Here is a 60,948-nt window from a genome sequence, read left to right on the forward strand (position 1 = left end):
ACCGGGGGTGGCACTGACGATCCCTGGGGCTGGACCCAATGCTCATTTTGTTGTGGTCCATATCCCCTTCCCCCATTGTCCTGAGGACCCCAAACTAGGGGGCAGTCTCTCTTCCAGTGTCCTGGCTGACCGCATACAAAACATACGGCTGGTTGCATTCGTGGAGCACCCCGACCTCTCCCTCTTACTCGGAATCCCCCCATTGGACCTCCCGTTCTGCCCACATAGGTGGGACCCGGAGCCCAATATGGGGCCGGGTGCCAACTCATATTATTCCCTTGTGGTGGCTGCGTTGGCTGCTGAATCATCTGGTTCGCACCCTTTGAGGAATTCTTTTTTGCCTCGTTTGCCTTTTTCCTAGCCTCTTCCAATTGAAGCTTAAGGAGTTGCACTTGTGCCAACTCCGTAGTATGTTTGTCCTCCTTTTGCTTAGCCCTGTAACGTTTCATGTGATGGGTCAAATGTTTTTCCCATTGCTCATTCGAGCAGCCAGGAATATCAGGGTTATTCTCTAATGCCTCCCTAACTACAGCTGGCAGTCCGCTCGTTACTGCAGCCCTAAAGAGTGTCGTCTGCAAGGGATCTGTGGCTGGGTGTACTCCTGCTTTATCCGTCCAACTCTCCTTACACTGACTCCAAAAGGTCAAGATCTCCTCATCCTCTGACTCCTTTTGTCTATTGTGAGGAGTGGGGGTGGTGTGATCCTCTGACATTCCTACCGAGAAGGCATTCTCAAGTGTCTGTTCTTGCACTCTCTCATTTGTTTCCAGTCGCATACTAGTTTCCCGCACTTTACATACATCATTCTGTATTTCCTTTGTTAACTCCTTCATTTCCTCCACCCTTTCCTGCATAACTCTCTTTAGTCTCTCCTTCGCCTCCTGGAGTTCGTGACCTGCTAATTCAGTGACATTCACTATTCCCTCATTTATCTGCATTGCTGGCATTTGGGGAATAGGATAAGGTGGTGGCAATGTCTCTGGTGACTTTGGATATAGCGGGGCTGACGGCTTAACCTCCCCCGTATTCTCCTTAGCGATATGGGATCCCTTTTTAATATCATGTTGAAGGTTCGCTTCCACAGCCATGCAAGCCAATGTCATATTGTGTAAATCTGCCCTTCTCTGTTCCTTCACTTCTTTCTGTTGTTTAAGCCTTCTCTATTCCATATAGATCCTTGTCCCTTTGCCTCATGTTCCTGTACCTCCTTGGCTGCTTCCCTCTCTGCTTCTCCTAAGTACAGTACCAGCCGGATTTTTTCAAACCCTCGTGGTACCTTCCCCTGACTCTGCAGCTCTTTCCATATCTGTTCGTACCGTGCCATAGCCTGTACCTCCTCTCCCTTCGGTAATCCTCCCAGTAATTGATTCATTGTTTTTTCCCACTGTTGGTTTACAGATGGGGTAACCCATCTGTCTTCCCCAAACTCTTGCCCTACATCCCTAATTACTCCTTCCATCTTATGTTCCGATTTTTAACCCTTTAGACTTCGTACTTCACTGGGTCTCTCCCCTGGTAGGATTTTGACACCCTGCAATCTACTTCGACCCTTCCCACGTTATTATAAACACCAGCGGCACACTGTACACAATCCTTAAACAAATACTTATTATAAACTATTATGATACACTACACGATTCTTAAACAGATACTTATACACTATAGAAACAAATAACTATAACACAATACACCTTAAACAAATACTTATTATACACTACTGTGGTACACGATCGTTAATCAAATACTTATTACACACTATAGAAACAAATAACTATCACAATACACCTTATTCTAATTGGCCAAGTGTCTAAACCTATCTCTCGAGATCGCTACTAGGGGGACTCCAACCCTGTTCTACTAGGGGGACTCTAACCTCCTTTTTTTATACAGGGGACTCCAACCCCCTTTTTTCTACAGGGGACTCCAACCCCGTTCTACTAGGGGGACTCCAACCCTCTTTTGTTTTATTCTTTGGCTTTAACTAGGGCTTTTGCAGAGTAGTGACAACACACAATTTTATCGTTGCCAATAGCAGAACTTCGTTAAAACAGGCGTCTGCTTTCCTCCCTTTGTAGAATGGTCACTTGTTGTTATCACCACACCACAATCGACCGGTGTTTCGTATCTTTTTCTTCCGTCACTTCTCCATCTTCATCACGTCGGGGTCACCAAATTGTCGGACTCTGGCTTTACCTTACTCTTAATTTTGTCTATGTGTGGTCTGAGTCCAGCGTGTTCTTTGAATGAAGTGATAGGAGAAGGTATTCGGTTCAACAGTCAGTTTATTACACAGCACAAGAATAAAACTTAACAGAGCTCTGGGTCAATCGTTAATTCATAGGTCACCTGCACAGTGAGCTATTCCCCAAGACTGACCCCTATTGTCCAGTTGGCTCAGTTTATATAGATCAACCTTATCATACAGAACAAAAGTTGGCTTCCTTTGCTAGATTTCATTATCAAATGGAAGTGGCCATATCAGAATTGGCAAAAAGAGTGGAAAATATGGAAAAATGAGAAACACTTGTTGATATGGAAGTAAAAGACTTAAAAGAGAAATTAGAAGAATCTAATAAAAAAGCTAAAGAAACACAGGAGCTGTTAGCTCAGAAGATAGATATAATAGAAAACAATAATAGAAGAAATAATATAAAGATAGTGGGCCTTAAGGAAGATGAAGAAGGCAAGAATATGAGAGAATTTATATAAGATTGGATCCCCAGGGTCCTGGGAAGACCAGAATTACAGGAAGAAATGGAAATAGAGAGGGCACACAGAACTTTAGCCCTGAAACCACAACCGCAGCAAAAACCAAGATCCATTTTAGTAAAATTCTTAAGATATACAACAAGAGAAAATATATTGGAGAAAGCAATGAAGAAAGTAAGAGAAGACAAAAAGCCACTGGAATATAAAGGTCAAAAAAATTTTTTCTATCCAGACATAAGTTTTGAACTCCCGAAGAAGAACTCCTGAAAACGATCTAATGGAAAAAAGGATTTAAGTTTATGTTAAGGTACCCAGCGGTACTTAAAATACTTATTCCAGGGCAAGAAAACAGACTATTCTCGGATCCAGAGGAAGCAAGGAAATTTGCAGAACAACTACCAAACAAGCAGAGAGATGAAGACATGTAATAAGAGTAAAAATGACCACGAACTATATGTATGTGTGTAAAGGGGTATATGTGTGTATATATATAGTGTGCATACATGAATGTATCCGTATTTAGAGGAAAATATATAGAGTATAGACAAGAATTAATAAGGGAGGGAAATGGAATAGAGGGAATAAGGAGGGAATTAAAAGAGTGACCTTTGTTACATATGAAAATTGAAATCTTTTCTGGGAGGGGCTGGGTGGGGAGGAGTTACGGTCACTGCAAAATCAGCTGACGTTTGCGAGTGAATTCACAAATCCAAATGGAGAGGGGAGATGTGGTTGTCCGACAAGGGATAAAGGACAACTCAGGAGGGGGAGGGGAGAATGGGGTTAAAGAAGTTTTAAATAGGAGAATAGGGAAAATGTTTGATGTTTTAGAAATGTTGTCTTATAAAGTGTTCAAAACAAGAAAGCAGAAATGGATAAGAAGGAAACGTAATGATGGAGAAACGGAAAGGGAAGATAAACAAAGTATAAAATGGCTACGCTGAACTATATGACTTTAAATATTAACGAAATACATAACCAAATTAAAAGGAAGAAACTGCTAAATTTACTGAAAAAAGAAAAAATTGATATAGCATTTGTGCAAGAAACACATTTAACTGAATTGGAGCACAGGAAATTAAAGAGAGTTGGGTAGGACACGTAACAGCAGCATCGTATAATTCAAAAGCAAGAGGAGTAGCTATATTAATTAGTAAAAATGTGCCAATTAAAATAGAAGAGGAAATAATAGATCCAGCAGGGAGATATGTAACGATAAAATGTCAGATATATTCGGAGTTTTGGAATCTACTCAAAGTATATTCACCTAACGAAGAAGATCAAAAGTTTATGCAAGATATTTTTTTGAAGATAGCAGATACGCAAGGAAACATATTAATAGGAGGGGATTTCAACCTGAATTTGGATTCAAATATGGACAAAACTGGGAAAAAAATTAACAGAAAGAACAAAGTAACCAAATTTATAATTAAATCGATGGAAGAAATGCAACTTTTGGATATATGGAGGAAACAACACCCAAAGGAAAAGGAATATTCATATTACTCGGCTAGACATAAAACATACTCAAGAATAGACCTATTTTTGTTATCAGCTCGTATGCAAGATAGAGGAAGAAAAACAGAATATAAAGCTAGAATATTATCGGACCATTCACCCTTAATATTGACAATAAAGTTAGAGGACATCCCTCCAAGAATGTATAGATGGAGATTAAACTCCATGTTACTCAAAAGGCAGGATTTTAGAGAATTAATTGAAAGACAAATTAAAATGTATTTTGAAATAAACACGGAATCAGTGAAAGAGAAGTTTATACTATGGGATGCAATGAAAGCGTTCATTAGAGGGCAAATAATAAGTTATGTAACCAAGATGAAGAAGGACTATAATCAGGAAACAGAGCAGTTGGAAAGGGAAATAGTAAATATAGAAAAAGAATTAGCAATGAAGGAAGATACAACTAAAAGAAGAGAATTGGCGGATAAAAAAATAAAATATGAAACACTACAAACATATAAGGTGGAGAAGAATATAATGAAGACAAAACAGAAATATTATGAACTAGGGGAAAAAACGAACAAAATTCTAGCATGGCAGCTTAAGACAGAACAAGCTAAGAAAATGCTATTGGCATCAAGGAAAAAAGACAAACAAATCACATATAATCCAAAGGAGATCAAGGAAAACTTTAGAGAATTCTATGAACAATTATACCAAACTGAAAACGAAGGGAAAGAAGGGAAAATAGATGAATTTCTAACTAAAATTGAACTACCAAAACTACAAATAGAGGAACAAAATAAATTAACAGAACCATTTGGAATAGTAGAAATACAAGAGATAATAAAAAAATTACCAAATAATAAAACACCAGGAGAGGATGGATTCCCAATAGAATTCTATAAAACATTTAAAGATTTATTAATTCCTCCCCTCCTGGAAGTAATCAACCAGATTAATAAAACACAAAGCTTTCCAGATTCAGGTAAAACAGCAATAATTACAGTAATACCAAAGCAAGGGAAAGATCCACTCGCACCAGCGTCATATAGACCAATATCTTTACTTAACACAGATTATAAGATAATAGCTAAACTATTAGCAAACAGATTAGCAGAGTATGTACCGAAAATGGTAAATCTAGACCAAACTGGATTTATTAAAAAAAGACACACAACAGACAATATTTGTAAATTTATTAACTTAATTCATGCAGTAGAAGGGAGTAAAGCGCCAACAGTAGCAGTTGCTTTAGACGCAGAGAAGGCCTTTGACAGAGTAGAATGGAATTATTTATTCAAAGTATTGCAAATATTCAGTTTACCAGAGAAGTATATTAATTGGATTAAAGCATTATATAAGGGACCATTGGCGAAAGTGACAGTAAATGGATATATATCAAAGCAATTTAACTTAAGCAGGTCAACACGGCAGGGATGCCCACTATCACCTTTATTGTTCGCGTTAGCTATAGAACCACTAGCAGAATTGATAAGAACAGAAAATAATATAAAAGGGATAAGAATAAAAGACAAGGAATATAAAATCAGTTTATTTGCAGATGATGTTATAGTATACTTAACAGAACCAGAACTATCAATAAAAGAATTATATAAGAAATTGAAGGAATATGGAGAAGTGTCGGGTTACAAGATTAACGTAAATAAGAGTGAAGCAATGCCTATGAATAATGCGGATTTCTCAAAATTTAGGAAGGAATCACCATTCAGATGGCAAATGCAAGCAAGAAGATACTTAGGTATACAAATAAATAAAAATCTCGGCCAACTATATAAACTCAATTATTATCCACTAATGAAAAAATTACAGGACGACTTAGAGCATTGGAAAGACTTACCACTAACAGTAATAGGAAGGATAAACTGTATTAAAATGAACATTTTCCCAAGGATACAATACCTATTTCAGGCATTGCCAATGCACCTGACAGAGAAATTCTTCAAGGAGTTAAAGAAAATAATAAGGAAATTTTTATGGAAAGGGGGGAAACCGAGGATAGCACTAGATAAATTAACAGAATGGTATAAACAAGGAGGCTTACAACTGCCAAACTATCAGATTTTTATCAAACAAGCGAAAAGCCAGATTGGACTAGATTAGAATTAGATAAAATAGGGGAAAAGATACCTGAACACATATTATATAAATGGGATGAAAAATTGGTACAACATAGAAGTTCTCCAGTATTACATCATCTACTCAATATTTGGAAGAAGATTCATGTAGAAAGAAATAAAACAAATTATCAATTACCAAAACTAATATTGACGCAAAATAAGTTACTCCCTTTTACAATAGGTAACCTTTCCTTTAGAGAATGGGAGAAAAAAGGGATCAAAAGAATAGAAAATTGTTTTTCAGGAAATAGATTATTATCCTTTGAACAAATGAAAGATAAATACAATATAACTCAAGATACAGTGCTGGCATATTACCAATTGAGATCCTACTTGAAGGACAAATTAGGAAGCAGTCTGAGGTTACCAGAGGGAAGTAACTTTGAATATGTGATTACAGATACAATGATAATCAAAAGATTTATAACAAATATGTATATTAAACTGCAAGAAAAGGAGAATGAGGAAACAAATGGTAAAACTAAACAAAAATGGGAACAAGATTTAAATATAAAGATAAAATAGGAAACATGGGAGAAGTTATGTTCTGGAACGATGAGAAATACAATAAATACGGGTTATGTATGATACAATATAACTGGATACACAGGCTATACATTACACCTCAAAAGTTAAATAAATGGGACCCAACAGTATCTGATAGATGTTTTCAATGTAAAAAAGAAATGGGAACAACAATTCATGCAATCTGGACATGTGAGAAAGTAGAAAAATTTTGGGAAGATCTAAACCAAATATTAAATAAAATTACAGAAAACAATATACCAAAGAATCCAGAGATCTTCCTCCTAAGTAACATAAAAAACAAAGAATTTGGACTTGATTTGGATGGTGCACAAAAAAGATTTGTTAAGATAGCTCTAGCCGTAGCAAAAAAATGTATTATGTCAACCTGGAAATCGGAAGATAATTTGAAAATACAACAATGGTATATAGAAATGAATAACTGTATTGCATTAGAAAAAATAACATATAGTTTAAGAAATAATATTGAAATATTTGAACAAATATGGGAGCCTTACATGAAACATAATAGCGAAAACATACCGGGGACATTCACTATCTAAATTAACGAAAGGAGAAGGAAATGAAAAGAATTGAATCAGTGGAATTTTTTGTTTATTTTTATTGTATGACAACATTGTTTGACTGGTTTAATGTATCCTAGATTTTGTACTTTAAATGGACGGGAGGGGGGATGTAGGGAGGGTGGGATGGGAGGGGGGGTGAGAAAATGGCACTGTATAGATTTGAAAAGGAAAAAGTATGTATCATGGTTAATGTGGTTTATGGTGTGAAAAATAAAAAATTTAAAAAAAAAGCTGCAAGAGAAAGAGAACGATGACATAAGCTGTAAACCCAAACAAAAGTGGGAACAAGATCTAAAAATAAGGATTAAAAATTAAAAATGGGAAAACATTTGCGCTTGAACTACGAGAAATTCAATAAACACGAGGTTACACATGATACAATATAATTGGATACACAGGCTATACGTCACGCCCCAAATGTTAAAAAAATGGGACCCAACAGTATCAGATAGATGTTTTCGCTGTAAGAAGGAAACGGGAACAACAGTACATGCAATTTGGGCATGTGAGAAAGTGGAAAAGTTTTGGGAAGATCTAAATCAGGTATTAAATAAAATCACAAAAAGCAATATACCAAAAAATCCAGAGATCTTTCTTCTAAGTAATATAAGAAGTAAGGAATTAGGCCTCAAACTGGATGAAGCGCAAAAAAGATTTATTAAGATAGCCTTAGCTGTAGCAAAAAAATGTATAATGTCAACCTGGAAATCAGAAGAGAGCCTGAGAGTACAGCAATGGTGCATAGAAATGAATAAATGTATTCCATTGGAAAAAATAACATATAATTTAAAAAAGAACGTCACAGTATTCAAACAAATTTGGGAACCGTACATGGAACACAACAGAGAAGTCCTACCGCGGACCTCCACCACCTAAAATGACAGAATGAGAAGATGAAATGAAATGACCCAGTGTGTAAAAGTAGATGACACAATTTTCTTGTTTATTTGCATTACGTGATGACATTGTTTAATGGATTTATTGTATTGTGTATGTTGAAGGTTTAGTGGGTTGGGAGGGGGGTGGGAAGGAGGGGAAAATATGAAACTGTGTATATTCAAGAGGGAAATGTTTTTGTGTATTTTGGTTAATCTGGTTCATAGTGTGAAAAATAAAAAAAATAAAAGAAAAGAAACATGGAGCCATCGTGGAGAAAAGAGCCCGCTCCACAAGGTTGGTGATGACCCCGCAGAGTCGCGACCTCCCAACCGTTGGACTGCAAAAATGGCTCTTGGAGGGAAACAGAAGTGCGCAACTGCGCATGCGCACACTAAAGAAAGAGAAAACACCGATGGGAGGTGGGCCCAGCTGAGGAGTGAACTAACACAACGCAACCAGCTGAGGTCTCCCCAACATCAGGGCTCTCAGCTGGAAGAAGTGGAAATCCACAGGAAAGGGAGTGATAGGAAAGAAGAACAGCAACTGGAGGCCCAACAGATGAGTAGCCCAGAAGAAGAGGACCAACAGCAAGAAGCCAAGCAAGAAGAAGCCCAGCAAAGTGAGACAAGCAGCTCATCAGGAAAGTCAGAAGAGACACAGATACACGGTAGAGAAGTAGAAGAGACAAACACAGGAGCAGACATAGAAGAAGAGGAAGAAGACCAGGCTCTGAACAGAGAAATAGAATCTTAACTAGATGGACAGTATATAGATTTTAAAAAATTCAAGAACAAATGAGAGCATTAAAATAATGTTTGACATTACAATTTAGTGAAATGAAAAGCAAAATGAAAAGTACAGAAGAAAAAGTGAGTAGAATAGAGCTGATCATGAGAGATGTAGGGAAAGGATTAGAAAATGTGGAAGAACGAGAAACGGCTGTAGAAATGGAAGTGAAGGACAAAAAGAAAATTGGAAGAAAGTGACAAAAAAGTTCACGAGTCACAAGAATTGTTAGCTCAGAAGATGAATATAATGGAAAACTAGTAGGTGAAACAAGGTAAAGATAGTGGGCCTCAAGGAAGATGAAGAAGGCACAAACATGAAGGAATTTATGAAAGGATCGATCCCAAAGGTCCTGGGAATGCCAGAAATACCTTCGCCAAGGCGCAGATCTTCCCTTCCCCTGCGAGTGCCGGCGGAGTGGAAGGGAACGACCCCTTCCCTCAACGCCCCCCTCTCTCTGCCCGGAGGGAAAGTGTGCGGCGTCATCTCTCTCGCTGGGATTCAGTGGGTGCGCGACGTTCACAAATCAACGAACACCTTCCTTTCACCAGTCCTGTGGGAGTGGAAAAAAAATAAAGATCATATTGGGTTAAATGGGAAACTGGATGGAAGGAGTAGAGACAGAGAAATGCTGCAGGAACTCAGCAGGTCCCGCACCGTCCACGAGAGGTAAAGTAGTAGCAACGTTTCGGGTCGGAGCCCTTCATAAAGTAGGAGTCAAAAGCACGGCAGGCGCCTGTATCAAAAGGCTGGGGGAGGAGGGAAGAAGGGGCAAGTGGAGGAGCGCAGGCCAACGGGTAGAGGGAGGCCGGTGGACATGGGTAGGAGGGAGGAGATGGGAAGGCGATAATTGATCTGAGCAGGGAGGAGGCTCCGTGAATGCGGAGCTGAGGGAAAGGAGGCGGAGGGAACGGGAAATAGGGACAAGAGGCAGGAAGCCGGAGGAATAGAGGGAGAGGGGATGAGGGAAGATACCGGGCTGTTAACGGTTAACGGAGAGCGGGGAAGTCGATGTTAACGCCATCCGGTTGGAGGGAGCCCAGATGGAAGATGAGGTGTGCCTCCTCCAATTTGCGGCTGGTCTCCTCCGGGCAGGGCACGAGACCGTGGACAGACACGGCAGCGAGGGAATTGAAATGGGCGGCCCTTGGGAGACCCGCGCTGCTGCGGCGGACAGAGCCGAGGTGCCCAACAAAGCGTCTCTCTGGCGTAGAGGAGACCACAGCAGGAGCATCGGATGCCAGAGACGGGCCCTGCAGATTCACAGGTGAAACGTTGCTTCACTTGGAAGGAGGGCTTAGGGTCCCGAATGGGAGGGAGGGAGGAGGAGTGGGGGGCAAGTGAAGTCTTTCTTGCGGTCACAGATGCGACGGGCCGAGGAGGGAATGGGATCCTTACAGGGGACAGGGTGTGAAGAGGTGTAGTCGAGGTGACTGGATACGAGGAAAGTTGATCGAGGAGAAACGCCAACAATTTCCACCGGAACTCAGACCCTCTTGAAGTGCGTGTTACCAGCCACGTTATCCCGTCTGCTGGGCTCTGGTTTTAATAAAGAGACACCTCTGCAGTCGACTAACTTCCCGTGTGTCTACGCCGCTCCCCAATGCCACATTCACTACCTGTCTGGCATCTCGTAATCGCAGTGGGACTCGGAAGCGGACGACGGTGCATTCAACACGAGCAGGACTGGGACAAGGTTGCAAATATTTCTTCGGGAAATAACATTTGTCAAAACGTTCTGCCTCGTTACCTCTTCAGGTCTCTGTAAACTGATCGATCTTCCAAATTCAGTCCCTGTTGAAGATGATAAGGTCGTTACGATGCACAAAACATATCGTTAGAGGCAGGCAATGGCGAAAGGGGATTGTTCGGGGCAATAGAATTGGAAGGAAATTGTGGGGCGGCCGTTACGGAGATTTGGCTGGGAGAGGGACAGGGCTGGAGGCCGAATGGTCGTGGCTTTTCGTGGGTGATGGAGGGGCAAGGGGAAATAGGTGACTGGGATGGGTTACAAAGCACAGCTACTGAAAGGGAGCACATGCGCTGGGGCAATACGGGAGAGTAGAGAGGAATTCACTCTGATGGAGTGACACTACCGGCCTCTGAATAGGCACCGGGAGATTGAGGGAGACCGATCCAGACAGATAATGGAAAACTATAAGATTGAGTGAATGCGTGATATAATCTCTCTTATATTGACCGAGACGTGCTCGAAGCGACAGGATTAGATGGGAAATAATATCGTCAGGGCAACCAAGAGGGTTTCTTGTAACTGTTAGGAATTAAAGTACCTTTAAAGAAATTGCTCGAGACAAAAATTGAGAACAAAGAACATTTATTACTACAACAATGCAAAGTTGGGTGCTTCCCCTTACCCTGGGAATACACACACATACTGGGGCTCACCCAACTTTTATACAGTCAATTTCAGTATCAGAATGCCCTCCCCCTTACATTCTTCTGCCCCCTGAATGGGTTTGGCATAGGTAATTCTTCCTGCCTACGTGCAGTTTCAGTACACTTGGAGGACCAGGGGGGTATCCTGTCGGTGTCCCTTCATGTCATTGTCCTTATTCACACCTTCCTGATTCTCTGGGCTACAGTCTCTTGATATGCAGAGTTGACTCATTCTATCTAGGGTTGGCTAATTTCATATGTATAAATCTGTGTATGGTTAGCTAATTAGAAATGTATGACTTGGTACTTCTGTCCAGGGCTAGGAGACCCTTATCTGATCCAGACTACCTCAACTTCCTACATTCTATTGTACCTTACCATTCCTTATCTTAGTCCTATGGTCTTGTCACAAAGGATAGAAGATTCTTATGTTAATCGTGCTGACTCTGCTTTCCTGCATCCTAAGCCCCAAACTTATCCTGTTTGAACTGGTTTCAGCCATTTTACTGATGAACTTTAGTTTCTTCCATGTTCATAATTTTAGGTCAATTTTCCCATCTCTCACAATCCTCACTTTTCTTTTAGATCAGTAATACTGATCTTTCACCATGATCAGTGTTACTGATCTTTGGTTACTAGTGTCAGTGTGACTGATCCCCCCCCCCACTTTCCTCACTTTTCTTTTAGATCAGTAACACTGATCTTTCAAGTGTAAGGTGTAGTTTTACCCAGCTGGTCAATAACCGAATTGTAATGTCTGTGTAAAGTCTTTAGGTAGGGGAGCACCATGAAGGTCAGGGGAGTGAGTCCAGCTGCTTATTAGGGTTTGGAGTATCAGGCTCCAGTTCTCAGTAAAGAGTCTAGTCCATCCCATACGTTGAAATATGGAAGCAGTGTCTTTGAAGCACACGACCTTTGTTAAGTGTTGTCCCGACGAAGTCTGTGAGAGGCGCTGCCTTCAGCAGCGAACGAGTCGCAGTCTGTGAGAGGCGCTGCCTTCAGCAGCGAACGAGTCGCAGTCTATGAGAAGCGCTGCCTTCAGCAGCGAACGAGTCGCAGTCTATGAGAAGCGCTGCCTTCAGCAGCGAACGAGTCGCAGTAGTCAGGCGGTTCCGTTTGATTGTGGCTCGTATCTGATGTCCTCTTCAGCCCCGAACCCTAGGGCCACCGATCTCCGAAGGCTGTTTGGAGCCTGATATTAAAGTGTCAAGCAGCTCACGTTGTTGGAAACTGGTGCTCCCTTTCATGGGGTGATGAAAAGAGACCAAGCTGGGGGGGGGATTGTTTCTTGTGATTTAACTGTGTGTTGCAGCTTGTCTGCTAACATTCATTGAACTTGTGAGTTGCAGCCTGTCTGTGTACATTAGCATATGTGTCAACTCTCTCTCTCTCTGCTACATGTACAATCCAATGTCCTTTGTGAGGATTTTGACACCCTGCACTCTACTTCGCTCCTTTCCACGTTATATAAGCACCAGATGAGCAGCAGCTCCCTGAAAACAGGTGTTCCCCTTCAGGGATGATCAGAGAGAGAGAGCCAGGTGGGGGATTATGTGTCTCGTGGTTGTGTGAAGTGTCTGTTTGTTTTGCGGTTAGCTTGTTAGTTTCCCCCTTTGTGTGAAATGTACATTGTTTGTTTTGCGGTTAGTCTGTGTACACAGGTGCCTCACTGTGTGACTGCCTATCCCCACTGTGTTTCCCTGATCCGTATTCTAAATACCTTGCCTCTATGCCCTCTCTAGCCTGTAAAACAGTACAATCTGTAACCTCTGCTACCCCTTCTCCAGAAGTACTTAAAACATCGAGAGTACTCCACTAAAGCTGTTTAATTCCCCTGGTCCGTATTGGGATCCCTTATATCCCATTATGACTATACATTAAATCTATGCCCTGTCTACATTCTAAAGGAGCTGAATTGTAACCTCTGCTGCCCCTATTCCAGGGGGGCTTAAAACATTAACGAACAATATTCCAAAGAAATTAGTAAACAACAATGAAGAATACATGTAAGCTCATTAAAATACAATAAGAACTTAATAAAACACAAAAAATGTAAAGCTCATTGAAAACTGCAATAAAATGCAAGAAGAACTGAATAAAACCACAATAAATGTAAAGCTCATTGAAAACAGCAATCAAATGCAAGAAGAACTGAATAAAACCACAATAAATGTAAAGCTCATTGAAAACAGCAATCAAATGCAAGAAGAACTGAATAAAACCACAATAAATGTAAAGCTCATTGAAAACAGCAATAAAATACACAAAACTGAATAAACCATTAAAAAAAACGAATAAAATTGTAACATTATGGCACTTTGTCATTAATTCTTTGAATGTGGGTCCAGCCTTTCTCTCTTGTTCTTACTGCTGTGTCTGTAATTAAAAGTACACAGAAGGGACCATCCCAGGCAGGTTTTAGTTGATCCTCTTGCCATGCTTTTACATATAACCAATCACTAGATTTTAATAAAATGAATAACAATCTGACTTTCCTTTGTGTTAGTGTAAAAATTGTAAAATGAAACACAAACCATATTTGCATGGGTTTTGAATATGTTAGACCTTATTAAAATGCAGTTGGAGCTGCTTGTCTGTATGGGGCACAACCCTCCAATTTGTTAGAGTGAGTACATAACAGACATTGCAGCACAAGAGCCCCTGCAAGAGAACTTGAAACATATTCAACCTTTAGTTCTGCCTTAAGTAAAATGCCTTGTGCCACAGCTCACAGGAGCTGGCCTTATTTAAAACAGTCTGTAAAACAGGCACCAAAAAAAAGTTAAAAGATGTTCTTCTGAGGATTGCACACACAATAATTTAAGTACAGGCTAGTTTCTATTATATTCCACTTAAAAGTTCTGCTGCATGAATCCTGGAGCTTGTGGAGTCATTATTGAATCAAGAAATATTGGTACCATGCCAATCTCATTCTAACATGCCAATTTCTCCAGTCCTTAAGTCAAGATGTACTGAATAGCATCTGGTACAAGATCTGTGAGTTCTTAATGATATTATTATTCTTATGCACCCAATTGTTCTGAACTATGCCACCAATTTAAATCATATTCCACCTATTGCAGTACTCACACAGCACCATAGACCAGTTCGCAGGTTTATTTCTCCATTAAGCTGAATCCAGTTGCGCAGGGTTTACCTCCGTGATTATTTACAATGTAACTTCCGCACTACCGGATTTAAATATAAACCTGATGAATGGGGGAAAGTTATCATGAATTAAATAACAGCGGCAATACAGAGAAATTGTGCTGAGGCATTAATTTCACTCCAGAGGAAAATGCACCAGAGAAATGAATGATTAAACTTATAGGAATCCCCATAGGAATCCCCAGAGGTATCTTTATTCTCCAGAGGTGGGTGATCTTTAAACTCACGGACCTTGACTGCTGAATGTGTAGAAGAAATGTATTAAATGTGTTGATAGGGCTCCATACCTCTAACTGCAAGACAAGAGCCTGAAGCCTCAATTTCAAGTGCCACAGTGTACTTAAAGGGACATGCACACTCCCCCTTCAACTGGCTGATCCAGCCACTTTACACATCAGATCCTTTCTTTATCTCACATACACTTAAAGTTAAGATGTATAGAACTCACCCTATTTGCGCAAACATTTCTCCCTGCAAATGTTATAACATCACTCAACTCTCAGGTACTCCCTGTGCAAAATCACATTTAAATACAATTTATTTCATAAATTGGAATTAACTGGTAGTTAAATTCGCTAATTCTACAGTATTGAAAAACGATCATTTATGACATTTAATTTTTAGCATGAATTTTAATCAATATTGGTCAGTGACTGAAGTGGGAAGTCGTGATTTATGAAATTATCTCTGGTCTCTACTCTCCCACTCCCTGCACTTCTCCCAACATTCAGGAGCTGGCACACAGTCCCTGCCTTTTTTTTTTTTTGTTACTCATCTACTATTCCTTTAACTGCTTGCATCAAAATGTTAGCCTTTGCTTTCTGCTTATCCTCAGATGTCTGGACAAATGCTTTTTGTGTGATCTGTAGAAGCTGGGTTATTCCCTGCTCATGCCAATTTTCTGTCTTTTGTAATTTTCTCTTAATGTCTGGGGCTGAGTTGGTAACAAAACCTGTTAGTACCAATTGTTCCCCTGCTGGGGATTCTATGTCGAGACCCCCATATTGTATATATATTTGGTCCCAAAAATTGGTCTAACTGTTCGGCACATCCCTGGGGATCTTCTATCAGGGAGGTCAGTTCTTTCTTAAAGTTACACACTTCAGTACTGGTCAGGGGCACATTTACGAAACCGAGACCCTCTCTCATGGGAACTTCCCGCAGTGGTCTCATCCAATTGGTTTCTGGCTTATTAGGTCTGGGTTCCTGCTCCCTGGGAAATGAATCAAAGGGTTCTGCCCTTTCTTCCTGAAGAGTCTCACGCTGTTCTGAATTAAAGTTACCTCTCTCTCCTGCCAACAGAGGTGGTAATCGAGTGCTTTGTGAGCAAGTTATCATACCACTCCTGCTCTCTTCTCTAGTGGTGGGGGAGGTGGGGAAGGTGCAGAAGGGTAGGTCATAGGAGGGGAAGGAAAGATAGGAGCCGGCATAGGAGGAACATAGGATGGAGGGAGGGAATGTAACACATCCCAACCCTGTGGTTCAGGGACAAGAGGTTCCTCCTCTCTCTTATCCCTGGATTCTTTCTCATTCAAAACCAGCTGTTCAATGGATCCCTTGAGCCAGCAGGCTGCATATTCCCTGCTCTCAACATTGTCTGGCTGGTTTTGATAGAGCCATAAGTTCAAAGCTTCACACATCCATTCATCCTCGGATCCGAATTTTGGCCAGTACACGGAGCTCCCTTTAACCGGGTATCCCACCCATTCATTACAACAATATCTGACCGTCGTCAGTTTGTCTTTACCGCGGGTCTTTCCTGTGCCCCACTCAGATAACATCATCCCAAGCGGGCTGTACGTAGCTATCTGGTGGTCACGTCCTGTGTCAGGACTCTCATCTCTACTGCCCGCTAGTCTGTCTTTACCGCGGGTCTTTCCTGTGCCCCACTCAGATAACATCATCCCAAGCTGGCTGTACGTAGCTATCTGGTGGTCACGTCCTGTGTCAGGACTCTCATCTCTACTGCCCGCTATTCCCATACTTAGGAACAAGTAAAATACTCTTACCGAGTTCTGGCAGTACTGCTCTAGCGCGCGTCCTTCCGCCGTTTGTTCTCAATGCCTCTTCTCGGATATCACTCGCTTCTTCCACTGACCAGCCACCCGTCGCCCGTGAGTCCAGCTGAATCAGCCGGGGTGCACCTACTCTCGTCGTCGGGGTACTCTGTCAGTGGAGGGAGTGTGATCCCGGACGAGCCCCCATTTGTTAGGAATTAAAGTACCTTTAAAGAAATTGCTCGAGACAAAAATTGAGAACAAAGAACATTTATTACTACAACAATGCAAAGTTGGGTGCTTCCCCTTACCCTGGGAATACACACACATACTGGGGCTCACCCAACTTTTATACAGTCAATTTCAGTATCAGAATGCCCTCCCCCTTACATTCTTCTGCCCCCTGAATGGGTTTGGCATAGGTAATTCTTCCTGCCTACGTGCAGTTTCAGTACACTTGGAGGACCAGGGGGGTATCCTGTCGGTGTCCCTTCATGTCATTGTCCTTATTCACACCTTCCTGATTCTCTGGGCTACAGTCTCTTGATATGCAGAGTTGACTCATTCTATCTAGGGTTGGCTAATTTCATATGTATAAATCTGTGTATGGTTAGCTAATTAGAAATGTATGACTTGGTACTTCTGTCCAGGGCTAGGAGACCCTTATCTGATCCAGACTACCTCAACTTCCTACATTCTATTGTACCTTACCATTCCTTATCTTAGTCCTATGGTCTTGTCACAAAGGATAGAAGATTCTTATGTTAATCGTGCTGACTCTGCTTTCCTGCATCCTAAGCCCCAAACTTATCCTGTTTGAACTGGTTTCAGCCATTTTACTGATGAACTTTAGTTTCTTCCATGTTCATAATTTTAGGTCAATTTTCCCATCTCTCACATAACCATCTGTAGATGGTCCAAGTAGACACCCTGTTCTCGGTAATGAACCTGACAGGGGAACCGGCCTCTCCGTTTCAGAGCATCGTGGAAACATTGATCACAACAATTTGGATATTAAGATGGTGATGAACAAGGATAAGACTGGATCTCGTGGAACCACGCTGAATTGGGGAGGAGGAAAAGTGACATTATTAGCCAGGATCTATTGGGGGGGGGGGGGGGGGTTTAATTAGGGCACCTGTTATTGGACAAGTTGCCAACTCGAACGTGGGATTTGTTGAAAGATCAGCCGATCCAAGATCTGCTCCGGAATGATCCAATCAGGTCAAGGATGACCAGGTGAGGGTAATGGGGATGACAAGGGGGTGGGAGGCGGTGCATTTGATCAAAAATACAGTATCAAGTCTATGTGAGGTTTTGGACAAATATCCAGGGAACTGGGGATACAGATGATCAGGTGTCAGAAAGGGTTTCGCTTAAATGATAGTGTTCGGCACAGACATCGTGGGCCGGATGATCTGCCCCCGTGTCGCACTGTTTGATGTTACAACGTCTTTACTCCATTCCACGTTGAGCTCGATAGACCTTTGGGCGTTGAGCGGATTTGGGAACATCGGGATCCGGGGCAAACTGAACTCGGGAGATGCAATCTTTCTTAATTGTTGGAGAAGTTTCCAGTGGTTGAGCGGGTTACTCCGGGTTTTATTTCTACACGCCGGAACGGAATGAACAAAGTGCTTCTCTTACCATATACGTGGAGCTTTCATCAGGAGACGGTGTGTGTTTCTGTGGATGGAGCAGCAGAAAATGAACCAAGGGTACAAGGAACACATTTATCCGGGTTACACCCGATTCCTGAGGTCTGGCGCTTCCTCACGAGGTTGAAGAGGGCAAGGTTACATCCATCACCACCCCTCCCCTATCACGACTAAATTTTACAGGAGTACAATGGAGAGCGTCCTGTCCACCTGCCTCGTTGCGCGACGGTAGTTGCGAAGCACCAGACCGGGTCAATACAGAGGGTTATTGAAACAGCCGGTAAATCATATTAACGGGGAGCGTCACTTCACTGGGGCTCAAAGAATTATCAGAAGACCTTTGGTCACCTCTTAGACACATGGCCACATCGGAACGTCCTTGTTATTATAAATACAATTGTTGGCACCAAAGCAGCTGTTAAGCCAGTTCAGCAGGAGCGTAAAACGGAGAACCTGACACATGTCACTCACGATACCGTAAGCATTCAGTGTTTAAACAGACTAAATCATCCTGTCCCTCAATAGCTACCCACCGACTGTTACCCTGGGCAGTGTTGGAATCTAGGGGTTAAAACATTATGGAAGAAATGATTAATTAATGTTTATATGTACTGCATGGGTCAGGGAAAAGAGGAATGTGATTAAGTGGCAATCACAGCATGGAGCAAAGTTGGCCGAGCAAAGTTGTCTGGTCCCAAAATACAGGGAGAGGAAATGCATAAAACGAGTTAGGAGGAATGCTCAAACTGAAGGAGGTGGTGAGTAGCACAGGAGACACAGGCCAGACCAGAACAAAGAATGGCCTGCAAGAAACAAAGGGAATGGAAAACCAGTCTAGGAGGAAGATTAAGGCATGAGGAGGTGTTAAAGAGAACAACAGAAATTGGCCAGACAGGGACAGAATGGTGATTAGAAATATCTGGGGATGAATTAATTTCTGATCCAATCAACAGGATAGTCTGGCTTGGAGGATTAAGATGGGAGTGCTACACCCCAGATATCTGCAAAACAGGAGATGACTTGTGATAACCCTTATGCAAAAAGATCTAGCAAAGGAAGCCAACTTTTGTTCTGTATGACAATGAAATCTAGCAAAGGAAGCCAACTTTTCTTCTGTATGATCAGGTTGATCTATATAAACTGAGCCAACTGGACAATAGGGGTCAGTCTTGGGGAATAGCTCACTGTGCAGGTGACCTATGAACTAACGACTGACCCAGAGCTCTGTTAAGTTTTATTCTTGTGCTGTGTAATAAACTGACTGTTGAACCGAATACCTTCTCCTATCACTTCATTCAAAAAACATGCTGGACTCAGACTACACATAGACTAAATTAAGAGTAAGGTAAAGCCAGAGTCCGACAATTTGGTGACCCCGACGTGATGAAGATGAAGAAGTGACGGAAGAAAAAGATACGAAACACCGGTCGATTGTGGTGTGGTGATAACAACAAGTGACCATCCTAGAAAGGGAGGTAAGCAGACGCCTGTTTTAACGAAGTTCTGCTATTGGCAACGATAAAATTGTGTGTTGTCACTACTCTGCAAAAGCCCTAGTTAAAGCCAAAGAATAAAACAAAAGGGGGTTGGAGTCCCCCTAGTAGAACAGGGTTGGAGTCCCCTGTAGAAAAAAGGCGGTTGGAGTCCCCCTAGTAGAACGGGGTTGGAGTCCCCTGTAGAAAAAAAGGGGGTTGGAGTCCCCTAGTAGAACGGGGTTGGAGTCCCCTCGTAGCGATCTCGAGAGATAGGTTTAGACACTTGGCCAATTAGAATAAGGTGTATTGTGATAGTTATTTGTTTCTATAGTGTGTAATAAGTATTTGATTAAGGATCGTGTACCATAGTAGTGTATAATAAGTATTTGTATAAGGTGTAAGGAGGAAAAACCCAACACCCAACCCCAACCAACCAATTTTCCCCTGCAACCGCTGCAATGGTGTCTGCCTGTCTCGCATCGGACTTGTCAGCCACAAACGAGCCTGCAGCTGACGTGGACTTTTTGCCCCCTCCATGAATCTTCATCCGCGAAGCCAAGCCAAAGAAAAAGAATTGTGTTACAGTTATTTGTTTCTATAGTGTATAAGTATCTGTTTAAGAATCGTATAGTGAAAGGGGGGGGGGGGGAGAAAAAGTCACTGTATATGTGTGAAAAAGAAACAGTGTATATCATGGCTAATGTGATTTATGGTGTGAAAAATAAAAAATTTAAAATAATTAAAAAAAAATCGTATAGTATATCGTAATAGTTTATAATAAGTGTTTGTTTAAGGATTGTGTACAGTGTGCCGCTGGTGTTTATAATAACGTGGGAAGGGTCGAAATAGATTGCAGGGTGGCAAAATCCTACCAGGGGAGAGACCCAGTGAAGTACGAAGTCTAAAGGGTTAAAAATCGGAACATAAGATGGAAGGAGTAATTAGGGATGTAGGGCAAGAGTTCGGGGAAGACAGATGGGTTCCCCCATCTGTAAACCGACAGTGGGAAAAAACAAGGAATCAATTACTGGGAGGATTACCGAAGGGAGAGGAGGTACAGGCTATGGCACGGTACAAACAGATATGGAAAGAGCTGCAGAGTCAGGGGAAGGTACCACGAGGGTTTGAAAAAATCCGGCTGGTACTGTACTTAGGAGAAGCAGAGAGGGAAGCAGCCAAGGAGGTACAGGAACATGAGGGAGGCACTAGGATCTATATGGAATAGAAGAAGGCTTAAACAACAGAAAGAAGTGAAGGAACAGAGAAGGGCAGATTTACACAATATGACATTGGCTTGCATGGCTGTGGAAGCGAACCTTCAACATGATATTAAAAAGGGATCCCATATCACAAAGGAGAATACAGGGGAGGTTAAGCCGTCAGCCCCGCTATATCCAAAGTTACCGGAGACATTGCCACCACCTTATCCTATTCCCCAAATGCCAGCGATGCAGATAAATGAGGGAATAGTGAATGTCACTGAATTAGCAGGTCACGAACTCCAGGAGGCGAAGGAGAGACTTAAGAGAGTTATGCAGGAAAGGGTGGAGGAAATGAAGGAGTTAACAAAGGAAATACAGAATGATGTATGTAAAGTGCGGGAAACTAGTATGCGACTGGAAACAAATGAGAGAGTGCAAGAACAGACACTTGAGAATGCCTTCTCGGTAGGAATGTCAGAGGATCACACCACCCCCACTCCTCACAATAGACAAAAGGAGTCAGAGGATGAGGAGATCTTGACCTTTTGGAGTCAGTGTAAGGAGAGTTGGACGGATAGAGCAGGAGTACACCCAGCCACAGATCCCTTGCAGACGACACTCTTTAGGGCTGCAGTAACGAGCGGACTGCCAGCTGTAGTTAGGGAGGCATTAGAGAATAACCCTGATATTCCTGGCTGCTCGAATGAGCAATGGGAAAAACATTTGACCCATCACATGAAACGTTACAGGGCTAAGCAAAAGGAGGACAAACAAACTACGGAGTCGGCACAAGTGCAAATCCTTAAGCTTCAATTGGAAGAGGCTAGGAAAAAGGCAAACGAGGCAAAAAAGAATTCCTCAAAGGGTGCGAACCAGATGATTCAGCAGCCACCGCAGCCACCACAAGGGAATAATATGAGTTGGCACCCGGCCCCATATTGGGCTCCGGGTCCCACCTATGTGGGCAGAACGGGAGGTCCAATGGGGGGATTCCGAGTAAGAGGGAGAGGTCGGGGTGCTCCACGAATGCAACCAGCCGTATGTTTTGTATGCGGTCAGCCAGGACACTGGAAGAGAGACTGCCCCCGAGTTTGGGGTCCTCAGGACACTGGGGGAAGGGGATATGGATCACCACAAAATGAGCATTGGGTCCAGCCCCAGAGATCGTCAGTGCCACCCCCGGTATATCAGGCACCCTATGTGGCTCTAGCTCCGAAGAGACAATTCCCTTTGCTGACAGAGGAGGAGCAATATTGCCCACAGTGACGGAGCCCGAGCACCCATGAGCAGGCTAGGTTGGCAGACCCTTTCCTGCAGATTAAAGTAATGGACATGGAAGTATCCTTTTCAGTGGATACGGGAGCCAGATTTTCAACACTCACTGCGCTGAGTTTCAAGATAAAACATCATCCTCTAGCGTCCAGCTGATAGGGTTCTCGGTACACCAGAAAATCTGCCGTTTTCTACACCACTAGTCACTTCTGTGGCGGGACAGACTTTTACACATCAATACATTTTGTCAGTCAGGTGCCCTACCAATCTTTTGGGCAGAGACCTGTTGGTCAGGTGCAGAGCATCGATCCTTTGTGGACCCAGCGGAATAGAGGTCACCTTTCCAAATGGATATTCTATGAACTGTTCAGTAACTACACTTCATTCCGGTTCTCAGATGTTGGCGGCAGCTGGAGGATCCGCGTCTGAGGGACAATGGGCTGACATTTACTGGGGGCTGTTGCAACCAGAGGACCCACAGAAGGGAGGGCTGCTAAAGCTTTATAATCAATGGAAGCCGTGGATCCAGACTTTACACCCGTATACCCCTCCCTCGGACCCCCCCCCCCCCCATATGACCCTCTTTTACGATAGGGATGGGGGTGAAATGTATCAGCTTGCCTTTATGAAGAGGTAGAGGGCATGCTATGGGAAATTAATTCGGACTACATAGTGGTAGGAAAGGAGGGAGTGGCCGCTACGGTGGCACTGACATCTGAACAGCTGGAATGGTATGAGATGGCAGGTGAGGCCATTCCTCATGTCACCCTTGCAATTGGCACTACTCACCAACCAAAAGATTTGGGACCGATGTGTCAGAACTTGATGTCCCTTAGTGACTGGTCCGATACCCAAATACCGACAGTGCAGTTCTCCTCATCTGGTCAGGCATACAGGATTTTGTCCCCGACATATGATCGAGTCCTCCTTGAGCATAGACAGATTGAACGCTTTCATGGTAGAGAAAATGGATCACCCCGACTCGGCCCCTATGCTAGATTCTCTCCCTGAGAACCTGTGGTCAGTGGGATCAGCAGATGTGGGTTTTTGTCAGCAGGTTGATCCCATAACCTTTGAACTGTCAGATTATACCCCTATTTGGCAGATGCAGTATCCCCACAAACCTGAAGCTGAGGAAGGTTTGGCAGATACCATTGATGGCCTTATGTATTCAGGGGTGTTGGAACATTCGTGTTCTAGTTGGAATACACCCATCTTACCTGTTCCGAAACAGGAGACGGGCAAATATCGGATGGCCCATGACTTAAGTTGCATCAATGGTATTGTGCGAACACCCACAGTTCCAGTACGAAACCCATATACTGCCATGACTGCTTTAACCCCTAACCACAAGTGGTTCTCTTGCATAGATTTAGCGAATGCTTTCTTTTGCTTGCCGCTGGCAGAACCATTAAGAGATGTGTTTTCGTTCACGTATAGAGGTAGAAAGTTGCGGTATACTAGGCTTCCGCAGGGCTTTATCTTATCTCCAGGGATTTTCAATCAGGTGTTGAAAGAACAGCTGGGGGGGCTAGCACTGCCAGGTGGGGTAGTTCTGATCCAGTATGTAGATGACATCCTATTAGCAGCACCTGATCATACTTCCTGTTTGGAGGCCACCTGTCTCCTGCTAGTGCAGCTGTTCAAGGCAGGCTTTAAAGTGTCTCGCTCAAAGCTGCAATGCTGCAGACAGGTGGTCACCTTTTTAGGTAGAATGGTCTCAGCGAAAGGCACAGGGATTTCCCCTGCACATCGAACAGCGATACTACATCATCCAAAACCAAAGACAGTTAAGGAAATGTTTTCGTTTTTGGGTTTGTCAGGTTATAGTAGGCAGTTTATCCCATCGTATGGTGAGTTGACACATCCACTGCGAACTTTGGTGAATGAGCAGGGGATGAGGAATCTGGGAGCTACACTTGATTGGACTGCACAGGCTGAGATGAGTTTTATTCTATTGAAGCAAGCTCTTACAACAGCTATAGATTTGGTGATTCCAAATTATAAACTACCTTTCTTTTTGGATGTTTCTGAAAAAGCACACACAATTGATGGTGTTCTTTTTCAGAAAAAAGGGGGTGGAAGATGTGTGCTCATGTATGTGAGTATCACACTAGACCCGACGGAAGACAGACACCCACCATGTACGAGACATACAGCGGGAGTAGCAAAGATTTTACAAAAGGTGGCACACATAGTAATGGGACATGGCCTGACGGTATTAACAACACATAGTATTGTAGCATTTGTGAGCTCGACAGCATTTACAATGACTTCGCTAAGGCAGACGAGACTAGAAAAGATCCTGAATGCTCCAAATGTTACGTTTACCCATGAAGGCATTAACATGGCAGACAATATGGGAGAGGGGGAACCACACTGTTGTGAGAAGAGGGTAGTAAAGGATATTAAAATAAGACCTGACTTACAGGCTACACCCTTGAGAGAACCAGATGAAACCTTGTTTACAGATGGGTGTTGTTACAGACACCCCACAGATGGATTGAAAGCCGCCTAAGTGGTGGTACGAAAAACTACAGGAGGATTTGAAGAAATCATTACAGGGACAGTGAGAGGAAAGGAGTCAGCACAACTCGCAGAACTACAGGGAATGATAGCAGCATTAGAATGGGCAGAAGGGAAGGAGGTCAATATATATACAGACTCGGCATATGTGGTAGGGACAATACAGGTTGAACTTAGTCAATGGATTAGAAGTGGGTTTTTAACAGCAGCAATGACCCCAATTAAACACGAGAAGGACGTTAGGAAACTGGCTGAGGCCCTCCTGAAACCAAGGGCATTAGCAGTTCTTAAATGTAAAGCACATGATAGAACAGATACGATGGTGGCTCGGGGAAATCAGGAAGCGGACATGGCCGCTAAAAGGGCAGCAGGATACGGCCCTCAGTTTATTATGACACAGGCAGACAGAACAGCACATGAGATTACCACCGTGTAGGGTAGAAGTGATAATACAGGAACAAGCAAAGGCATCTCCTCTGGAAAGGATGGTATGGGAGGAAAGGGGGGGCAACTGAGGATCAAGGACTATGGAGATCGATAGACGGGAGGCCAGTTTTACCATCTGGACTCATGAAACCCCCCCCTCAAGGAGGCGCATGGGCTAACACACTGTGGAAAGAAGCAGATGATAAGGTACTTGATACATTGGTGGCACCCCTTCCTGCCGCCGATGGTGGAAAACCATATTAGAGAGTGTGAGGTATGTATAACTTTTAATGTCAAGGCGACTGTAAAGCCACATAAAGGACAGTTTCCGTTACCTAAGTTACCAGGGCAGGAAATCGTACTTGATTATACGGACATGATTGAGAGGGTAAGTGGCTATCGATACCTCTTAGTAGCAGTAGATGTGTTCACAGGGTGGCCGGAGGCAATCCCTGCCAAAAGAGAAGATGCAAGGACGGTATGTAAATTTCTGATCAACCAGTATATTCCGAGACACGGATTTCCTAGAAAAATTAGGTCCGATAATGGAAGTCATTTTAAGAATAACGATCTACAGGAGGCAGAAGCGATGTTGGGTTTGAAACATGCCTTTGGAACGGTGTACCATCCACAATCCCAAGGGAAAGTGGAGAGGATGAACCAAACAATAAAAGGTAAGATCGGGAAAGTACAGGCACGGACCAAACTAAATTGGGTGGATGCGTTGCCCCTGGCATTAATGTCAATAAGGAGTTCAGTAAGTTCTGTGACAGGATTTACTCCATGTGAACTACAAACGGGGCACCAGTTTCCGGGACCAGGAGCCGGAATTCAGACTACGAAGAATGAGGTAAGTTCAATGGGATGCAAGCTTTATTGTGATAAACTAACGGCTCTGGTGTCAGATTTTTCACAACAGGTCATAAGTCCCAACAGAAAAGAGGAAACACCGATACCATCAGTCACAGAGTGGGTTCTGCTAAAGTTCATCAAGAGAAAGTGGTCGGAGCCCAGGTGGACAGGACCCTACAGAGCGGTGGAGAGAACGTCCCACGCGGTTCGACTTCAGGGAAAAGGCGAGATGTGGTATCATTGGAGTCAGTGAACAGCAACGGACCCACCTACACGGACACTGGAACAGATTCGAACGGAGATGACTGGGACTCTGTGAAGAAACCACGGACTAAGAACACTTAACACGTCCCTTTTTAAAGAGACTATTGGACTACGGTGACTGTATACCAGTGGTTGACGGTATAATCCATTTATTGGCATCAAAACAATGAAGGGAGCTGGGATGAATACTATGTGGGGACTATGGGTGATGTTGTTCCAAGCCCTTGAAGCATCTGGAGAAGGAAACAACTGTACAAAGTGTTTGTGGTCAGCCTGGGAGGCCCATAACGAACCGAAACAGTACTTTGCGAATTGGACTGACGTTCCTGAACACAGTGTAGTGGCCCCCACTGGACTGAAGTGTGTTCATAATGGCCAAGTTTGTGAGGTTAAGTTTAACAAGGGGTCGGAGATGCCGGTCCTTGCAAAAGCTCCTGAGGTCTTGGTCCCATAAGTTAACTGGTGGTTGGTCTCATTTTCATGAGACCAAAAGGGGGACTGTTGGAATCTAGAGGTTAAAACATTATGAAAGAAATGATTAATTAATAAGTTTATATGTACTGCATGGTTCAGGGGAAAAGAGGAATGTGATTAAGTGGCAATCACAGCATGGAGCAAAGTTGGCTGAGCAAAATTGTCTGCTCCCAAATACAGGGAGAGGAGATGCATAAAACGATTTAGGAGGAATGCTCAAACTGAAGGAGGTGGTGAGTAGCACAGGAGACACAGGCCAGACCAGAACAAAGAATGGCCTGCAAGAAACAAAGGGAATGGAAAACCAGTCTAGGAGGAAGATTAAGGCATGAGGAGGTGTAAAAGAGAACAGCAGAAATTGGCCAGACAGGGACAGAATGGTGATTAGAAATTTCTGGGGATGAATTAATTTCTGATCCAATCAACAGGATAGTCTGGCCTGGAGGATTAAGATGGGAGTGCTACACCCCAGATATCTGCAAAACAGGAGATGACTTGTGATAACCCTTATGAAAAAAGATCTAGCCAAGGAAGCCAACTTTTGTTCTATATGATAATGAAATCTAGCAAAGGAAGCCAACTTTTGTTCTGTATGATAAGATTGATCTATATAAACTGAGCCAACTGGACAATAGGGGTCAGTCTTGGGGAATAGCTCACTGTGCAGGTGACCTATGAACTAACGACTGACCCAGAGCTCTGTTAAGTTTTATTCTTGTGCCGTGTAATAAACTGACTGTTGAACCGAATACCTTCTCCTATCACTTCATTCAAAGAACATGCTGGACTCAGACTACACATAGACTAAATTAAGAGTAAGGTAAAGCCAGAGTCCGACAGCAGGTGTCACTATTTCCCCTTTTACAGGAGGGCCACTATCTGGTGGTGTCACACATACCATTTGTCCGGCATTCTCTAGTTCGGGAGTGGGGGGCAATGGCTTTTTCTCCTCTGGAATAGGCTGTAATTCAGAAGGGTGAAGAAGTCGGTGGAAAGGTGTACCTCCTTTTAAAGGGCGATGATTCAAATTGTCGACTGCCTGCTGCAACACATGACACCACCCCTTCAGGGTCCCCAGTGGTGTTAACAAACGAATTTGTTACTTCAGTAAGCCGTTCATTCGTTCAACTATCCCAGCAGCCTGCGGGTAATAAGGAATATGGTGAACCCATAAGGTACCGTTGTCATTTGCCCAATCACAGATTGCCTTCCTGGAGAAGTGCGTGCCATTGTCAGACTGAATCTCCTATGGAACATCATAACGAGAAATTAAATGGCTTAGTCCTTGGATAGTGCTAGCTTGGTCAGCCGTCTTGGTGGGAAAAGCAAAAACCAGGCCCGAAAAGGTGTCAACCATTACTAGGACATAACATTTACCCATACAGTCTGGCATGGGGCCTATGTAATCAATTTGCCAAACCGCAGCTGGGTCAGCACCCTGTTTTATTGGGCCATGTGGACCAGGAGGAACAGTACGGGACTTCACATGCTGATATTCTTGGCATGTACGCACGACCATGTGGACATCATCCTGATGGACAGGTAAAGCATGTGTATTGGCCCACATAGCTGATCCCTTCTCCCCCAAATGGCCACTCTGTTCATGTGCCCATCGAGCCAGGGGGACAGTATCAGCGCGGCTGATAGTGGCAAGCTGATCTGCTACTGCATTATGTTGTGCCATGTTAGTCGCCACATTGGCATGTGCATCAACGTGTAAAACAGTTATCTCACGGTGGTGGGAAGCATCCCACAACAGCTGCCACAACTGTTTGCCCCTCACTGGGCGGTCATGTATCAGCCAGTCGTTCTTTTGCCAATCAAGCATCCATAACACAAGTCCATTAGCCACAGCCCAGGAATCAGTAAACAGGTGAAGAGGGTGATCATGGGGATCTAGTGGTAAAGTGACTGCCTTCAACTCAGCATACTGACTGGAGCCACTATCCCCCTCCTCCGATAAGTGAGTTCCTGACCTGGGATGGTAAGCCACTGCCATCCACTTTTGCTTTCCTTGCACCCACCGGCTGCTACTGTCAGTCAACCAGGCATCCACTTCTTCTGCTGGAGTGAGCGAATCATATGGTTTACCCCACTGAACTGGTGAAGGGGGTAAAGGAGGGGCGAAAGGTGGGTTCAACGTCCTCATGACGAGACGGAAGATCAGCCACCTGTTCGTGTATGCGGCCCACCCCTTCAGGCCCTCTGGTCGCACGACTCTGAATATACCACTTCCATTTAACAATAGAAGACTGCTGAGCCCGCCCGATCTTTAGATTACCGTCATTAGCCAGGACCCAGTTCATTAATGGAAGTACAGGTCACAGATGAACATCTGCATCGCCTGTTATTCGTTCAGTCTCCAGCAGGACCCAGTAACAGGGTAGTAACTGTTGTTCAAAATCAGAATAACGTATGGCAGCCTCGCGCATGGTGCGTGACCAGAATCCCAGTGGGACTCGGCGGCCCTCTTGTTTCTGCCAGAGGCTCCAGGATGCCACATCATCAGTAAGAGAGACCTGTAGTTCGTCAGGGGTATCTGGGATGCGGGGAGCAATGGGCAGGGCCTGAAGAATAGCCTGCTTGGCAGACTGGAACATCCTTTCCTGATCGTCACCCCATACAAAATCTGTTTTCTTTTGGGTAACCTTATATAGAGGACATAAAAGCAATGCCAAGTGTGGAATATGGCGTTGCCAGTATCCCAATAATCCCAGGAAACGCTGGGTCTCTTTTTTGAAAGTAGGAGTGGCCCAGTCTGCGATTTTATTGCGAACTTTATCGAAAACCACTTGTTCTCCAGCATGCCACTGAATTCCAAGGAATATAACCGTCTGGGACGGGCCCTGTATCTTGGCCGGGTTAATGGCCCACCCTCTTTGCATCTTGTACACTCTTCAAACCTTCCTGTACCATCTCTTCTGTGGCCCCTTGGATCATCATATCATCAATATAGTGTTGAATTGAGAGGGAAAGCGATACTGGCACAGTCTCCAAATTACGGGCAATTAGGCTGTGGCAAATAGTGGGAGAGTGTACATAACCCTGAGGGAGGTGGGTGAAGGTATACTGGCGCCCCTTCCAGGTAAAGGCGAACTGATCCTGTGAGTCCTCAGCTACAAGAATATTGAAGAAGGTGTTAGCAAGATCAATGACAACATACCATATTCCTGAGTTCCCAGTAGCAATGTTTTCAATAAGGGTAACAATGTCCGGAACTGCCGAAGCAAGTGGTGGGGCATGTTTGTTCCAAAAATGAATATCAACCGGCTTCTGGACTGGCCAAACAGGGATATTAAAGGGCGACGTTGCAGGCTTCACTACCCCTTCTTCTTGCAAAACATCGATGGTGGCACTAATCTCTTCTTGCCCTCCAGGGAGGTGATATTGTGGAATGCACACTGGTTTCATGGGGGGTGGCACCATCACAGGATCCCACTTAGCCCGACCCACCACTAGTCTTTTTGTAATAGTACAAATTCCAAATGCAAATCCCCCTTGACTAGTATTAAGGGCCGTACCGGCCAACATATTGATGCCCAGGATACACTCGTCAGTAGCAGCCACCAGGGCATGTAACCAGACAGGGGAAGGGCTATCACCCACCGTGGCATGGACTTCATTTCCTTTGCCAGGGTGACCGCTCCTCCCAACCCCTCCATTTGAAAAGTCGGTCCAGTCCAGAGGTCGGGGTTACCCGGAATCACCGAGTGCTCTGCACCGGTATTGACCAAGGCCAAATATTGGCGGTCATTACCCCCACCCCAATGGATTGTTAACAGTATGTAAGGCCGTGGGTCCCTGTGTATCCGCCGTATCTCAATGGAGTAGACACGGGAGCCCTGCCCACACCTTCAAGCTTTAGTAGGGTTCGGGGGCTTCCAGGCCCACATGCCACTGTTATCCATAAGAGCCTTGTTAACCATTTGTTGTACATCATCAGGGGTAACTGGAGCAGGAGAAGCTGTCTTGATAGAAGCAGCAGTGGGAGCGGAAGGCACAGCTGGGCCAGGAGGACAGCAGCTGGGGATGATGTTCCCCTGCTTTTCTCTTATAAAGGGCATAAAGGACTGCAGTAGGTTTCCCATCAATATCACTTTTAGGTTACGCCTAACTTTAACAAGGTTAGAAAAGGGTCCTTTCTTGTCGGTCCGTTATTAGCCGCAGCCCCTCTCTTTTCATCCTGCTTGTCTGATTTAACCTGGGTTGTACGTGAGTGGATTTTACCTCCCACCTCTAATTCTTGAAGCCCAGATAAGGCGTGCACCGCCTCAGACACAGGGTGCCCAATTTGCGGACTAGTTACGGACAGAACCAGTCCCTGTACAGTGGGTTGGGCGGAACGAACCAATCTGACATGCATTCCGGCCGTGAATATCTCTTCATCAGGGCTCCCCCCATGTGCCCACAGCCTCAAATGCCCTGCATACAAGGCAGAGGCCAGTTGACAAATTACTGCTCTACCTTCCTCTGTGGTGCCCCAATTGTTCTGCAAATGTAAATCCCAATCTACTGGTGATTGGATTACCCGTAGCAGGGCATCCCCCAGAGTGGCAAGTAAGTAATCCACCTCTCTTCCTCTACCCCGCAGCTCAGCAGTGACCCGGATATCAGTAGTCAATGTTCCTAATCCCAACAATTCCTCAGGGGTTAAAAATACATTACCCCCTCCTTGTTCCCAGACACGCAGGAGCCAGGCTGCCAGAGTTTCTCCTTCCTTTTGCCTAAATCGATCTCCAATGGCAGCCAGCTCTTTTACCGACCCCTGTTCCCACTTTGGCCCACAGGACCCTCCACCCAGTCTAGGGGAGGAGTTCGGGGCCATCCCGTAGAGGGAGTAGGCCATAGAGCATAAGCAGGGGTTTGGGTATTTTCGCCTGGGTCCACGTGAGAGACCGGGGTATCTATCCCTTCCATCTCTACCCTTACATCATCCCCCATTCCATCTGTTTGGGAAGTCTGCTGCCTTATGGGGCGGTCGTGAACAGCAGGTGGAGAGGGTAGTATGTTAGGCACATGCTGAGGAGTATCTGCATCGTTACCATGGTCATCATTCCAGATATTCCCATCCCAATCCTCAATTACATCAGGATCGTCACCATTCCTTATCATGGCACGAATACGATATGGATTGGGTTCTACTCCATGCCTTTCCTTATCTGCACAGAACTGCTGCCGGAGTTTAATATTACAGCAGATCGTTTGGACATGCTCATCTTCCCATTCTTTGGCTCTGTCCTGACTGGTGCGAACAATCTCGCTCATCATGGAACAGCGTTGTCGCATGGCTTCTACCTCCTCCTATAATTGCTTTCTCTTGTGCTGAGATTCAACTTCTCTTTGAACTGATTCTGCTTCACGTTGAACGGAGTGGCGTAAGGCTGTGGCCACCAGCCAAAAACCGTCTGTTAGTGTCCCCTTTTTAATCAGGAAATTTACTTTCTCGAAGGAGAGTGGCAACCCGCTCTCCCAGAGGCGCACTTGATTAATCTAACTTCTCATCCCAACTAATGGGTGGTCCCAACAAAGACAGGGTATTGGCCAACATGCCAAACCCATCGTCTTTGGAAGTCCATCCTGGAATCAAGAAGTGCTCAGGGCTCACCTCTTTCTTTCGGCGAAACATCTTGAGACCAACCCTGCTCGCAGCACCAATTGTCTTGGGTAAACTTGTACCTCTCACTTTGTTCGTTTTAGATTGGTCATAGTGTTTGAGCTACCGAAAGAAAATAGACACACACACCGAGAGCAGTTCAGATTATACAAATGTTTATTACAAATTCAAAAGCTGATTTCACACTACAATATGCTAGCCCTTCCCAACCTTTCATCAGGTAACTGCATCGCTGGCCCCTCGGTGGAATTTAGCTTATGTCTGCTGATTCTAAAACACAAGCATCTTGTCAGCCTTGCAGGAGCAAGAGCTGAAAAGTTAAAAACAAAAACACGGTTAGAATCTTCCATTACAGTCCCCCCAAATGAGGTGATGCGTCCCCCCAAATGAGCTGCAGTCCCTCTCTCCCCCCCACCCCCCCTTTACAGTCACGGCCACCCCTTGATAACGGGCTCGGGCCGAGAAATTAGTTACACCTTTACTCCCAGGATACGCTGAATGACCTGTTGAATTTCCCTCGGGCTTTTGCATATGGTGCTCTGACCGTTCTGACCCGTGGCGTATGGAAGGAAAATGGGAAACATGGATACCAAACCATATCAGTTCAACAGTACGAACATTCATCCGTGGGATATTTTCATATGTCCGCGATGTGCTTTCAGCATCTGTGGTCAAGGCATCTGTGGGAATACAAAACACTCAGTCACTCCAGTTACAATATTAGAATAAGTTTCCAACGCAGAGGAGAAGGACCGGCCCCTTGGATCCATACATAAAATTAAAATGGTTCAAACTCCCCTCCACTTCGCACCCACACTGTACATTTCACCCCTTGTAACCCCCATCACCCCCCCCACACACAGGATCTTCTAGTGGTTCCCGTCATGGAAGAGATACGGGGGTCTCAGAGCCGGCACCACGAGGCTGAGGAACAATTTCTTCCCACGGGAGGTGAGAATGCTGAACGCCCAAAGGAACAGCTCACAATGACCTCCCGAAACTCTTGTATGTACGAAACTATATTTCTCATGCGTGTACAGCAGACATTGGTCTAAATATGTGCCATGTCCGTATGTGTGTCTGCGTGTTTTTGCACCGAGGACCAGAGAATGCTGTTTCGTCAGGTTGTACTTGTACTAACAGAAGACTTGATGAGCTTTTCCTGTTCTGCTGCTTGTCGTTTGCGGATTTATATAGGGCAGCAAAGTCCCCAGTTGTTGGTGAGAAATGAGGTGCGATACAGTTCAACAGGCCCCAGGTCGAGCGACGCAGAGCAAGGAATAGCTACACTTTGAAAGCGCAACAGTGCCCACACGTCCTCAGGAGGCTGAGGTGGGCGAGTCCAACGGTCCCCATCTGGACAACCTCTTACAGGGGCACGAAAGGGGGTGTCCTGTTTGGATGCATCGCTGTGGGGGACGGTAACTACAAAGTATCCACCCAAATGTCGAACCCAGTGATTCTCAACCTTTTTCTTTCCACTCACATCCCACTTTCAGTAATCCCTAGGCCACTGGGGCTCTGATTAGTGGGGGATTGCTGAAGGTGGGATGTGAGTGGGAAGGGAAGGTTGAGAATCACCACTCTAGATCTGATTGTTAATGAAATATTTTGCTGGAGTAAAATGGTCATTGGCCCCTTTCCTTTGGAGTTCAGAACCTGTGCAGAAAATGAGTCAGTTAGGGACGATTAAAAGAGCGGTTTTTAAACCTTTTCTTTCCACCCACATCCCACCTGAAGCAATCCCTCACTAATCATGAAGCACTGATGGCCTAGGGATGACTAAAATGGATTGTGAGTGGAAAGAAAAATATTGAGAACCACTGGTCCAGACAGCCGAGGATCACTGGGGTCTGTCTCCCTTTCCTCTATCAACACAATTAATGTGAGAGCTGCGTCAATAGGGCTCAAAGAGTTATTGAAGTCCCTCTCCGTCCAGCGCACTGAATATTCAACCCACTACCGTCAGCATGAAGGTACGAGCATCAAAATCAGGAATGCCAGGTTGGAGAACTGTGGTCAAATGACCCACACAGGTTGCTGAAAACTGGCTCATGGGAGTCAGGAATCGGAACCAGGACGTGAGGGCAAGAAGGGGCTGCCGAAGGGGATCTTATGGAAACATATTAAATGATCAAAATCAGATAGCGCGAGGTAAGTTGTTCCCATTGGTGGAGGAGACCAGAATGAGGGGACATAGCTTCAAGATACCGGGGAGTAGATTTTGGTCGGTGAGGAGGAGGAACTGCTTTTACCAGAGGGTGGGAATCGGTGGAATTCGCTGCCCGTTAAAGCAGTGGAAGTGACACCTCAGGAAATAGATTTCAGACCAGATTGGGTAGATTTTTACATAGAGGGGAATGAAGGGATATGGGGAAAAGGCAGGTCAGTGGAGATGATCATCAGATCAGCCTTGGTCTCATTGAATGGTGGAGAAGGCCCAACAGGCTAGGGGGCTGACTCCTGCTCCCATGCTCCTGTCTTCTTAATAAATGGAGACTCGAACCTTAATCGCCAAAACCAACAAGCCAAGATGTGGGGTTATTGCCCCTTCATGAGACTCCAACTGCCCTCCCTCGTGTGATAAAGTTTCCCAAATCAATTCCCAGTGCGGTGGCAGCTGGTGGTATTTCTAAGGGAGGAGTAACATGGGGATGGGAAAAGGATTTCTCTCACTGTTTCTTCCCGCAGTGATTTCTGCCGCACGCCTCCCTGGAGGCGCCCTCCTGATGGAAAAGAATCCAAAAATCGGAATCAGAAGTTATTGTTCTGGACAAGTGGTGAAATTCAGCCACATCTTGCAAACATTCATATTATAACCATCTTACAACATGACTGGAAAAAAGTAACAATGGTAACAAATGACCATTGTCGCCTGAGGACAACAACCCTTGTCGTGTTTAATGAAAATGCAGGAAACATTTGAATGAAGTGCATTTACCTGTTCATATTATTCCTGACAAACCACACGACCAACCCGCAGACCATCGCAGCTCCAGCAATAACGCCAATCGCGATGCCAGCTTTCGCCCCAGCCGACAAACCACCAGGAGAGAGTCGTTCTGAAAATGTGCACAAGGGAGCCATGTCACATCATGGGATGGAAGCAGAAGGGGAAGTGGGTTTGTTTCTGGGGAGGAGGAGGGTGAACAAGTTCACAGGGCGGCATTGTGTATTGAGACATAACCAAGTGAAGGAGATTTTCCAAGCATCACCCCCACCACACCCCTCCCCCGCCTCTGTTCCCCACTTTTTTTCACCTCCCCCACCTGAGTAGGACCAAGGGTTTCAGCTCAGTGGGTACCTGTCCCCTCCCCCTCTGTTCCTGTCTGAGTGGGATTCACGGGTTAAAACCACCCGGCCATCAATCCCATCCCCCTCCGTTCCTCATCTGGATCCACCAGATCTGCCTTTCTTATCCATCTTCCTTCACCTACACTACATAAACCCCTCCATCTTCCATCCCACCCTCCTTCCACCCTTCTCTCGTCACCTTCCTCCATTCATAGATCACAGCAGTTGAGCAACAGGCCCTTTGACCCTTCTGTGCCAAACTGTTATTCCCTTAAATCCACTGATCGGCAGTCAGTCCATATCCCTCCATACCCCTGCCACCCAGATAACTGACCAAATTTTCACAAATGTCAAAATTGAGCCAGCATTCACCTCTCGAGTTTATTCCTCACCCAAGTCCTGATGCAGGCTTCAGACCCCAAACGTTTTCCATTTTGTTGCCTTCCCGTAGTCCAGTGGTTCTCAACCTTTTTCTTTCTATTCACATCCCACTTTAAGTATTCCCTCTGCCATCGGTGCTCTGTGATTAGTAAGGGATTGCTTATGGTGGGATGCGAGTGGGAAGGGAAAGTTGGGAACCAATGCTCTAGACCTTTGGAGTTTGGAAACAGTGCACATAACGAGTCAATGAGGGACAATTAAAACAGTGGTTTTCAAACTTTTTTTCCCCCACCCACATCCCTCTTTAAGTAATCCCTTTGCAATCACAAAGCACTGATGACATGGGGAATATTTAAAGTGGGATGTGAGTGGGAAGAACCAGTGCCGTAGGCTGTCTGAACCCTGGACTTTGTCCACCGGTTCAGTTTATTTTGCCCGCCAACTCTTCCATGTTCATTGTTTTTGGGACTGACAGGTTGACTGTTAAATCATGCGGAATAAAGGAAAGTTGCTCCAAAAAGAACATTTGAACTTTAAAAGCAATCAATAGAATATCGGGAACCACACTGAATTTTCACCAGCCCTTCAGGTGAGTTAACAAGGATCTGCAAGGTTACGAGAGGCACAGACCACATGGACAGCCAGCACCTTTTTTCCCATGGCAGGTCGAGCAAACGCCAGGGGATGTCTGTACAAAGTGAGGGGTAGGTTTTCTTTTAACACAGAGTATGGCGGGTGGCTGGAATGCGTTGCCAGGGGTGGTGGTGGAGGCTGGTTCAACAGGGTGATTAAAAAGAGATGGAACAGAGATGAAAGGGAAGGAGTGAGCCAATACTTAACTTCGTTTTGGGTATGTTTATATAGGTCAGCACCACATTGTGGGCCAAAGGGCCTGTGCTGTGGTGTAATATTCTATGTTCTATGACCAACAGGTGAGAACACAACATCTGTCAGTTCTCATTATTGTCGGCATGTTGTGCCCTCTCTACTCTTACCCTCGTGGACCAGCAGGGATGTCGCTAGGATAGGTAATTGTTCTGCAAATTTTCGTGCTTCTTCTGGATCCGAGAACAGTCTGTTTTGTTGTCCTGGAATAAATATTTTCAATACCGCAGGATGCTTCAGTGTAAATTTATATCCTTTCTTCCATAAAATCGCTTTTGCTGTATTGAACTCTTTTCTCTTCTTTAGGAGTTCAAAGCTTATATCTGGATAAATGAAGATTTTTTGCCCTTTATACTCCAGTGGTTTGTTGCCCTCTCTTACTTTTTCCATTGTCTTCTCCAGTACCTTTTCTCTTGTAGTATATCTTAGGAATTTTACTACAATAGATCTTGGTTTTTGTTGTGGTTGTGGTTTAGGGGCCAATGCTCTATGTGCCCTTTCTATTTCCATTTCTTGCTGTAGTTCTGGACATCCTAGGGCCTTAGGGATCCATTCTTTTATAAACTCCCTCATATTCTTGCCTTCTTCATCTTCCTTAAGGCCCACTATCTTTATGTTATTTCTTCTGTTATAATTTTCCATTATATCTATTTTTTGGGCTAGTAATTCTTGTGTCTCTTTAGTTTTTTTATTAGATTCCTCCAATTTCTTTTTTAAGTCTTCTACCTCCATTTCTGCTGCTATTGCCCGTTCTTCCATCTTGTCCATTTTTTTCCCCATTTCTGTTAAGGTCATATCCATTTTATTTATTTTCTTTTCTGTGTTGTTTATTCTTTTTCTTAAATCATTGAATTCATGTGTTTGCCATTCTTTAAATGACTCCATGTATCCTCTAACAAGAGCAAGTATATCCTTTACCTTGCCTTTCCCTTTATCTATTTCACTGTGTTCTTCCTCTTCTTCTTCCTCTGGGTTGGCCATCTGTTGTTTCTTTGATGCCCTTTCCTCCTCTTCTTTCTTGTTTCCATTGTCTTCTGTGGTCTCTTCTTGCTGCAGGTGTTCTGCAGCTGTCGTTGCCAGCTGTGGAGATCGACTCCCCAGCTGGTCCCCCCTCCCGTCGGTGTGTTTTTTTTCATGCGCATCGCGCATGCGCGAGGAGTCGCGCATGCGCGGTTGCGCACTTTTACTCGGCTCTGTGAGCCATTGTTGTAGTTCTTTTTCTACCGACCTGAGGTAGTGGGCTCCTCTCTCCACAGCGGGCCTCTTCGGACAGGTAAGGCCTTCACCTTTTTCCTCCGTTGTCTTCTCTTCCTCTCTTCTTTCCGTTGATTTTGATTTTTCTCCTTTTGTCTCCATCTTCTTTCCACCTTTATACTCACTTTTCTTTAACTTGTATTTCTGTGCCTTTGTATTTTCTCTTGTTTTTCCCGACTTTTCTGGAGAGGGCTGGAGTTCACCGTCCGGCCACTACTCCATCACGTGACTCCTCTCGTCACTAGGATAGGTGATGACTTGGACGGTCCATGGCCACCTAGAGAACTTTAAACCAGGTTGGGTAAATTTTTATATTGTCGGAGAATAAAGAGATGTGGGGAAAAGGCAGGTTGGCTGAGATGAGCCTTTCCTCGGATCAGCCACGAACGGCAGAGAAGGCTCGACGGGCCGGATGGCCGCCTCCTTCTCCTGTTTGTGATGTTCTTATGCCCTGATGTAGGCTGCAGACCTCTATCTGTATTTTCCTCCCTGTAATGCACTATCAGTTTGTTTACATTCCTTTTTTGTGTACGGATTTTGTTATTGAACTGAGATCTTGTGAACCATTGGAAAAAGTAACATATAATTTACAAGATAATTATTTAGCTATCGGAACATTTGGAACCTTATTTGGAGCCTCTATGGGTTTAAAATGTTGAATACTTCTGCCTTGTTGTGGTTCACTGTCTCAATGCACAATATTTATCTGGTATTATAGTTCACTTCTCCTTTCTTTCCTTTTAAAAAGGGTAGTTAGGGGTGAGCATAGGGGTGATTTTAGGTAATGGGGTATACAAAGGGGGAGGGCTTTCTGGGTAAGGGGGGGGTTAGAGGGGTTTCCATTATAGTTATTAATATTTTGTATTGTTTAGTAATTTTATGTACCATGTTTTTAAAATTTAAATAAAGTGCCGACAAATGTTCCTCACATGCAAACCCATTTATTCCTCGTCTCATTCCAGTGAATACTCTCTGAACCCTCTCCTTTCTAAAACCAGATGCCCAAAACTGTACCCAATACTCCACGTGAGGCCTCACCTGTGCCTGGAAAGCCTTAACATCACACCCCTGCTGTTACATGCTCAAAATGAACACCAACATTCTATTCGCCTTTTTCACCAACCCGGTGGTTCACCTTCAGGGTATCCTGCACGAAGTCTCCCAAGACCCTTTCCATCTTGGGATTTTGAATTTTCCTCCCATCTAATTAATTCTGCCTGTCTATTTCTTCTACCGAAGTGCAAGACCGTCCACTTCCCAACATTGTCCTCTTTGGCTGTTACCTTATTTGTGTCCTCAGCATCACCCATTTTGGTATCATCTTTAAACATAGTCACAAAAAACCGTCTTCTCCATAATCCAAATCATTTATATACGACGAGGAGAAACAACAGCCCTGACATCGACCCTGCAGATCTAGTACCAGTCCACCAGCACTAGCCAAGATTGTGGGTGTCGAGAACCATCCCCGACTTCTTGAAGCTCCCAGTGATGCCATCAACAAACTGAAAGCGCTGTCAAACGAATCTGCATTTGACTAGGACTGACCTTGCTTTCAGACATGGACTCTTCGATCTCATGCATTGAAGCCGGGAAATGGACTCAACCCCCCCTCACCCATCCCATTAACATCACCGAGCACCTTAACTCATTCTTGAGTTAACAAAGCATAAGCAAAAACTGAAAGGGCACCGTGCCCCCGAGAGATCGAAGTGAGGGTATTACCTGGCACTTGGCTCCTCAGTAAATCCCTTTGCACCGTCTCTCACCCCTGTTCAGCTCCACGTTCAGCCCTGTATTACTATTCTCTGATTAGCATACCAGGCTGAAGAGGGGCGCAGGAGGCATGCAAAACAATTGTAAGGAACTTTTACAGTCAATCCAAGTGGAATGCAGAGAAAAACATTGACGTAACCTGTGCAGTTATGAAAATAGATAGACCCCTTTATCTCCTGCTTACGTTATGAACGTGATCCACGGAGAACGCAGAGGGAAATGTTTACTCATCTCGCGGTGTTATTTCAACAATTTGATTAATACTCTTCTTGGTTCTGGAGTTTTTGACCTGACAAGTGTAATTCCCACAGTCAACCGCTTGTCATGACCTGATGGCAAATGCCTGACCTGACTGCAGTTTACTTGTCCCAAGGAACCAGAAAAATTCACCAATGGGAACTGAGAGTGCAGAGCAAGTTAATGTGACCGTCGAACGAATATTGGCCACAACTGGACCCTGCGGTTCAATTCGAACGTTCTCTGGTCCATCTACAAACAGAAATCGAGATGGTCTGTTGATTCTGTAAGTACCAACATGGTGTGCAAACCATGGAATATTACACCAGAGAGAAAAAAACCCTTCAGCCACGGTCATCTGGGCCAAACTATTATTCTCCCATGTTCCACAGACCTGCACCCAGCCCATTCGCTTCCCATCCAGCTACGCATCCAAATCCTTCTTCAATGTAATAATACAGCCCACATTTGCAACTTCAGCTGGCAGCTTGTTCCACATTGTCACCACTCTCCCTCTCAACAGATGCACCTCATCTTCCCCTATACTTTCCCCCTTAACCCAAGTCCTCAGGTTTGTATCTCACCCACCCTGAGTGGAAAGAACCGAACTCCATTTATTCTGTCAGTCCCCCACATCATTTTAAATACCTCATCAAATCTTCCTCATTGTTCTACGCTCCAGGGAATAAAGTCTCAACCTGTTTACCCTTTCCTTGCATCTTAGTTCCTCAAGTCCTGGAAATATTCTTGAAAATCTTTTCTGCACTCCAAATTTTATTGATATAATTGCTGTGGTTAGATTAACAAAACTGTACACAATACTCCAAATTAAAAACATAATGTTGGAGAAACTCAGCAGGTCAAACAGTGTCATTTACATGCAATGTTAAAGATAGAGGACTAACATTTTGGGCTTGATGTATCTTTATCCTTGCAATATAAAGGACGCTGTTTGACCTGTTGAGTTTCTCCAGCGCCGTGATTTTACTTCAACCATGATGTCTGTAGTCTTTTGTGTTTTACTTTTCATAATGTTTCAGATTTGACCTCACCAATGTCTCATACAACTTTACCATAAAAACCCAACTCCTGTACTCAATGAAGGCCAATGTTCCAATACTCTTTGTATGACCTTGTCTACCAGTGACGCCACTTTCTGGGAATTATGTATCTGTATTCCTAGATCCCTCAGTTCTACCGCACCCCTCAGTTCCCCACTGTTTCACTGTGTACGTCCTTTTGTGGGTTTGTCCTTCCAAAATGCAACACCTCACACTTGTGCACATTAATTTCCATCTGCCATTTTACACCCCACTTTTACAGCTGGTCCAGAATTCTCTGCAGACATTGAATGCCATCTTCACTGTCCATGTCTATGTGTCATCTGCTCTCGAACTACCTCAATACTTACAGTTAACTTTCACGATGGTCTCTGCACTGCTTTTGTTGAAGTCATTGCCTACGGTGCATTTATAGGTTCCTGTGTCATTTCTATTAACGTGGCTTATTGTCAGATGACGAGACGCTGGAGATATTAATATCCTATCATTTGCCTGGATGGGCTGGTCGTTTTTGAACCACATCCGTGTCTGCACAGTGCCCTGAGCATCACAAGTGAGAAGTATTGTATCCTTGACTTCAACTGGATTTGAATTGTTGAGTGTTACAGTGACATTAGACACAGGCTCTGAAAATATAACGGGAAAGTGAAATGAGACACAGCGGGACTTTGTCCATAAAGTCCAGACTCGTCACCGACACGTTGCTCTTTATTGCAGAGTGGTTGAGTCCTCGAATTGAGAGGTTTTGTCAGTGCCGCGGCAGGCTGGTGATTTCTCACCGTGGGTACCGCACACAGTGTTGGCCCCTCTTCCACAGAGAAGACACTTACACCAGGCGACAGGAGGAACCTTGAGCAAATTCTGAGGATATGAGGGCTGTCCTCTCATGAGAGTGTGGACAGTTTGGCTTTGCAAACCCTGGAGATTCCAAAACAATAATCCTTTACTCCACAGAATGTCCAATGAACACCTACTTCTGAAGTCCTTATAGGTATCCAACTAAGTTTTTGCAAAGGCACCTGGAGCCTGAACTGTTTGGCATGAACAGAGCTCTGGCATTTTAAATGATATCCATTTTGAAGTGTCTGAGTGTGAGTGTGACCTAAACTAAAAAAACTGCCAAGATTTATCTCCTGTAAAACATATCTACACACAATATAAAATAGAACATAATCTGTCACAGACCCAGTTCACATTATATGAATTGTTACAAGCCCCTGAGGACCCCAAAACACAGCAGTAATAGATATTCACCACGGCAAGTAGTTACTTAAACAAAAGTTGTTTTTAATTATCTTTAAACATGAAAACAGAATCAAACTTTAACTTATCACTATTGACTTTACTACCCAACTTAACCCCCTTCCAAATCTAAGCGCACGTGTATATAATGTGCATGCACATTTAAAAAAAGTTCTTTGGTTCACAGTTCAATCTCACTTCTCATTCTTCCGCGTTCACTGGTTGCAGGCAATTCTTATACTGTGTACAGAATTTTACATGGAGCAGAAAGATCTGGGAATAAAAGAGCATTGTTCCCTGAAGGTAGGAGTGCATGTGGATTGGGTGGTGAAGAAGGCCTTTAGTATGTTTTCCTATATATATCAGTGCATAGAACATAGGAGTTGGGAAGTAATGATGAAACTGTTCAAGGCATTAATGAGGCCATATTTAGAGTACGGTGTCCAGTTCCGGTCACCGATATATAGAAAAGATATTATTAACAAGATTGAGAGAGTGCAGAGAAGATTTACAAAAATGTTGCCTGTGTTTCAGCATCTGGAATACAAGGAAAGATTGAGCAAATTAGGTTTTTATTCCTTGGAACATAGAAGGCTGAGAGGGGATTTGATAGAGATATTTAAGATAATGAGAGGGATAGATAGAGTTGATGTGGAAAGGATTTTCCCATTGAGAGTAGGAGAGATGGATACAAGAGGTCATGGGTTGAGAGTTGACGGGCAAAGGTTAGGAGTAACACGAGGGGAACTTCTTTACTCAGAGAGTGGTTATTGTGTGGGTTGGGCTTCCAGGAAAGGTGGTGGAGGCAGGGTCAATTTTGTCATTTAAAAAAGAGTGGATAGAGGGATATGGGCAGAGTGCTGGTAAGTGGGATTAGTGGAGGGTACTTGGATCAGTGCAGACTAGAAGGGCCAAATTGGCCTGTTTCCATGCTGTAATTGTTCTATAAAGTTCACCAGGCTTTGGTGCTCGAAAGGTAAATGTTTACCGCTCAAGAAGGTTCCTGTAGGGTTTGCAGAGAAAGTGTGTTGTTCCAGGATTTCCACAACTGAGGTCCCACAACTATTCACCTCAATGTCTTGCTGATGAAGGATGCCCCATCAGGGTTCTCCAGATGATAACCTTGGTCTTGCAGGCTGCCACAGAATTACTTTCTGTTCCATTTATTCCAAGAGAAACATCAGTCAGATAGCATTTCCAGCCATCCGCCACTCTGGAGCTTTTGATTCCGTTCCAACAAGCTTCTCCTGGCTGACACTGTTCACTCTCTCCCTCTCTCAGTGATTTCAACTGCCAGCCACATGTCCTTCTCTCTCTCATTTGCAAAACCCTCATTCTCCAGCACACAATAGGATTCAGTCATCTGCTCCCATCTGTTGTTTTAGGTAAACAAGAACCCAGAAGTGACCCTTCTGTGCACACGGTCAAAGCCCTTGCAAAGAACAACCAAGAGACAGTGTGTCTCCTGCTCGTTGCTTTAAAGATCACTCCATTAATTCATGATGTCATTTCAATTAGCACCTACTTGTGAAATGTGCATAGCATTCTCCATAGTTTCAGTAAAGTCACTGATTATGAATTCTTCAGCATTACAAATAAGATCCGATTTAAAACTGTGTGTATGTCTGTAACCTACTCAAATTTTCCCAATTTATCTCCTAAAACTATCTCCAAATATTCCATCACAGAATTCAGAGAAATAGCCATATGACCCCAAGGGGCCAGGATTCATGGAGAGGCGGGTACAGAATATTCAATGCACTCTCACTAAGTGCCAAGAGTCAACGAAAGGCCCTGACCTTGCTCTTCTGTCACTGCCAGTAACACCCTTGAGGGCCGACATGAAAGCCCCGGCAGACCTTCTGAATGGTAGAAAGTACAACACAACCCTGCCAAGCAAAATCTATTCACCAGATGACCAAGAGGAAATAAAGAAGAAAGTTGATCAACATACAAGAGGGAAGTTGTCAACATTCTAACAAACAGGCACAATCATTTACCAGAACTCTTCACAGGGCAGCATGTGCATGTTCAAGAGCCAGTGATATAAAACCTGGAGTCCAGCAAAGATTGTGAGAATAGCCGTGAGGCCAAGGTCATACGTCATTGAGACAGAATCTGGCAGGAACAGGACCCACATTCCCCCAACACCAGATCTGACACAAAAAGCCCCTGAAGCATCAGCAGCTTCTGTCATTCCGACAACTTGTGAGGGGACACGACGCGAAACCCCGACCAGCAACACCACAACGACTGCACAGCGAGCAGCAGGAGCACAGGCTAATTGATGAAACAGTTGAGGAACAGTGGAAGATTTTCAAAGAAATATTTTGTAATGCTCAACAAAAATATATTCTGGTCAGGAAAATGGGCAGCAAGGGAGGGAAAAATCAACAGTGGTTAACAAAGGAAATAAGGGAGAGTATAAAATTGAAGGCACAGGTGCACAAAGCTGCAAAGAGCAGTGGGAAACTGGAAGATTCGGAAAACTTTGAGACAACAAGGGGTTACAAAGCAGGTAATAAGAAATGGGAAAAAGGATTATGAAAGTAAATTGGCACAAAATATAAAAACAGAAAGCAAAAAGTTTTATAAATATATAAAACGGAAGAGGGTGGCCAGAGTTAACATAGGACCCTTGGAGGATGAGAAAGGAAAACTGGTAGCAAAAAATGAGGAAATGGTCGAGGCATTGAACAAATATTTTGTGTCAGTCTTCACAGTAGAAGACACGTCCAGCATGCCCAAGTGCAGAGTTAAGGATGCGAATGTTGGGGAGGGCCTTGATAAAATAGTTGTTACAAAGGAAGTAGTAATGGAGAAACTAATGGGACTAAAGCCAGACAAATCACCTGGTCCTGATGATATGCATCCAAGAGTTCTGAAGGAAATGGCAGAAATTATAGTTGATACATTGGTGCTCATATACCAAAATTCCTTGGATTCTGGGCAGGTCCTGGCAGACTGGAAGACAGCAAATGTCACACCACTTTTTAAGAAGGGATGTAGGCAGAAGAATGGAAATTATCGGCCAATTAGCTTGACTTCTGTAGTTGGAAAAGTCCTTGAAGCCGTCATTAAAGATGAAATAGTGAAACTTTTGGAACGTAAGGGTTCAATCAGGCAGGTTTTAGAAAGGGAAGATCTTGTTTGACAGACTTGTTCAGATTCTTTGAGGATGTAATGGGTGCGGTGGATAGAGGGGAACAGGTTGATGTTGTATATTTGGATTTCCAGAAAGCATTTGATAAGGTGCCGCACAAGAGACTTATCAGTAAATTACAGGAAAGAGTCCGGGGAAGTATATTGGCCTGGATTTAAAATTGGTTGTCTGACAGGAGGCAAAGTTTTTCAGGTTGGCAGAGAGTGGTAAGTGGAGTGCCGCAGGCATCGGTGTTAGGCTCACAACTGTTCATCATTTACATTGATGACTTGGAGGAGGGGACAAAATGTGGTGTAGCCAAGTTTGCGGATGACACCAAATTGAGTGGAAGAGCAAATTGTAATGAGGATGTGGAGAGTCTGCAGAGGGATATAGTTAAGCTGGATGAGTGGGCAAAGATCTGGCAGATGGAGTATAATGTTATTAAGTGTGAGGTTATCTACTTTGGCAAGAAAAAGAAAAGAGCTGAATATTATTTAAAGGGTGAAAAACTACAGCATGCTGTTGTGCAGAGGGACTTGGGAGTGCTTGTGCATGAATCGCAAAAAGTTAGGTTGCAGGTGTAGCTGGTTATTAAGAAGGCAAATGGAATGTTGGCCTTAATTGCTAGAGGAATTGAATTCAGGAGTAGGGAGGTAATGTTGCAACTGTATAAGGTACTGGTGAGACTGCACCTGGAGTACTGTGTCCAGTTCTGGTCTCCATATTTGAGGAAGGATATACTGGCTTTGGAGACGGTCCAGAGGAGGTTTACTAGGTTGATCCCTGGGATGAAGGGGTTGACTTATGATGAAAGATTAAATTGTCTAGGATTGTATTCGCTCGAGTTCAGAAGAATGAGAGGAGATCTTATAGAAACATATAGGATTATGAAGGGTATGGATAGGATAGATGTAGGAAGGTTTTTTTGAGCTGGCTGGGGAAACTAAAACGAGAGGACACAGTCTCAAGATTCGGGGGAGTAGATTTAGGACAGAGATGAGGAAAAATAGTTTTTCCCAGAGTAGTGAATGTTTGGAATTCTCTAACCAGGGAAGTGGTTGAGGCTGCCTCATTAAACATACTTAAAATTCAGTTAGATAAATTTTTACATGATAGAGGAATTAGGGGATATGGGGAGAAGGCAGGTAGGTGGAGTTAGGTCATAAATTAGATCAGCCATGATCATATTGAATGGTGGAGCAGGCTCCATGGGCCATTTTTGGCCTACTCCTGTTCCTACTTCCTATGTTCCTATTAGAACCACTGAACCAAACAGTTGCAACAAGGTCTAAAGTAACATCCTACCACCAGCGCGATTCCACTGAACAGGATATAGATCCGCAAATGTGGAAATAGAAGAGTTCATTCTTAACTGCAACTGCAGATAAAGAAGCAGGAACGATTTATTTTATAAAAACCTAAAGTTGTAATAAATTTTGTAAATATAAATAATTGTTTTAAGAAAGAGGGATGTTATATACTGAAGAAACCTGGGACCATTTTATGCTGGAGCATGTCCACTGATACACTAAGAGCCACATCACAACTGAGAGAGGTGGATGCCTGGTGAGGAACATTGTATCAATATGCGACCCAGTAGCCTGAGGTGAGTAAAGAAATGTGCTGTTAAACTTACAAACCTTTGTAGTTTTTATCAAGAATTCAGATGGTAAAACCTGGACACAGCACCAAGGATCACCAAACTGTATGTGTGAGAGAGAGAGAGTGTGCGGGTGTTGGTGAGTGTGTGCTGGTGAGTATGTGTGTGGGAAACAGTCGCCGCAAAATAAATCATTCAGCCAGATCGACGTCTCACTCACCAATGACCAGCAGAGCGATGGTCGCTGTTTGCTGATCCCCGACCTCTGGAGTCATGGTCACGGTGTAATCCCCGCTGTCTGATGTGGTCACCGACTTCAGCAGGAGTGACCCGATGGGGAGCAATAACTCAGCCCGTGAAGTGAACGCATTATCCACATCTACAGATGAACCGATCCACGTAACAATGGTTGTGTCCTTGAAACCCCAGTTCCCAGACCTCACCTTCACTGACGGTCGCACCGAAAAGGTCGCGTCGCCGCCGGCGGTGACATTGAACCGACTCCGGTCTGTGTGGATGGTCAAACCCTGCGACTCACCTGAGGGAGAGAAACTCGGCGTTAAGGGAGAAGGCGACACCGCTTCGCCGGACGAGCCCGGTCGCCCCTTGCGAGCTGCACCGCGGCTCCGCGCAAACCGAGAGCGACTCTCACCCCAGAGGATGAAGAAACAAGCGGCGAGCGCGGTGAACGGCAACCCCGCCATCCCCGAGAGAGAGAGAGAGAGAGAGAGAGAGAGAGAGAGAGAGGAGGTGGGGTGGGGGGCGGAGAGAGAAGCGCCTGGTCCCTGTTCACACTCCGACACTGAGCTGCTCTTCCTGGTCTCCGGGCCAGATGCAGCCGAGTCAACTTCCTTCATATCGTCAGGTTTCCTCTCTTGAAGTTCCGCGAGGTTGAAAGGCACGTGATTGGGGTCGTGGCCGCTCGGGGAAACCAACCCTCTCCTGGAAAATAGGAGAAAGCAAAGCAGAACAAAAATAGAATAGAAGAGAAAGATACAGAGAAGAGAAAGAAGATGGCCCCAAGAAGGAGAAAGTAAAAAGAACTGGAGAAAAGTGGCCGAGAAGAAAGAGAAGGACTTTCCTGCACGAAGGAACAGGACGCTGTGCTGGAGAGGAGCGTCCCATCCCCGAGGTTCGTGCCGGCCCTGCGGAGTCGCGACCCACCAGCCGCTGCACCACAAACACGGCTCTCGGAGCCACACAAATGTCCGGAACTGACCAATCAAAGGAGCAAGAGGACACCGACGGGAGGGGGGCTCAGCAGAGGAGCGGGCAGCCCAGCGCGACCAGCTGAGGGACGCCTGATCCCAGGGGAGGGAGCGAGGAAACAGACGAGGGAGATGGACGGAGGGGTGATCGACAAGAGGGTCAACGGCAGGAAGCACAACAGAAGGGCAGCCCAGGAGGGGAGGATCCACAGCAAGAGGAGGCCTGACAAAGACATACAAGCAGCTCATCAGCAAAAAGCAGAAGGGACGCGCAGACCCAAAAAAGAGAAGAAGATACAGACACAGAAGAAGAGGGAGAAGAAGACAAAGATCTTCACAGAGAGATAGAAGGTAAAACTGATGGACAAAAAGAAATAAAAGGTCAAATTGATGAACAGAATCTAGATAAAGCCTCTTTTGAAGAGCAAATGAGATCATTAAAAGAATGGTTATCTTTCGAGTTTAATGCAATTAAAAGGAAAATGAAAAGAACAGAAGATAAAATGCAAAGGTTCGAAATGGTAATAGGGATAAGAGTAGAGACTGTGGAAGAGTGAGAAATGGCTGTAGAAATGGAAGTGAACGACTTAAGAGAAAAATTGGAAGAAAGTGACAAAAAAATGAAAGAGACACACGAGTTGTTATCTCAGAAAACTGTTACGTTGGAAAATTATAGTAGGCGAAACAACATAAAAATAGTGGGCCTGAAGGAGGGTTAAGAAGGCCCAGACGTGAAGGAATTTATAAAAGGATGGATCCCAAAGGTCCTGGAATTAAACAGAAATACAGGAAGAAATGGAAATAGAGAGGTCTTACAGAGGATTAGCTCCAAAACCACAGACACATCAAAAACCAAGATCCATCTTAGTAAAATTGTTGAGATACACAACAAGAGCAAATATACCAGAGAGGGCAAGGAATAAAGTTAGAAAAGATAAAAACCATTGGAATACAAGGGTCAAGAGATATTTTTTAACCGAGACATAAGTTTTGAACTCTTGAAGAGGAGGAAGGAGTTTAATACAGCAAAATCGATCCTATGGAAAAAAGGTTACAAATTCATATTAAGACATTCAGCCATGCTTAAAATATTTATCCCCGGGGAGCAAAACAGACTGTTCTCGGATCCAGAGAAAGCGCAAGAATTCGCAGAACATTTGCAGGACAGGAGAAGAGATGAAGAGATGTAACAAGAATGAAGAACGGCGATAAAGTATATGTAAAGATTTTAAAACAATGTATATGTAAAGAACTAAAGAGGGAGAAGGGAAAAAAAGGGAGTAGGGGGGTGGAGAAAAGGAAGAGAAAGAGCTTTGCTATATGTGATTTTAAAAAAAGTTTTTTCTGGAGATGGCTGGGTAGAGGGGGAATAACCATCACTGAAAAATCAGTTGACGTTGCAAACAAGATCGCAATCCAAATGAAAAGGGGAGTTGTGGTTGCCTGGCAAGGAATTTGGGACAACTCGGAGAGGGGGTGGAACTTTTGGGTTTAAGGTATTAGTGGATGTGGGAACTGCGGGGGTACTTTATGTCTTAAATGGGTTGTCGTACAGTAAGTGTAATAAGAGAAAACTAAGAGATGAAAATGGTGAAAAGGGGGATGGAGGTGGCAAAGAGATGGAAAAGAGGTGTATGCAAGATATCAGATGGCCATGTTGAACTATATGACTAAACATTAATGGAATACATAACCAAATTAAAAGGAAGAGGAGACTAAATTTATGGAAGAAGGAAAAAATAGATGTAGCATTTGTGCAGGAAATGCATCTAACTGAAATGGATCATAAACGAAAGAGAGACTGCGTAGGCACATAACAGCAGCATCCTATAATTCAAAAGCTAGAGGTGGAACCATACCAGTTAATAAAAATGTACCAATCAAAATAGAGGAGGAAATAATAGATCCGACAGGGAAGTATGCAATGATAAAGTATCAGATATACTCAGAATTTTAGAATTTGGTCAATATATATGTGCCTGATGAGGAGGATCAAAAATTTATGCAGGATATTTTTTTGAAGATTGCAGACACACAAGAAAATATATTGATAGGAGGGCATTTTAACCTTAATTTGGACACAATGTTGGATAAAACTGAACAAAAGACAAGCAAAAATAATAAAGTAGCCAAATTTATGGTTAAATCAATGCAGGAAATGAAACTTATAGATATATGGAGCAGGCAACACCCAAGAGAGAAGGAATTTTCATTTTATTCAAGTAGGCACAAAATTTACTCAAGGATTGATATGTTTTTGATGTCAGCCCATATTCAAGGGAGAGTGAAGAAAACTCAGTATAAAGGTAGACTACTATCAGGTCATTCACCCCTGTTATTAGCAATAGAACTGGAGGACACTCCAACAAGAACATATAGATGGAGCTTAAACCCCATGCTACTTAAAAGACAGGAATTTAGGGAGTTTATTGAACACCAAATTAAAACATTTTGAAATAAACACAGGATCAGTGAAAGACAAATTTATATTATGGGACCCAATGAAAGCCTTCATGAGAGGGCAGATAATAAATTATGTGACAAAGATGAAAAAGGATTACAATCGGGAAATAGAGCACTTGGAAAGGGAGATAGTAAGTACAGAAAAGGAATTAGTAAAATGGGATGATATAATGAAAAGGAGAGAATTGGCGGTCAAAAAATTCAAATACGAAACATTACAAACGTACAAGGTGGAAAAGAACATAATGAAAACAAGGCAAAAGTATTACAAACTGGGAGAAAAAAAACACATCAAATATTAGCCTGCCAACTTAAAACAGAACAAGCTAAAAGAACAATACTGGCATGAAGGAAAAAGGACAAACAAATTACATATAATCCAACAGAGATTAATGAAAATTTTAAGGAATTTTATGAACAATTGTATCAAACTGAGAACGAGGGGAAAGATGATAAAATAGAGGAATTTTTAGCTGAAATTGAACTGCCGAAATTGCAAAAAGTGGAACAAAAGAAGCTAATAAAACCATTTGAAATAGAGGAAGTACAGGATATATTAAAAAAGCTGCCGAACAATAAAACACCAGGAGAGGATAGATTATTAAATAGAATTTTATAAAACATTTAAAGAGTTATTAATTCCTCCTCTCCTGGAAGTAATGAACCAGATAGAAGAAACACAAAACTTGCCAGATTCATGTAAGACAGCAATAATTACAGTAATACCAAAGACGGTGAAGGATCCATTAACACCAGCATCATATAGACCAAAATCTCGACTTAACTCAGACCATAAGAGGGGAGTCACGTGATGGAGTAGTGGCCGGTAGGAGAATAACATCCCTCTCCAGAAAAGAAGAAATAAAGTGAAGAAAATACGAAATTCAAGAAACACAAAACATAACAAATAAAAGATAAAGTTGTGGAGAAAAGAAAGTGGTAACCGAGAAGGAAAAAGTAAAAACAAAAGGGGGAAAAAAAAGAAGACAAGACGCCGGAAGAAAAATGAGAAGGCCTTACCTGCATGAAGAAACAGGGAGCCGTTAATTTATCTAGCGCTAACCTTGGATTCCCCCCGTTTCATATGAATTTCCTTACTATTTTCTATTAGCTCATTGAAGAATTTCTCTGTTAAGGGAATTGGTAACGATTGAAATAGGTATTGTATCCTTGGGAAGATATTCATTTTAATGCAATTTACCCTTCCTATCAGTGTTAGTGGTAAATCTTTCCAATGTTCTAAGTCATCTTGTAATTTCTTCATTAATGGCTGATAATTTAATTTGTATAGATGGCCTAAATTATTATCGAGTCTAATACCTTGTTATCAGATTGCTTGTGTTTGCCATTTAAATGGTGATTCTTTCTTAACTTTGTGAAATCCGCATTATTGATTGGCATCACTTCACTTTTATTTGCATTGATCTTGTACCCCAATACTTCTCCATATTCCTTCAATTTCTTATGAAATTCTTTCATTGATAATTCTGGTTCTGTTAAGTATGCTATGATGTCATCTGCAAATAGACTGATTTTATATTCCTTCTCTTTTATTTTTATCCCTTTTATTTTATTTACTGTTCTTATCAGTTCTGCCAAGGGTTCTTTAGCTAAAGCGAACAGTTAGGGAGATAGTGGACATCCCTGCCTAGTTGACCTGCTTGATTTAAATTGGTTCGATATACATCCATTAACTGTCACCTTCGCCAATGGTACAAACAAGGGGACTTACAGATACCAAACTTCTTCTTCTTCTTTGGCTTGGCTTCGTAGATGAAGATTAATGGAGGAATAATGTCCACGTCAGCTGCAGGCTCGTTTGTGGCTGACAAGTCCGATGCGGGACAGGCAGACACGGTTGCAGCAGTTGCAAGGGAAAATTGGTTGGTTGGGGTTGGGTGTTGGGTTTTTCCTCCTTTGTCTTTTGTCAGTGAGGTGGGCTCTGCGGTCTTCTTCAAAGGAGGTTGCTGCCCGCCGAAATGTGAGGCACCAAGATGCACGGTTTGAGGCGATATCAGCCCACTGGCGGTGGTCAGTGTGGCAGGCACTAAGAGATTTCTTTACGCAGTCCTTGTACCAAACTGTAAGAATTATTATAGAGCAGCACAATTAATATATCTATCAGATTTTTATCAAACAAGGGAAAAACCAGATTGGACCAGGTTAGAGCTAGAATAAATAGGGGAGAAGGTACCAGAACATACACTTTATAAATGGGATGAAAAACTGGTGCAATATACAAGTTCAGCAGTACTGAACCATCTGCTCAACATTTGGAAGAAGATTCACGTAGAAAGGAAAGAAAACAAATTACCAACTACCAACATTATTATTGACGCAAAATCAACTAATCCCTTTCACAATAGATAAACCTTTCCTCTAGAGAATGGGAGAGAAAAGGGATCTTTGGAAATTAATTTATTATCTTTTGAACAAATGAAGTACAAAAATGGTATAACTCACGGTACAATGTTTGCATACCACCAACTTAAAACCTACTTAAAGGGCAAATTGGGAAACAGGCTGATGTCACCAGAAGGAAGCAGCTTTGAATATGTGATTACAGACACAATGATAATTAAAAGATTTATAACAAACATGTACATCAAGCTGAAAGAGAAAGAGAACGATGACATAAGCTGTAAACCCAAACAAAAGTGGGAACAAGATCTAAAAATAAAGATGAAAAATGGGAAAAACTATGCTCTGGAACTATGAGAAATACAATAAACATGAGGTTACACATGATACAATATAATTAGATACACAGGGTATACATCACGCCCCAAATGTTAAATAACTGTAAGAAGGAAACGGGGACAACAGTACATGCAATTTGGGCATGTGAGAAAATGGAAAAGTTTTTGGAAGATCTAAATCAGGTATTAAATAAAGTCACAAAAATCAACATACCAAAACATCCAGAGATCTTTCTTCTAAGTAATATAAGAAGTAAGGAATTAGGCCTCAAACTGGATGAAGCGCAAAAAAGATTTACTATGATAGCCTTAACTATAGCAAAAAATGTATAATGTCAACCTGGAAATCAGAAGAGAGCCTGAGGGTATAGCAATGGTAAATAGAAAGCACAAGAATTTGCAGAATGCCTGCAGGACAGAAGGAGAGATGAAGAGATGTAACAAGAATGAAGAATGACGACAAACGACATATAAAGATGTAAAAATAATTATAAGTAAGAACTAAAGAAGGGAGAGAAAGGGGAAGAAAGGAAGTAAGGGGGAAATAAAGAAGATGAGCTTTGTTATATGTGAAGATAAATGTTTTCTGGAGGGGGTTGGATGGGAGATAATAACACTCACTGCAAAATCAGTTGACACTTGCGAATGGGTTCGCAATCCAAATGGAGAGGGGAGTTGTGGCTGCTCAGCAAGGGACAAGGGGCAACTAAGAGAGGGGGGGGGACATTTGGGGTTAAGGGAATTTTAGATATGGGAGTTGTTGAAGTATTTTAGGTTTTAAAAGTGTTGTCATACATTGAGTTCAAAAAGAGAAAACTCACAGATGAAAATGGGGAAAAGGTGGTAAGGAAGTGGAAATGAGCTGTAAACAGAATACAAGATGGCCATGTTGAACTATATGACTATAAATATTAATGGAATACATAACCAAATTAAATGAAAAAGGCTATAAAATTTCCTGAATAAAGAAAAAATAGATATAGCATTAGTGCAGGAAATGCATCTAACTGAAGTGGAACATAATAAATTAAGGAGAGACTGGATAGGGCATGTAGTAGCAGCATTATATAATTCAAAAACTAGAGGTGTAACTATATTAATAAATAAAAATGTACCAAATCAAAATAGAGGAGGAAATGTTAGATCCAGCAGGGAGATATGTTATGATAAAGTGTCAGATATCTTCAGAACTCTGGAATTTGGTCAATATATATGCACCTAATGAAGAGGATCAAAAGTTTATGCAAGATATTTTTTGGAAGTTTGTTGATACGCAGGGGAATATATTGATAGGAGGGGATTTTAACTTTGATTTGGATCCAATGTTGGATAAAACTGCACAAAAGACTAGCAAAAAGAATAAAGTAGCCAAATTTATGGTTCAATCAATGCAGGAAATGAAACTTAGGGATTTATGGAGGAGGCAGCACCCAAGGGAGAAGGAATACTCATATTATTGGAGTAGGCATAAAACATACTCAAGGATTTATATGTTTTTGTTTCGGCCATATTCAAGGGAGAGTTAGGAAAACTGAATATTTGCTATCTGATCACTCACCCCTGATATTCGCAATGGAACTGGAGGACATCCAACCAAAAACATATAGATGGAGATTAAACTTCATGCTATGTAAAAGACAGGAATTTAGAGAATTTATTGAATGCTGAATTAAAATGTACATTGAAATAAACACAGAATCAGTGAAAGACAAATTTATATTATGGGATGCAATTAAAGCCTTCATTAGAGGGCAGATAATCAGTTATGTAACTAAGATAAAAAAGGACTACAATCGGGAAATAGAGCAGTTGGAAAGGGAGATAGTAAGTACAGAAAAGGAACTAGCAACAAGGGATGGTATAACAAAAAGAAGAGAATTGGCTGACAAAACAATTAAATATGAAACATTAACAACGTATAAGGTGAAGAAGAACATCATGAAAATAAAGCAAAAGTATTATGAGCTATGAGAAAAAACGCACAAGATATTACCCTGGCAACTTAAAACAGAACAAGCTAAACTAATTGTATTGGCATCAAGGAAAAAGGAAAAAAAAACATATAATCCAATGGATATTAAAGAGAACTTTGAGGAATTTTATGAACAATTATACCAAACTGAGAACGAGGGGAAAGAAGACAAAATAGAAGAGTTTTGAGCTAAAATTGAACTGCCGAAATTGCAAGAACAGGAGCAATACAAGCTGATAAAACCATTTGAAATAGAGGAAATACATGATATATTAAAAAAGCTGCCGAACAATAAAATGCCTGGAGAGGAAGGATTCCCAATAGAATTGTGTAAAATATTTAAGGAGTTATTAATTCCTCCTCTCCTGGAAGTAATGAACCAGATTGAAGAAACACAAAACTTTCCAGATTCATGTGAGACAGCAATAATTACAGTAATACCAAAGACGGGGAAGGATCCACTAACACCAGCATCATATAGACCAAATTCTCTACTTAATTCAGGTTATAAGATAATGGCAAAATTATTAGCAAACAGATTGGCCGACTGTGTAGAAAAAAATAGTAAAACAAGATCAAACTGGATTTATTAAGAAAAGACAAACAGCAGATAATATCTGTACATTTATTAATTTAATTCATGCATTTCAAGGAAATAAGATGCCAACAGTGGTTGTTGCTTTAGATGCAGAAATAGCCTTTGACAGGGTAGAATGGAATTATTTATTCAAAGTATTACAGAGGTTCAATCTACCAGAAAAATATATTAATTGGATTAAATCATTATATAAGGGACCATTGGCGAAGGTGACAGTAAATGGATATGCTATCGAACCAATTTAAATTAAGTAGGTCAACTAGGCAGTGATGTCCACTATCTCCCTCACTGTTTGCTTTAGCAATAGAAACATTGGCAGAACTGATAAGAACAGAAAATAAAATAAAAGGGATAAAAATAAAGGAGAAGGAGTATAAAAGCAGCTTATTTGCAGATGACATCATAGTATACCTAACAGAACCAGAATTATCAAAAAAAGAATTACATAAGAAATTGAAGGAATATGGAGAAATATCGGGGTACAAGATCAACACAAATAAAAGTGGTGATGCCAATGAAGAACACGGACTATACAGGATTTAAAAAAGAATCACCATTTAAATGGCAAACACAAACAATCCGATACCTAGGGATCAGGTTAGATAATAACTTAAGCCACTTGTACAAACTAAATTATCAGCCACTAATAAAGAAATTGCAGGAAGACTTAAAACATTGGAAAGAATTACCGCTAACGTTGATAGGAAGGGTAAACTGCATTAAAATGAACTTGTTCCCAAGGATACAATACTTATTTCAAACATTACCAATTCCTTTAACAGAAAAATTCTTTCAGGAACTAAAGAAACTAAAAAAGGAAATTCTTGTGGAAAGGGAGGAAACGGAGGGTAGCGTTAGATAAATGTGCAGAGAGGTATAATCAAGGTGGTTTACAGTTACCAAATTTTAGAAATTATTATAGAACTGCACATTTAAGGTATTTATCAGATTTTTAACAGACAAGAGAAAAACCAGACTGGACTAAGATAGAACTAGATAAAATAGGGGAGAAGGTACCAGAACAGAAACTTTATAAGTGGGATGAAAAGCTGGTGCAATATAAAAACTCACCAGTACTGCATCATTTACTTAATATATGGAAGAAGATCCACTTAGAAAGGAAAAAAATGAATTATCAAATACCTCTGATAATACAGTTTCCATCGCCAACATGTATATGTACAGCTTGTAGTGTAGGATGACTGTGATTGGCTGAGAGTGTAGCCACACCTACTGGCAAGTCCTAAAGGTTTGCTCCATGCCAGACCAGGTCATTCTGGACTGGTCAACTTTCATGTGATATGCACCAGTCTTCTAGATAATAAAAGCCTTGGTTTGGATCAACGAGCCTTTGATTCTTTCGACGCACTCTACAATACCAAAATTGTTATTGACGCAAAATCCGCTAATCCCTGTTACAGTAGACAACCTTTCCTTTAGAAAATGGGAGAGAAAGGAATCAAAAGAATAGAAAACTTTTTTTTTGGGAAATAATTTATTAACATTTGAACAGTTGAAGTATAAATATGGAATAACTCATGGTTCAATGTTTGCATATCATCAATTGAAAGCTTATTTAAAGGATAAATTGGGAAACAGTCTTAGATGACCTGAAGGAAGCAGCTTTGAATACATGATTACAGACACAATGATAATTGAAAGATTTATAACCAACATGTACATTAAGCTGCAAGATAAGGAAAATGAAATAAACTACAAACCTAAGCAGAAGTTGGAAAAGGATCTTAACAGAAAGATAAAAGATGAAATATGGGAAAAGTCATGTTCTGGAGCTATGAAGAATACAATAAACACAAGGTTACACATGATACAGCATAATTGGTTACACAGGGTATATATAACTCCTCAGAAATTAAAAAAAATGAGATTCAACATCATCGGATAGATGTTTTCACTGTAAGAAGGAAATGGGAACAACATTACATACAACTTGGGCATGTACAAAAGTAAATATGTTTTGGGAAGAATTAAATCAGATACTAAATGAAATCACAAAAAATAACATACCAAAAAAACACAAGGTCCTTACGGGCAGCGCTAGATACAAACCCGAGACACGGACGGGCCACGAAATCCATGGCTACCCTTCCCTCTGCATTCAATGAATCTTCACCCACAACTCGATCAGGCGCTCCTTTCGATGTGACCCAACCATTCACCTCCTGGTTTGTCAATGATCCATGGACAGCAGGTCACGTCGCGTCCAGGGGGAGTGAAGAGTCATGGAGGTTTCGGGCCTGAGTCCTTCGTCGGTTTTCGACGGAACCCCATTCAAGGCCAGAAGAGAACCTCTTTCAAGGTAGGCATCCCTACATGAATAGAGTTGAAGAAGAAAGTCTGCAGGTGTTGAGGTCAAATTGGCTTAGGGTTAGCCTCGCACTCAAAGTCACCTAAACCAAGGAGCTGATTGTTGACTTCAGGAAGGGAAAGTCAGAGGAGTCCAATCTTGTGATCAATGGGGGAGCAGAGGTGGAGAGGGTCAGCACATTTAAGTTCTTGGGAGTCCATATCTCGTAAGATCTTTCCTGGAACCAACACACGAATCGTGAAGACAGAATGTCAGCCCTTTACTTCCTCAGGAGTTGGCAGAGGTTCAGCAGGACATCGCAACCCCCTGGCAAATATCTACAGAGGTGTGGTGGAATGTGTGCTGACCGGCTGCATCACCGTCTGGTATGGGACACTAACACCTCCAGCATAAACCCTGCAAAAGGTCATTGCCATAGCCCAAGCAAAACACTCCTCACTGTGGAGAACATCTATGGGGAATGCTGCCGTGGGAGAGCAGCAGCGATGATCAAGGGACCACCACACCCAGCACGTGGTCTGTTCTCGCTGCTGTCATCAGGAAAGAGATCTCGGTGCCACAAGACTCGCCTCCACCAGGTACAGGAACAGCTGCTTCCCCTCCACCATCAGACTCCTCAACGACCAACTCAATCAGGGACTCGTTGAAGGACTCTTGTATTTTATTGATTTTCCTCTCTGTACGGCACAGTCAGTTTGTTCACATTTATTTGTTTACACGTGTACAGTTATTTTAACTACCAGGAAGTGGCAATAATGCCAGGAAAAGGAATTTCAGGGTTGTATGTGATATCATTTATGTCCTCTGAAAATAAATCTGATCCAAATCGAAAGTCTGAAATGGCAAACGGTCTTTCGAAGCCCATACCGAAGGCTCCCTGAGCCTTCTGCCTTCCGGGGACGTTTCAGAACCACGGCGCCCACGTCTCCTGTCACCTTCCTGCCGGCGGAGGAGAAAGGCAGGAGTTCTGCCTCTCACGTGTCGAGGTGGATGCCCCAAAGATGGTAACGGAGAGGTTTTCCGCATCGATGCGCGGTGGATAAAAACCGCTCTTGCGAACGGGCAGAGAAAGAGGGAAGCGTTGAGGAATGGGGTCGTTCCCTTCCACTCCGCCGGCACTCGCAGGGCAAGGGAAGATCTGCGCCTTGGCGAAGGCCATTAAAGCGAGGCGTCAGGGGCCACGGGAGCGAGAGGACCCAGAAGGACACAGAAACAAGAATTACTTCGCCCAACAACGCAACACATTTGGGCATGGAACTGGGTTGGGTGCGGAGAGGGAAGGGGATGGGGGGACGTGTTCGCCGCGTCGTAATGCTACAGACACCAGGATGTGACCGGCAGAGACTGAGGAATCACTGGGGGCGACGTGGACAATAATTGTCACGGACAACTGAGAGGGAAGGTGTGCGGCGTCATCTCCCTCGCTGGGATGCAGTTGGTGGGCGACATTCACAATTCAACCAACACCTTCGTTTCACCAGTCGCGTTACTTGTGGGAGTGGAAAAAAAAATAAAGATCATATTGGGTTAAATGGGAAACTGGATGGAAGGAGTAGAGACACAGAAATGCTGCAGGAACTTAGCAGGTCCCGCACCATCCACGGGAGGTAGTGTAGAAGCAACGTTTCGGGTCGGAGCCCTTCATAAAGTAGGAGTGAAAAGCACGGCAGACGCCTGTATTCAAAGGCTGGGGGAGGAGGGAAGAAGGGGCAGGTGGAGGAGCGCAGGCCAACGGGTAGGGGGGCGGCCGTTGGACATGGGTAGGAGGGTGGAGAGAGTAGGCGAGGATTGATCTCCGCACGGAGGGGGCTCCGTGAATGTGGAGCTGGGGGAAAGGAGGCGGAGGGACGGGGAAAGAGGGACAAGAGGCGAGAAGCTGGATGAATAGAGGGAGAGGGGATGAGGGAAGAGACCGGGCGGTTAACGCCATCCATTTGGAGGGAGCCCAGATGGAAGATGAGGTGTGCCTCCTCCAATTTGCGGCTGGTCTCCTCCGGGCAGGGCACGAGACCGTGGACAGACACGGCAGCGAGGGAATTGAAATGGACGGCCCCTGGGAGACCCGCGCTGCTGCGGCGGACAGAGCCGAGGTGCCCAACAAAGCGTCTTTCTGGCGTAGAGGAGACCACAACAGCAGCATTGGATGCCAGAGACGGGCCCTGCAGATTCACAGGTGAAATGTTGCTTCACTTGGAAGGAGGGCTTAGGGCCCCGAATGTGAGGGAGGGAGGAGGAGTGGGGGGCAAGTGAAGTCTTTCTTGCGGTCACAGATGCGACGGGCCGAGGAGGGAATGGGATCCTTACAGGGGACAGGGTGTGAAGAGGTGTAGTCGAGGTGACTGGATGCGAGGAAAGTTGATCGAGGAGAAACGCCAGGTCTCTGTAAACTGA

At 43.3% G+C, this 60,948-nt stretch overlaps 1 protein-coding gene across 3 annotated transcripts; it reads right to left on the reverse strand.

Annotated features, from left to right (window-relative positions):
- Positions 1-32,815: 32,815 nt before the first annotated feature.
- Positions 32,816-48,782, reverse strand: LOC138764299 (uncharacterized). Of its 3 annotated transcripts, XM_069940036.1 has the most exons (5): positions 47,941-48,782; positions 47,509-47,826; positions 45,396-45,507; positions 35,355-35,475; positions 32,816-33,093 (listed from the first exon to the last, which is right to left on the reverse strand). In XM_069940036.1, the coding sequence occupies exons 1-4, from the start codon at positions 48,743-48,745 to the stop codon at positions 35,364-35,366; spliced, it is 1,347 nt and encodes a 448-aa protein (XP_069796137.1). In that variant the 5' UTR covers positions 48,746-48,782; the 3' UTR covers positions 32,816-33,093; positions 35,355-35,363. The 3 variants fall into 3 exon arrangements, with proteins under 3 accessions (XP_069796137.1, XP_069796138.1, XP_069796136.1); XM_069940037.1 differs by lacking the exon at positions 45,396-45,507 and having other exon boundaries at positions 32,818-33,093; XM_069940035.1 differs by lacking the exons at positions 32,816-33,093; positions 35,355-35,475; positions 45,396-45,507 and adding an exon at positions 41,555-41,927.
- Between the last annotated feature and the right edge of the window lie 12,166 nt (positions 48,783-60,948).

Source organism: Narcine bancroftii, chromosome 5 (assembly GCF_036971445.1).
Source record: "Narcine bancroftii isolate sNarBan1 chromosome 5, sNarBan1.hap1, whole genome shotgun sequence".
Classification (NCBI taxonomy): Eukaryota; Metazoa; Chordata; class Chondrichthyes; order Torpediniformes; family Narcinidae; genus Narcine; species Narcine bancroftii.

Bases quoted from the DNA above. Each gene is read 5' to 3' on its own strand.
- LOC138764299 (XM_069940035.1), bottom strand. From the start codon at position 48,745: ATGAGCTGCTTGTATGTCTTTGTCAGGCCTCCTCTTGCTGTGGATCCT. The intron at 47,827-47,940 runs GTGAGAGTCGCT...TCTCTCCCTCAG, and splicing joins TTGTTTCTTCATCCTCTGGG to GTGAGTCGCAGGGTTTGACC. The intron at 41,928-47,508 runs GTGAGTGAGACG...TTATATTTTCAG, and splicing joins CATCGCTCTGCTGGTCATTG to AGCCTGTGTCTAATGTCACT.